The sequence below is a fragment of the Natrix helvetica genome, assembly GCF_964273705.1.
Source record: "Natrix helvetica genome assembly, chromosome: 2".
Taxonomy (NCBI): Eukaryota; Metazoa; Chordata; class Lepidosauria; order Squamata; family Natricidae; genus Natrix; species Natrix helvetica.
Genome location: NC_138552.1, coordinates 100706145 through 100778233, shown reverse-complemented (window position 1 = coordinate 100778233; position 72089 = coordinate 100706145). Strand labels below are relative to the sequence as shown.

Below are 72089 nucleotides of genomic sequence, written 5' to 3'. Positions count from 1 at the left end.
CATGGTGACAGAAAGTAAAAAAAATGGGTTGGAAACAGACGGGAGTGAGATTCAGCCGGTTCGAACTGATTCAAGCGAACCGGATGTTAATTTTATTCTGGTTCGCTGAACCAGTCGTTACAAGGACTGGCTGATCCCGCCCACCCCACCCCACCCATCCCAGGAGTCTCCACGTGGCTCGTTCATCATGCCAGGTAAGTGTAAGGCCCACAGGGAGGCTCTGGGAGGGTGAAAAATGGGCCTGCCGGAATCACTGCAAGTCCGGAAACTGGTCTGTTTTCAGCCTCCATTGGGCCTCTGGAACCCAGGAGGTCATTTTCACCCTCCTTAAGGCTCAAGGGAAGCCTCTGGACCCTGGGAGGGTGAAAATGCCCCCTTGCTGCCGTGGTACAGGAAGCGGACTAGGTTATGCCCACATGGCCACACCCACCCAGAGAACTGGTTGCTAAAAAATTTCAATCCCACCCCTGGAAAGAGACCACTGAGAAGTTTTTTTTAATTTCATATATGTGCATGCTTATATTTAACTTTGTTTATACAAATACAAAGAGCAGCTTAAACAGTAACCATAGATACCCTCAATTTAGGCTTTCTCTCCCTTGTTTTCCTTTCTGTAGGCAACCAAAGCTAACTTCCAGAGTAGCACTGGGTTCTACTCAGGAGAGAATGGGATGGATCCCATCCATAATTTCTCTTTTCACCTCTTCAACTTTGGACTAAACTCAGAAGGGCTGTAGGGTAAAACACTTGAGCATTGCCACTGCACGGGGTTGTTGTTTTTTTGCAAGAAATTTTTATTTTTATTAAACAAACAACACAAAAAAGATCATCATCTTACATTACATCTTGTAGAAAGTGTGTCAATTGGTTACAATTAGCTCTTCCACAGTCATTACTTATATTCATATCAGATGTCAAAGATTCTTAATGAGACTTACTATCAACATAGCATAGTTCTCATTGGACTGAAGTTGTTTTAGTGTCCTTTTGCCTAAAATAATCCATAGTTAAAAACACAACCACCTGATGGCATTTCATTAGTTATTACAAAAATCATCCAATAACCTTAAGCCTTTATAACATATTCTAAATAGAGATTAGTTGACAAAGTTTCTAAGCCTTTTTTCCCCCCAAGTCACTGTTTACAATTTGTGTCCAGGTTCCTTTTGTTATGGTAGTACATATATATATCATTAACTGTATCCCCCTATCATTATCATTCCATTATTAGTTATTATAATTAATATTGGTTAACAGAAGATCCTTTACTGTTCGTATCCATTTTCTTCTCATCAAACCAACACATATGTGTACCTTATTGCTATTATCGATTATTTATTTAACATAACAATCTAAAAGTTACAAAATTACTACTTATTAATTATAAACTTAATTAATTTTTTGTTATCAACTTTCATATATCCAATAACATTACACCTTTATAACATATTCAAACTAAAAATTAATTAACAAAATTTCTAAGCCTTTTTTTCCCAAGTCACTGTTTGCAATTTATATCCAAATTCCTTATATTAAACATATATATATATATATATATATATATATATATATATATATATATATATATATATATATATATATATATATACACACACTATATCTCTTATCATTTCATTATTATTGTTATCATTAATATTTGTTAACAAAATCATTTACTACTTATATCCAAATTCCTCACCTGCAGCCAACATAAATATGTACTTTGTTACCATTATCAACTATTTATTTAACATAGTAATCTAAAAATTACTAAATTCCTACTTACTAATTACCAAATTAGCTACTTTTTTATTATCAACTTTCATATATCAACCTGTATCCTTCCAGAAGGCATATAGTCTTATTTCTTTTGCCATTTGTGGAGTTAACCGTCTGTTTTTCCTTGGTAAAGTTTTTATGGACCTCTCTCCGCACCTTGTTACTTGTTGCATCTCTCAGGTAATCTCGGCATCCTCTATTTCCTACTTTAATTAATTTATCTTTGTTGATCGTGCTTCTGGTAATGTCTCTCTCCTTAAAACCATCATTTTTTCTTTTTTTTCTTCTTCTGTGCTTTGAAATTTGGGGTAGAGCTCCAGTCCATCAAATTCCCTTTTCTATACTCCCATTTTTTCGCTTTCAACCACTTTCACTCGACAAATCAAATCATTAGTTTTCTTATCTTTGTATTCATTTTTCTCTTCAATTTTTGGGGGTCCATCTCCATCATTTTTTTCTAGTATAAACTCTATCTTCTTCTCAATTCTCCCAGTTACCTCCAATAAATTTTGAATTCCATCCCAACCCTTTGCAAAGTTAAAGTTTCCTCTTCTGAAAATTGATCCATATTTCCAAATTGTAAATTACTGCCACTCCACCTTTCCATATATATATATGTATATGTATATGTGTGTGTGTGTGTGTGTGTATGTGTATATATATATGTGTGTGTGTGTGTGTGTGTGTGTGTATGTGTATGTATATATGTGTGTATATAGTATGTATATATATATAGCTTAAACACAAAATCATTTGTAATCTTCACAAGAAAGAGGTTCCATTTTTTTCCCCTCTCCAAGTGCTGATAAGGCTCTCAAAGGACACCTGTGTAAACACTTCGTGCGCTTGGCTCTTATCACTTTTAATTATGGAACTTTGAAGTACAAAAACAGTGAAATCAAAGGAGAAGCAGGAACGAATGCATAGTTTCAGAAACTCTAGCCTCTAGCCTCCGAGCGGTAATATTACTTCCTTTCACTCTCTGATGTTGTCTCAGTCTTAAGGGAAACAAAGTTCTTAAATGGAGTTTAATAGCAAATAATAGAAACTTTTGTTAAAGTAGAGAAGGAGATTTTAATCCTTAAATTAAAAAGTAAAGTAAGAAAAAGTCAAAGAAGAAAAACCGGTCCATTCACTTTAAGAAGAGGAGAGAAAAAAAAAGTTGCGATCACTTCAATCCACAAAGTGTAATTGCAAAAAGAAAAAAAAGCATACTATCCAAAACAATCCAATGCAGGTCAATTTCACCACTTACTTCTTCTGCTTAAGGATTTAATTTAGCATAAAAAAAGAAGTTTTTTGGGGTAGTCTTTTTCAAAACAAAAAGGATTCCTCACCAGATGGACACACTTTCTCTTTCCATTTCCTTCCATTCCAGAGCCATCCCAATTTCATCAGCCTAGGCTGCCTTTTGTCGCCAGCTTGAAAACCTTCTCTTGGATCAATCAGGGATTTTGCAGGTTCCCTGAGATCAGCAAGACGTAGTCTTCCTGTTCACCGTCTCTTCGGGACGGTTTAGGTCCGATTGGACCAACCAGCGGCAAAAGTATCGGCAGCAGTCTTGGAGCATCGAGTACCATTGCACGTCCATACCATCACGATGTTGGCGCCTCCTCCACCGCTGCACAGTTTTAATGGCACAGCAATTGCTGTGTTCAATTGTGTGAGAGGTGGAGAGTCTCTAGGGACACACAGGAGTAGGCGGTGGGATGCCTGAATTCATCTAAAATAGCCAACAAGCCCTGATTTAACAATTCCACCCACAACTAGTCATCTGTCTTTGCAAGTCTTGCCCATTTTGCAACTGTAACATTGGGCAGATGGCCAGCAAAGGAGGAAAGCTGGAGGTAAATGGGCAGAGGTGAAGCCTGGAGAAGAAGGAGGTGCGGCCAAGGATGAGAGCCTGAAGGTGCCATTCTGGAAAGCATGACATCAATAGTGACCCAGCTGAGGACAACTTAAGCCAATCTTATTCGTGGATGAGATGAGAACACCATCATTGAGATAATGGATAATAGGATATTGCTTGTACCATGATTGCACTTGGCATGCACTTACAGTGCAAGTAAATAAAAAAAAAATCATCTTTGCTTATTTGTGAACAATTGTTTTTTTGCTGAAGGGAAGGCCTGCAGTATGTCTTCCTTCAAAATGATGTTTGATAGCATCCTAAAATCCATCCTCCCAAAGACCCATTTGCATTTATCTCCACACTGCTTGGCAGCTCAGCAATATACATACAGGTAGTCCTCAACTTACAACAGTTCATTTAGTGTCTGTTCAAAGTTACAATGGGACTGAAAAAAGTGATATGATCGTTTTCACAGTTGCAACCTTTGAAGCATCCCCGTAATCATATGAACAAAATTCAGATGCTTGGCAACCAGTTCATATTTATGACCATTGCTGTGTCCTAAGGTCATGTGACCTTCAGACAAGCAAAGTCAATGGGTAAGCCAGATTCACTTAACAACCGTGTTACTAATTTAACAACTGCAGTGATTCATTTAAGAATACAAGAAAAGTCATACAATGGGGCAAAACTCTCTTAACAAATTTCTCAGTTAGTAGCATAGGTTTTGGGCTTAATTGTGGTCATACATTGAGGATTACTTGTATTAAGAAGAAGGGGGGCTATATTGAGATTAGAACAGAGTTTTCCAAAGACTTCAACTTTCCTCAGCAGTCACTAATGGCAAAGGATTTTGGGAGTATAGATGGGTGCAACATGCCAAATGGATTGCACACTAACTCTCTGAATAGACAGTCACTTATGCATAGATGCAAATCATATGGATGTGTTTTTCATCTAACCAATATGTAAGTCTTTGTCAAGGTATTTTTTTCCCAATCTGCAATCTATATTTGTGATATGAATCCATGATCAATTTTATTCCCATTTATTTAGCATGGGAATTGCTTGGTGTATACTGTCCTACTATTATTATGGTTCATCCTGTAGTCAGCCAGATGTTTAGACTGGTCTTGGCATTTTTATCCCCCTATGGAGTCCTTTCCAAGGATCTGGGATAGGCAGATGTTCTTGTTTGGTGGTCTCAGGATGTAAGCTGTTCCAAGTAAAGCTGCCTTTTGCAATTGACTGATGGGGACTTTATCAATGCCAGTTATTTATTATTTACTTCAAATTAAGTTGTTGACTCAATGGACATTAATTTAGAAAACCACAGGCAGTAGTGTCATACACTTACAAACAGCTGAATAATTGGAATTTATGTAATCTAAATCAATTTATCCCAATTCTATGTCCTCCAGGTATTTTGAACCAACTTCCATTAACCCAGCCAGCATATCACCAGCTAGTGTCCTTACCTCCCTTTGAAGGACTTATTATTCTTATTTCCTTTTCCTACCCAGGTTGCTTGGCAAGTAAATCAGAAGAAAGACTTTTTCGCAAACTGTTCTCCCGTTACAACCAGTATATCAGACCTGTAGAAAATGTGTCCAATCCCGTGAAGGTGCATTTCGAAGTGGCAATTACCCAGCTTGCAAATGTGGTATGTTTGCACAATCTCACATTTCAGTCATTGACAAAGAGATCCTTCATCTAATGACTCTGGTGTAGGTATGGGCCCTTCATGGAATAATGATAGCATTTGTAGATTTCCCCCCTGAGGCTGGAGGTGCTGTTCAATGTGTGTAATGGAGAAATTCCTAGGAAAACAGAGAAAATAGGGACCCTATGTGTATATGCAACTCTGTAGTAGAGCAGGGGTCTATAACAACATTTGGACATTTAAAGCACCTTTGCTGAGAAAGTTTATGTCAGGCTTGTCCCGACTTGAGCATTTAGGAAAGAAAGACCCTCGACTCCATGATTGAAGTGAAAGGTTCACTTTTACTCAGTTCAAGTGATTATGTCATAAGCAAATATTGCTTATGGGATCTTGCATGGGATCTGAATATTCCCATGGAAAGCCTGCATTTTTCCTCTCCCCTTGCCACCCCCACTTGACCAGTCTGTCAGCGTCCAATGACATTTGAACTAGATGTTTTGGGAATGGCTTTGAGGTTTGGTGCCTCTTTGGTGGAGAGGTATTCCATTCTCACAGTTCCATCCTTGATTGGCCAATTATTCCAGATTGATACCTCTGCTTCCCATCACCCTGTCATGCCCCCTCCTACCTCCCCAATCTCTGCCCCCTTCCCACATTTTATGGCAGGATGCCAGCAAAGTGGAGTATACTGAATATGGCAGACCTGACAGGCTTCCTTCCCTCCCTAAAATAGAGGGGAAAGGGGGCTTTGTCATTTTATATAAAGCCCACGATAGGCTATTGCTATAAATAATGTGTATCAAGAAAAGTAAGAAATATTCCTTGCAAATGATTAAAGATCACTCATCACCACGGACTAAAGCAGGGGTGAAATGCCAGTTTGCCCGAACCAGTAGTAAAAAAAATGAAACCGGTTCGGGCAAACTGATTTTTCTAACGATCAGCTGTGACACATGATTTATATTAGCTAGAAAGCAGGAAATCGTGCTTTAAATCACCTCCTCCTCTAAATTGTGTGGCACAGCGGATTCCACCCCCCCCCCCCCACTGTTTGCTTACCTTTGCAGGCGTGCTTGGTAGTAGACTCCGCCCAACCGTCCAGACATCATCATATCCATTTTTGATGCACTGTGTATGCATGGGAAGTCCTGTGCATGTGGGGAGGTGGTGCATGCAAGCAAAGCACACTCTCTCACATTGCTACCGAACCAGTAGCAAAGGTAAGTGGATTTCACCCCTGGCCTAAAGGAGAGAAAGCATCTCTAGTGTGTCTCCAAGGTGCTTTTCCAAAAAGCAACTGGACTTTGGTGTGTATGTGTGGGTTTCAGTCCATTTGTGTTTTGTAAAAGAACCTTGAGATTTCTCGTTGGAGAGCTTACTAAGGATTCATTTTTGCAGGTTTTTCTCCCTCTCAGCAGATCATTCAGGATGTCCTCTGCAGTAAGACTTCCCCCTAGCAGCTCTCAGGTTATTGATTGCCTTTCCCCCACAATTTGTTATAGGTAAAGATCTTTCAGCAAAAAAAAAAGACACTCTGCAAATAATATGTTTTCTTTGGATTTCTCTGACTAGCAAGCCAGCCGCTAACCAAGGGCTTAAATTACAGGGTATCAAGACTGTATAATGGAACAAAATTCAGCTTCTTTCTCTGCTTATTGCTAAATCACTGTATTCAGAGGCACAATATACTAATCAGGTTCTTCACTTTATCTTTTATCTTTATCTGGAGGCTTTTCATTAATCAGAAGCTGCTGTCATTAACAAAATAATTAGAAAAGCCGCTATATTCTGAGCTCCTGTGGAGCTTGAGATTATGATGAGCTTGGAATTCTGCTTGAATGAGCAGAATTGATATGAGAGTTTCATTGTATGTGGGTATTAGAGTACATTTAAAGCTCTCGCTTTGTACCTGCTAATGTTGGTTCTTCCCATCATTCTTCTTTGAAAACCAATCTCCTGGCCAAAATCCTGGACTTGTTTGTTCAGACAGTCCATCATTTGCATGACATCTATTCTCAAAGCTCCTGATCCCTTACAATTGTGAAAAGAGAAGTGCATAATTAGTTGAAGTCACACTTCAAATACCATTGCTAGTCTCTGCTGCTTTGGGATGCTCCTGAAGAAGACTACTATATGTACAGTGTTTCTAAATGTTAATAAGACAGTATTCAATCTTCTACAAATCCCCCATGGACAACGTCAAATGAACTAGTTTGGGATGCAAAAAGTAGCAAAGTGCATGATTGGGGTACAAACAGAATTGTATTGAATACATGCTGTGACAGATTGCCAGGAAAACAGTGGAACAGCAGGAAAAAGATGGGATGAGGACATGTTACTCAGGGACTGCACCACATTCAACCAGAGCTCTACCCATTATTTACGTGTGTTGTACTGACTATCAACTTGACTTTTTTTCAACATATCCTCATAGACAGGGGTGGTATTTATTCACCTTCCCTACCAGCTCGCAAATATGAGCACGCTCAGCCTTCCACGCATGCGCTTTTGGCGAAAAAAGGGCCTAATTGGGATGCCATAGAGCCAGGGCAGGTGGGCAGGGCCAAGCGCTATTTCTGCTACCAGTTCAGGCAAACCAAATCTCACACACAGAGCATGCAACCGATCTTTACATGGCTGTAGTTTTTGAATAAACCTTAATAAGGCTGTAGTGTTTGAATATACATTGCGACAACTATCTGGATCTACCTTAATATGCACGAATACTTTTTTCAGCATCTTGTTTTCAATCGTTACAAGTAAATGTCCACAGACATTATCTGAAGGCAACACATTTTTCCACCAAGACTTCTATTCGCTGTTCTATAAATGTCCCCAGGATCGTTTCAAAGTTATTTAGGCTAACTGGAATGAGGTTTTATCCTTTGTTAACCAGATAGCCTGTCTGTAGTAATAAAGTGTTTGCCTCCTTCTTTCTGCAGGATGAAGTCAATCAGATCATGGAGACAAATCTCTGGCTGCGACATGTAAGCACATTTTTGTGTGTCAGTATATGTGTGTGTTTATTGCCATGCTGGTTTTAGAGGTGAGATCACAGTAGGTACTGGGACTCAGAAGAGATTTGGATAGAAAAAAATTCAGGTAACTATTTAGAGATGTACCAGGGCTCAGTATATTCATAGCAAAAGCTCATATATAGTACTTCAAAAACTCATCCATTTCTAGTGAAATGTTCCATTTCACTATGTTGCATTCCAGTTCCAGTCTAGTGAAGAGAAGGACCAGGGGAGATATGATAGCAGTATTCCAATATTTGAGGGGCTGTCACAGAGAGGAAGGGGTCAAGCTATTTTCCAAAGCACCTGAAGCCCAGAGAAGGAATAATGGATGGAAACTGATCAAGGAGAGACTCAACTTAGAAATAAGGAAGAACTTTCTGACCATGAGAACAAACAACCAATGGAACTTGCTTTCAGAAGTTGTGGGAACTCCATCACTTGAGGCTTTCAAGAAGAGATTGGACTGCCATTTGTCAGAAATGATTGAGCAGGGGATTGGACTAGGCGACCTATAAGGTCCCTTCCAACTCTGTTAATCTGTTAATCAATATTAAGCCCTTGATTTAATGGACGGACAAGGGAAATGGGTTTTCCTTAAAGCAAAAGGTCCATTTGGTGATGAATGAGATGAGAACAACAGAAAAGGGACGGCAGGAATTAAAGACACAGCCAGGGAAAAGGGGCAAAACAACCAATGGGTGTTTGAGGGCTACTACTATGATTAAAAGTATTCCAGTAACCATAAATACACCTAAAAATGTACTATAGGCAAGGAAATCCTTAGAGAAGGAATATCATATCTTGGGAGCATTTGGGTCAGAACCGTCACCATAGTTCACAAACCAGATTCAGCAAACAGCTAGAAGAGCTTTCAGAGGCAACAATAACATTAGTGGAGGAAACATTCCTTCTTATCCAGGAGATTTGATCCATTAACTCCTAAGTCTGCTAACCAAAGTAAACCAAATTGAGTCTTCACTATATTTTTAGTGGACTATTAGATAAGAAGAAAAAAACTAAGAAAGGGAGTTATTAACTTGAAACTGATTCCCAATCTCATGAGCCCATAAGAAAGGCAACTTCAGTAATAGTAGTAATAATAATAATAATAATAATAATAATAATAATAATAATAATAATAATAATAATAATAATAATAATAATAATAATAATATTTATTTCTTAGCCGCACCCTCTCCCGAAGGACTCGGGGCGGCGTACAATAAAACACATAAAAATACAAATATGGACAAAACATACATATAATATAGACATATACAAGGAGGAGGTGGGCAGATGGATAAAAACAATTAAAATCGCAATATTAAAAAGTCCCCTAAATAAATTACAAAAATAAAAAACCCGTCAGGAGCGATATGGTCAGATTATGGTTGAGCCAGGCCAGCTACTTGAAATAGGTGGGTCTTGAGCTTTACACGGAAGGAGCGGAGGTCAGAGGTAGTCCTAATATCCGGGGGGAGGTCATTCCACAGGGCTGGGCCCACCACAGAGAAGGCTCTGCTCCTAGGCGCCGCCCCTCGGCACTGTCTGGTGGATGGCACCTGGAGGAGACCCTCTCTGTGTGAGCGAATTGGTCGCAGGGATGTATGGGGCAGAATACGATCCCGCAAGTAACTAGGTCCTGAGCCATGGAGCGCTTTAAAGATCGTTATCAAAACCTTGAAATGCACCCGATAGACCACAGGAAGCCAGTGCAGCTCGCGCAGGAAAGGTGTCACATGGGAGTACCTAGTACTCCCCATAATTACCCGCGCGGCCGCATTCTGGACCAACTGTAGCCTCCGAGTGCATTTCAAGGGAAGCCCCATGTAGAGAGCGGTACAGTAGTCCAGGCGAGACGTCACCAGCGCATGAGTGACTGTGCATAAGGCGTCCCTGTCCAGTAGGGGGCGCAATTGGCGCACCAGGCGAACCTGGTGGAACGCCCCCCTTGCCACGGCTGTCACATGGTCATCCATGGACAGCCGGGCATCCAGGAGGATGCCCAAATTGCGCGCCCGCTCCACAGGGGCAAGTTGTACGTCCCCGATGGCCAGAGATGGAATTAATTGGCTGAACCGGGGAGCCGGTACCCACAGCCACTCCGTCTTGGAGGGGTTGAGCTTGAGTCGGTTGTCATCCATCCAGACCGTACGGCTTCCACACACCGGGACATCACTTCGACGGCCTCGTTGGGGTGGTTCGGGGTGGAAATGTACAGCTGAGTATCATCAGCGTACAGATGATATCCCACCCCGAAGCCACGGATGATCTCACCCAGCGGCTTCATATATGTGTTGAACAGGAGTGGCGAGAGGACCGACCCCTGTGGCACCCCACAGGTAAGGGGGCTTAGAGTCGACCTCTGCTCCCCTGTCAACACACGTTGCGTCCGGCCGGAAAGGTAGTAATATTCTTAGTATGAGAATACCTTTACAGGTACAGTACATCCTAGGGTTGAACACTTATTGTTTCTCTCTTTAGATTTGGAATGATTATAAATTGAAATGGAATCCAGTGGAGTTTGGTGGAATTGAATTTATCCATGTGCCATCAGACAAAATTTGGAAACCTGACATTGTGCTATACAATAAGTATGAACACTCATCATCATATTTTAGTCATATTAACACATTTATTCTGAGTTAGAAGTGTACAATTTAAGATTCCCTTGTGCTTGCATCTGCAGTGCTGTTGGAGATTTCCAGGTTGAAGGACGGACCAAGGCTCTTCTCAGATATGATGGCACCATCACCTGGATACCACCTGCCATTTTTAAAAGTTCCTGCCCTATGGATATTACCTTCTTCCCCTTTGATCACCAGAACTGCTCCTTAAAATTTGGATCGTGGACATATGACAAAGCCAAGATAGATCTTTTGATTATTGGTTCCAAAGTAGACATGAAAGACCTTTGGGAGAACAATGAATGGGAAATAGTTGATGCTTCTGGCTATAAACACGACATAAAGTACAACTGCTGTGAGGAAATCTATACAGATATAACCTACTCTTTTTATATCCGAAGGCTCCCCATGTTTTACACTATTAATCTGATTATACCTTGTCTGTTCATTTCATTCCTGACTGTATTAGTATTTTATCTTCCATCAGACTGTGGAGAGAAAGTAACACTTTGCATCTCTGTCCTCCTTTCATTGACTGTTTTCTTGCTGGTAATTACAGAGATAATTCCCTCAACTTCTTTGGTCATCCCACTTGTGGGAGAATACTTGCTGTTCACCATGATATTTGTGACACTCTCTATTGTGGTGACAGTCTTTGTACTGAATATCCATTACCGGACTCCAACTATGCATACAATGCCCAACTGGGTCAAAACTGTCTTCCTTGGTCTTCTGCCCAAGTTTCTGATGATGAAGAGACCCATACAGAAACATGTTGACTCACAACCCCCCAAACCTGTGAAAGAAAGTGTCACTAAACCCAGCAAGCCCAAGGCTGATGAGCTTGCAGAAGTGAAAGTCCTCGGTGAAAACCGCTGCTTCCACTGTGACAACTCCAAGGACACAGTGGCAAGGAAGCAAAGGAGACAGAGTTGCCAATCTGCCAAATGGGAGGCTGAATCAGTTGAGTATCCCCCAGAGGTTAAAGAAGTCATTAACAGTGTTCAGTTCATCGCAGAAAACATGAGGAGTCAGAATGAAACTAAAGAGGTAAGAGCTCTGAAGAACAAGATTTATTGATTTCTAGCTCCAAAGGCTTCAGTCATTTGAGACCTTTCTCTAATTGCTGTAGAAAACTAAAACCTAGCTGGTTGAAATTAACTGCACCTGAGAGCTGGAGAGGTACAATAATGCAGCACTTGTAGCATGAATGGGTAAGAGGCTGTCCAATGGAGCTGTTTAAGCAGCATCAGAAGTGTTAAGTCCTGCTAGAACATGGGTGTCAAACTCGATCGTGTCACCTGATGTATCACGACATACCATGACTTTTGTGCCTGTACGGAGCCGGGGTGGGAGCGGCCTACGTGTGACGCATCTAGCCCACGGGCTGCCAGTTTGACACCCCTGTACTAGAAGAAGTGGAATTGGTAGGACATTCTGCTCTGGTTTTCAGTTTCCTCTAGTAGCAGGCAGGACAAAAGGGACCTCATGCTAGCTGTGTCTCAATTACCAGAGGCACAATTTCAGGGATTGCCCTGAATGAGGCTCATTTGATCAACAGAAGTTCTCCAGAGCTTTAGAAGAAAGAACCTTTTCATTGGAGATTATTGTGGCTTGAACATGGACCCTTCTGTGGGCGAAACATGTCCTCTACCATTAAGCCATGATAATGGACACAACTATCTCTTGCATTGTTTAGCACTGATTATCTAGGAGTTGATAGCAGAGTAAACGCAATTGTAGAAAAGGGAGACCAACTGAGTCTACATTCCAGTTGTAAGGGAGAGGGAAAACCATAGCTGTGATCTAACTATGTGCAGTTTGACATAGCATAACGCTAGGCTAATACAACTAACACAAAGAAAAAGAAAACTGACTGCATATAGAGCACCCAAGGAAGTGTTTGAGAACCGCTTTGCAAAATATTGAGTGTTTGTATCTCCTTGCCAGGCTTTTCACTCCTTACTTACTCCATGCTTCCTTTTTGGGATGCCAAAGCATAATAAAGGCTCTGTGAAGATTCTTGCTCCTTCTTCCTTTCATTGCTCATTCTCTTCAAAGAGATAGATAAATAGGCAACAATGCAAGAAGGAGAAAGAAGAAGTAGTGTTTCCAGGGTTGGCATTGGTCTCCTACTGAGTTATGGGACTTGATAGATGCCCAGATGTCCCAAACCAGATGCCCTCCAAATTTGATGAAGCTCAGGACAACAGGCTGAGCAACACTAAACAAGAGCAAAGATGGATAGATAGTTGAAAGAGGCAAATTAGCCTAGTATCTTCATGTATTGTGGTACCTCCGTGTTTGACTGCTTCAAAACTCTTTGAATTTGGTACTTGATGCATTTTGATGTGAAAATGTTGTTCTGGTAAAGTTAAAGGTAAAGGTCCCCCTCTCACATATGTGCTAGTCGTTCCCAACTCAGTGCTCATCTCCGTTACAAAGCCTGTCCAATGTGCTGTCCCAGCGCTGTCCGAAGACGTCTCCGTGGTCATGTGGCTGGCATGACTAAACACCGAAGGCGCATGGAACGCTGTTACCTTCCCACCAAGGTGGTCCCCTTTTTTTTCTACTTGCATTTTTACATGCTTTCGAACTGTTAGATTGGCAGAAGCTGGGACAAGTAACGGGAGCTCACTCCGTTACATGGCGCTAGGAATTCGAACTGCTGAACTGCTGACCTTTCTGATCGACAAGCTCAGCATCTTAGCCACTGAGCCACCGTGTCCCTTTGTTTGGTATTCACCACCCTGCAATAAGAAAAATAGGACGGCCACAGAGAATAGACAAGAATTCGGCCATGGTGGGAAGGTCACTGATATAGGAAAAGAGACAGACAGGAAGTTCTTCCTTCCCCAAAACCAACTGTCACCTGGTAAAACAGTGTTTTGTTTGGCACTCATCATGTTTAGTACTCATCACACCTCCTGGAACCAATAGGAGGTACCACTGTATATCCTTTGCTGGGCCTTTTGCTAGTCAAAATACTTTTTACACCATGTTCACATTAGCTGGAAAAGGGTACAATGGCTTTTAAAATGAACTTCAGCAGTTGTGCTAATGGCCTTGGTTACTTCAATGTATAAATATTTCATGTTAGGAGGCTCTCTGACTTTGGCAATAAGGCTCTAAATAGACATATAGAAGCTCTAAGACAGAGGCCCTGATCCCAAGTTGGCATTTGATCAATGAAGGTCTATTGAATTCTACAGGCTGTGCTGATGTGCAGAAACATAGAAGATATTTTGAAAATTAGCCAAGCACGTATACAGGATCCAAACTGCAGTGTTATATAGCTAAGCCTAGGTAACTGTGGCAATAAGCGGTTCAGAGAATAGAGCCTCCAGCAAATATAAATCTTGGTGGAAAACTTCCTAGTGAAGAAATGAAAGCATCTGGCTTTTGGTCCTAAAAGAAGAGATGTTGACTGTATTATATTTTTATTGAATAGAAGGCCAGAGGCATGAGAGGAACTAAGAAGGATTGTCTCAGTTTTAGTTTTGGAAAGGAATATGATTTTGACTTGCTAGTTAAATTTAGACATCAAAATATTTCTCACATCGCTTACCTTCCCTACCAGCTTGCAAATGTGAGTGTGCATGTGTGGGCACTCACACAAATCTGCGCATGCACACACACACACAGTGATTTAGATAGATAGATGATAGATGATAGATAGATAGATGATAGATAGATAGATAGATAGATGATAGATAGATAGATAGATAGATAGATAGATAGATAGATAGATAGATAGATAGATAGATGCATGCGGTGGCTCAGGGGCTAAGACGCTGAGCTTGTCGATCAGAAAGGTTGGCAGTTCGGTGCTTCGAATCCCTCGTGCCGTGTAACGGAGTGAGCTCCCATTACTTGTCCCAGTTTCTGCCAACCTAGCAGTTCGAATGCACGTAAAAATGCAAGTAGAAAAATAGGGACCACCTTTGGTGGGAAGGTAACAGCGTTCTGTGTGCCTTCGGCAGCAGGACCCAAAATGAGAGATAGTGGGACTGGTAGCTAGCAATTATGGAAGGCTTTGTACTTCTTATCAACATTTGTGGGTAGAAATAACGTAATACTTATGTAAAAGAAATTAAATGTTCTGTAATATATTGAGAAATTGGAAAAAGGTGGATTGCATCCAATATGACAGCAGAAAGCGTGAAATTCTTCTTTACAAATAATACCAAAATATAATTATATATATATACACACCAGGGACGGGTGGGCGGGGGAGGCAAGGGAGGCAGAGCCTCACCTCTTTTCATGAAATAATAGTATATAATATTATATACTATATATATATAATATTATAATATTATATACATCCGTCCGGCCGTGCCCGGGAGCTGCGGAAGCAGAAATGTTGTCGGCGCTCCCGGATGACGAAGGCATGAAAGCGTCACTTTCGTTCCTTCATCATCCGGGAGCGCCGACAACATTTCTGCCTCCGCCCTTCGCAGCTCCCAGGCGAGCCCGGATGGAGGTAGCCAGAATGGCGCTGAGGCAGTCCGGCGGGCGAGTGACCGAGGATCAGGCTGCCTCGCTCGCTCTTTTGTCCGCCCGGACCGCCTCGGCGTCGCTGTGGCTACATCCGTCCGGACGCGCCCGGGAGCTGCGGAGGGTGGAGGCAGAAATGTTGTCGGCGCTCCCGGATGACGAAGGCACGAGAGCGACTGGGGAACGACGAGAACCTTCCTGCCTTTGCTGGATTTCGCGCGCTCCTCGCGACTGCAATATGCAGTCGCGAGGAGCGTGCAAAGTCCAGCAGAGGCAGGAAGGTTCTCGTCGTTCCCCAGTCACTTTCAAGGACTGCGGAGCCTGAGCCTCCAGCACACGTGATCCCATTCCCCGCCTTCCTGATGACGTCACCAGCCTCACCAGCCATAAACTTCACCACACGTCACTGATACACACTGTATACACACACACACACACACACACACATTGATTCTAACTTGTGACCTGTGGTTACACCAGCAAATGTTCTATATATGAATCTATATGAAAATTCTAAATGTATCTTTTTTGGGGGAAAAATAATTGAGAAATCTCAGGAAGCACAGAGTCATTGTAATAGTATCAATTAAATATTATGAATTCAATTGAATATATATGTATCTTCTTATGCATTGCAGGTAGAAGATGACTGGAAATATGTCGCCATGGTAATCGATAGAGTATTTCTGTGGGTGTTCATAATTCTCTGTGTATTTGGAACAGGGGGGTTATTCCTACAACCATTGATAGCAGATGTATAGTATATGGGTGGTGATTCACATTTTGCATGATCCTTTTTAGTAGGATAGTCAAAACACACATTGGCAACAGTTTATAAAATATCAATTTTCATCTCAAGCCATAAGAAAAATATTCTCATCACTTTACAATGTATTATGCAAGTATTTCAGTTCAGTAGACTAACTCCCATTATTCACAGCCAGCAAAACCTACGGAGTTCCGCCTCAACTTTTTAGAGGATAGTAGATTGGAGAAATCTGTCTTAATATAGTGGCTTTCAAATGTTCCTCAGATAATCCTTTCCATGCTCATTTTTATGCTAAGAAATTCTTGGTTACAGTGTCTGCTATTGTACATATCTCTAAGATCAACAGCAGCTTAATAGTCATACTGGCTCAGATTCCTGATCCTTTGTATAGAATAGGTTTTTTGCTTCATTTATGGAAGGCATAAAATAGGGCAAGATGAATCAGAAGAGAATCATCAGCTCAAACCCTCACAACCATTTGTAAACATTCCTAAACTTTTTGTAAAGAAAGATCCTTTATACATAAGCCATTCATTTGCAAGTAATAAATGAATAGATTGCTGAGTGGTGCAGTAGCTGAGAGGTTAACATGCTCGGCTCCCACTCAGAAAGTTGAGAGTTAATCCTAAACAACAACAAATGTTTCTTTATCAGGGCGCAAAGAAAAAAATAGCTGCTGTGAACTCTGCGTAGGTATCAGGAAGGGCATCTGGCCTGTAAATGCTCAACTCTACTCAATCTCCCTGACCCCACCCTAAGGGATTACAGAATAATAAAAAGGAAAAAAATGAATAGATTGCTGATCAGTCTACTGAAGTTAACAATATTGTTTATTTCTGAAAGGTTATCAAACTAAAATCACGCTATCTTCCTCAATGAGATAAACTCCAAATATGCTTGGTTGAAATCCATCATCCCTAATTTTAATGCTGATGGTGGGAGATGAAATTTAAACACTGCTGAAAGGCATCAAGTTGATGGACATTGCACTCTGAAGGACAATAGAGAAAGAGAATAACCAGATGTTTCTCTGATAGTATCTGAGAGTCACTCCTAGAATAACTCCTAACCAGAAACAAAAAGTTTATTAAACATTATTTGCTATATTTCACATGAATTAAATGTTTCTGTTGGAAGCATAGCTGTGCTTCTATTTTGTTTTTGGTAAACCACATGCAAAAGACATTTAAGAGTAATTCTTTGGATACATATTTGATGACTGTCCAAACTATTGTAACAGAAAATGGGAGTGCTTATCCCTTTTCTGAAAGAAACAGAAAATAACAGTACTGTACTTTTTCCTAATCACCTTCCTTTCTTTGAATCCTGCCATACCATAAATCTGTTTGATTTACAAATGATTCCAAATACATTGTAAACTCAGCTGATTTTTCTCTTGTTCCTCCTCACCATTTAGAGGAGGACACCACCACTGAATGAGTACCCAGATAGTCTTCTACACTACCACCACAAGTGAGACAGTTCTGAAGTGAGCTTTGCCCATTTTAAGACCTTTTTTGCTACAGTTGTTAAGTGAATTACTGCAGGTGTCATTAGCAACACGTTTGTTAAGCAAATCTAGCTTCCCTATTTGATTTTGCTTGTCGGAAGGTCACAAAAGGTGATCACATGATCTTGGGACACTGCAATCATCATAAAAATGAAGCAGTTGCCAAGTTTCCGAATTTTGATCATGTGAGCATAGAGATGCTGCAATGGTCGTAAGTGTGAAAAATGGCCATAAATCATTCTTTTCAATGCTGTTGTAACTTTGAATGGTCACCAAACAAATAGTTGTAAGTTGAGGACTACCTCTATTTATTTTTCCTGAACAACAGTGTTTTCCCAATCTAGTGTCCTCAAGACATGCTAAGCCTAGAATTCTCTCAACCAGTGTGTCTTTTGATAGTTGCAAAGTGTTGAATGTTGTAGCCCAAAATATCTGGAATGATATTTCTCGACCTGGGCAATTTTAAGATGTGTTGACTTCAACTCCCGGAAAAGTTTCCCAGATTGATATGGAGACACTGTGTTAGGAAAAATGGATTTCAAAATCTGGTGCCCTTCAGATACTAAATGATTCCATCATTTCACAGGCTACTTGGTTAAGTAAAGCTTACCTACAGTGTAGTGGGATGAAATACATTTCAAAAATACATATCATTGTTACCATTCTTGCATTCCAAAACCAATGATCATGTTCCTTCAATTTCATCCAGTTTATTCACCACCTTGAGCCATTCTATTGCACTCCATTCTGGCTGCAAGGTGTTGAGAGACTAGTAAAGTAGTCTCGATGATAGATTTGCTTTTTAAAAAGCTGGTTCTATGACTCTTAGGTGATTAACGTGAAGAATAGGTAACAGGTATTATAAAAACAAATATTTTGGATGGCATTCTCTCTTCTGCCTATTTTAGCATTTTAGATGTATTTTGGAAATGCACCTATTTAATATGCAAAGAATGTCCCGCGTGTTTAATTATACTTATACACAAAATTCTCAGTGCTACACTGAGATGAACAAAAAACCCTAAAATCCTAGGGCCAGAAGAGTATCTAGTAGCAGACCAGATTATTTTGCTCCATTTTTTTTAAGTGTTTATATAATTTATATGATCTCCCATTGCACAATGACTGACTCTGAGCAGGTGGCCTAGATTAAAAACCAAATAGTTAAAAATAACAGCCCACAAAGCTCAAGGTAAATGATACATTTCAATCATCCAATCACATCAGCAGAACTTGACTGACTTCCTGGCCTGAAAACTTGGAAACAGCCAGGGTTACAGGACCTTATGAAGGGATAAAAGGACCAGGACTGTCTGCATTTCCACAAGGATGCTGTTACACAAAGCAAACACTGCCAGAGAAGACACGATTATTGCGTCCAACAAGATGACACTGTTTAATGGAAGGGACCCAGACAGAGGTGGGTTCCTCCCGGTTCGGCCAAATCAATAGTTGTGATTTGGCCTGGGTCACAGAACCACCAGTGAACCAGTACCAACCAGTACAGGAACCCACCCCTGGACACAAAGTATGTCCTCCTTGCTAAATCTGGTGAGGAAAGCCAAAACAGGGGATTTCATCATCACTTTACAGTCTTTATTGGATTGTTTGGAACATGTTTGTATATTTTACAATGTAATACACTTTTAGAAATGTGCAGTTCATAAAAAATAAATTTTAAAGCGTGACCAGTATTCTTTGTTTATTTATTACCGGTACGTTTATTTGCTGACTCTGGGTGGCTATTTAAAATAGCTGTGTCTCCTTTACACAATGGAGTGGATGTGCAATGAACAGAAGCATTGATGTACAAAAATGCTATTGTCTATTGCGGGGGAAGCACAATCCTTGAGTTTGTCTGCTGCTAGATTCCATTTTTGGAGGAGGAGATTGAAGACTTCGGAGAAAAGCTTGAATGTCATTTAAGTCCACGTTTTTCAGTCTCAGCTATTTTAAAATGCATGGATTTGAACTTCAGAATTCCCTAACTAGTACAACAAGATTCCACTATCTTGGTCTGACCATATATTGGATAACAAGCCAATATTTTACAGATCCAACAAGTACAGCCATGTGATATTGGAGTATGTAGTTAGAATGGGTTTTCTCATCACTTTTCATTTTTTTAAAAAAGTCCTCCAATAGTTAAGAACTTGGTGTATCGTTTGACATTTTCTGTGAAAACTCTAGATAACTTATTACTAAATTTTTAAAATGATATCAGGCTGTTAAGAATCAATTTATAGTGACGTTATTTCTTCCTGAAACTCCTAGGAATAATGCAGTGGTTTGATGCATGGACAAGAATTGTCGTACTTGCAGAAATGTGATTCTTTTGCCCAGAAACATTCTATTTTTGGAAAACACTGAAGAACAAATTTGATGGTGAAAACGTACTGATGATTTCCACTTCCCTAAAGTAAGACGTGGGGACGTGGTGGCTCAGTGGCTAAAACACTGAGCTTGTTGATCAGAAAGGTTGGCAGTTCAGTGGTTCGAATCCCTAGCGCCACATAAAGAGGTGAGCTCCCGTTACTTGTCCCAACTTCTGCCAACCTAGCAATTCGAAAGCATGTAAAAATGCAAGTAGAAAAATAGGAACCACCTTTGGTGGAAAGGTAACAGCGTTCCGTGTGCCTTCGGTGTTTAGTCATGCTGGTCACATGACCATGGAGACGTCTTCAGACAGCGCCCTACGGCTTTGAAACGGAGATGAGCACCACCCCCTAGAGTCAGGAATGACTAGCACATATGTGTGAGGGGAACCTTTACCTTTATCTTAAAGCAAGACTATACTAGGAACAGTAGTTACTTTGACTGCTTCACTTATAAGAATGTGATAACAGTATTTGCTTCCATCAAGGAAGTAGAAAATTTGGTCCTCCAAATCTTATTGAGCTGCACTTTTTCATCTACTGATGTTAAGGGACACAGGCATAATTCAGAAACATCTGGAGGGCTACAGGTCCCACACCGTCACCTACAAAGTGCCGTCCTATCACTAGTAGTAATGCAGATTCACTGTAGTACTTTGAAAGAAGCATCAGGTAACAACAATAGATAAGATATATGAATGAATAAAAATATAATATGAAACAATAGGAAGAGGAAAAACATCAAAAGATTCAAAATTAAGAATGAAAACATTCATATTAACTAAGAAATTGATGAGAATAGCTACTATGCAATGGGGTGGAGGCAGAATCTTCAATGAAAGAATTTAAAATGGGAGCTGACTTACAATATGCCAATATACATTATGCATATATTTTTTAATTTCATCAACTATATAACCCCTTATTTCACTGTCATGGGATGCTGGGTAACTTACAACTGCCCAAAAACACAAAATAAAACAACCAAGACAGTGAAAACATCAAAAGAGTCAACATTAAGAATTATAATATTAAAATTAACCAAGAACGGTAAAAATATGCAAAGGGGGAGTTACAAGACTGCTGATCTGAGGCTCTTCCTTCCTGCATTGGTTCCTCAGTGTGTAAACAATGGCAAAAGGCAGAAGGGGAGCATCCCTTCCCTCTCTTACTCTCAAGATACCATCAGCTCCTATAATATTTTAAAGTTGGTAGAATATTATGGACCAGATTTGAAAATATGACAATGAATGACATATTATTTCCCACAGCAAGGGAAGTTGAGACGGTTAAAATGTTTATTTTATCCAAATAAGAGATTAAATTTAATGTTGTCTCTAGTTTGAAATTTCTTCAGGATTTTGTCTTTGCAATGAGGGGGGTAAATGAAACATAGATTCTGTTTTTATAAATTAGACAGGCTTATTGTTATAGAAATGGCTTGTACATATTACTGTGTAAAAGCAAAACATTGTAGTTGTAATATTGTTACCTTGGATTGTGCCAAAGAGTCGGAAGTTGGTGCCTTTTTTCTTTTTTTCCCCTCCTATTACACTACACCCCCTCTTTTTCCCTTCCTCTCTTCTTACTTTTCCATGTTTTTGTTTGTTTGTATTTTATACATTGATAAACTAATAAAAAGTTTTAATTGGTTAAAAAAAAGATGGCATCCTCTACAGTGGTGAAATTTAATTTTTTTTTTTACTACCGGTTCTGTGGCTTGGTGGGTGTGGCAGGGGACGCATACTGCAAAATTCCCACCCCACTCTGGGGCCATCCAGAAGTGGTTTTTGCCGGTTCTTTGAACTACTCAAAACGTCCGCTACTGGTTCTCCAGAACCTGCTGAATTTCACCCCTGATCCTCTACCTCAGAGGTAAGGAAAGTTTTGCAACATGGCCGCTTGGGAGGTGATGCCTCAAGTCTGAGCGGGGATGGGGAGGAAATCTGACCATCCTGGCAACCTCAAGAAGAAGACCCCATTAGATACATGGAAAGACCTTTATGGCTTGCAGGGGAAGATGACAACATTTGCAGAGCCTTTCCAAGTAATTCTCACTTCCATTTGTGTAAGTAGATCATACCACACCTGCAGTATTATCTAAGCACAGTACACAAAATTGTCTGCTACAACATCTTACCTGTCAATGACTTCTTCAGCTTCAACCTCTATAATACACGGGCAAACAATCGATACAAACTCAAAGTAAACCATTCTAAACTCAATTGCAGAAAATACAACTTCAGCAACAGAGTGGTCAATGCCTGGAATGCATTACCTGACTCCGTTGTTACGTCATCTAACTCTCACAGCTTCAACCTTAAACTGTCTACAGTGGACCTCACCCCATAAGGTCCATAAAGGGGGCGTGCATAAGTGCACCAACGTGCCTACCGTCCCTGTCCTACTGTCCCCATTTATTTGTATTCATTTCTTTCGTTCATGTCCATGTTTATATTTATACCTGCTATCTTGTACATTTGACACACTAATAAATACAATATATAAATACAAATACACGTATCCCTGGCACAATTAAGGAGGTGCACTTCTCAACCACCTCCTCGTGCTTCAGCCCTCTCTTGGGTTGAGTGGCATTCTGTGTAAAGAGTTTGGGACCCCTTAAATGAAAATCCTTAGGTAATTCTATATGTCCTCTTAACTTGAAGGCTTCAAATGCACCCTTCCTGTTGGTAGTAAGGCTGAATGCACCCTAGGCTTTAGCCATCCTGTTGGGAAGTAGAGATCTTTAGATATTTGCCTTGGAAAGAGTGACTTTTATTGGCAGGACTTGATGGAAGTCAAGGAGGGGGGGGCTCAGTAACCTGTGGCCTGATTGATGTGGGCTCCATTGCTGACTAGGCAGATGTGAACTCCATTCAACAGATGTGGAATCCATTATTGATCTGGCAGATGTGGTGTCTGTAAGGGGACTTTAGTAAAAGAAATTCTTTTAAGGGAGGAATTCTGAAGCCCCCATTTACACATTTTATTTACACATTTATTTTATTTACACTTTTTAACACATGAATAAATTACACATTTATTCAGAAGGCTTAAAAATTGATGGCATTAAAATGTAGTGTGAGGCTGTTAGCATAAAATTAAATTAAATTATTGGCTAATTGATCCTAACCTTTGAATTAAATTACTGCTGACAGCTGAGCTGAGGATTTTTTTTTAATCTTATAAAACATTTGACATGCTAGGCAAGAATTTCCCTGTTGCTTTCTGTTTTGTTGTTGTTCTAAATGAACCCTTCCTTGCTGGAGTATCTATTTGTGACTAGTTTCTTTTTCACTGGGATTTTCTGAATCTGTCTATACTAGGGAAAGCTTTACTACAGGAATCCAGACTTCTCCTTGATTATACCTGCAGACCTCTTCCTTCCAACTTTTGTAAATGGTAAGTAGTAGTAGTAAGTACTAGTAAGTAGTAATGAAGTAAAGAAATCAACAGCAAACTTCTACCAACCAAGGAATGATGGATAGAAATTGATCAAGGTGAGATTTAACCTAGAAATAAGGAGAAAATATTTGACAGGGACAACAATCAACAAATGGAACAGCTTGCGTTCAGAAGTTGTAGGTGTTTCATCACTGGAAGCTTTCAAGAAGAGACTGGACTGCCATCTGTCAGAAATGGTATATGGTCTCCTGCTTGAGGAGGGGGTTGGACTAGATGACTTGCAAGGTTCCTTCCAGCTCTGTTATTCTATTCTATTCTACATGTTTAACTGTTGTCTCAAGAAGCATGCTGCAAAATCTTGAAAGCTTCATGACACAAAGTAAACTTCAGCTGGCTATATTTCAATAATGTCAGATACACCCACATCAGGTAGTACTTAAACACATCTCTGTATTGCATTTCATAAACGTGGTGTTAAACTTTTAGAAAAGTATATTAAAATATATAATCTTACTCCAAGCAGAAACAGTGGACAAAGGACCACTCAAACCAAATCATCATAGGAATCTTGCTTTGCCCTCAACCACTATCTGGAACCACTGGATGGAATAAAAATTGCTCTAGGACTGGAGACTTGAACAGCAGTATCATTCTAATGGCATCAATTGGTCTTGACACTTCTGGCTTCTTCTTTTAGCCAGGAAGAAATAAGAGCCACAGACTGGCTATTCAAGTAAGAGTTTCAAGAAGGGAAGATCAGACCAACCAAGACATCAGATATGTACGTACCATTGTCCAGTGTTTCTAATTGAAAAATTGGTCTCTTCTTTCCCTGCTCTTCTCTTGTGTGCCTTATTAAAGTGCAAGCTTGAAAACATGACTTAAGCTTGAAAAACGATTTAAGCCACTGAATAATTCTTGGAAAAGCAGGAGGAAAATGAAAGCAGTCGATCAAGATTAGGTAAAAAATCATCCCAATTCATCAAGCCTTCACAAGATTTGCTGGTCTAAGCACATTCTGCATTGCAGACATATTTTTTGTATCGCCCTGAAATTAGATTAGATAGATAGATAGATGATAGATAGATAGATAGATAGATAGATAGATAGATAGATAGATAGATAGATAGATGATAGATAGATAGATGATAGATGATAGATGATAGATAGATCATCACCTGTTTCGATTAGCTGGCCTGGCACATTCTTAGTTTTTACCTCCCGATGGATATATTTTAATGGGTAATTTTGGGTAATATTTTAACTCTTGGGTTATTAGAGTTTTTAATGTACTATATTTATTATTCTATATACAGTCTTGTAACCTCCTCCACCTACGTATTTAATTATTTAACTGTTTTATGTATGTATTTTATAACGCATTTTAGTGACTGTACACCGCCCCGAGTCCCTTTCGGGAGAGGGGGCGGTCTATAAATATGAATAATAAATAAATAAATAAATAAATAAATAAGATGTAGATGTAGATGTAGAGATAGAGATACGGTAGATAGATAGATAGATAGATAGATAGATAGATAGATAGATAGATAGATAGATAGATAGATAGAGAGAGAGAGAGATTAGAGATAGAGATAGAGATATATAGATATCGTTTCACCCTGAAAATATATATTAATTTATTAATAAATGAATATTACATTATTCATTTATTAAACAATATTGTTAGCTATGTATATAATTATTCCAATGAGTAATAAATATGAAAGCTACCTTGTACTGAGTCAAACCAATCTATTCCATGATGTCTGCTAACTCATTTTTTTTGTTTAATTGTGATTTGTCAAGTAAATTGGCAGGGTTCCTAAGCCACAATGTTGTAAAAATCATACTTGCTGAGTCCCCACAATGTATTAAGCTAAGCTAAACATAAAACAAACTCATAGTTAAAGCACACAAATGTGTAAGCCTTCTCATTGAATTGCAACAACCTTTTCAGATAAGCCTTTTTCCGGATGTACATGGGTATCTGTCTTTTCTAGTCCTACCAAAAATTAACATTGATTGAAAATGCTGCACTTTTATTTTCAGTGTAATGTGCAAAAATTATGCAATTTTGTTTAATTGGCCTTACCCTAAAATGGTCTCCTATATTATAGGATCATTGGAATTGAATACTAAACAATCCACAAACATCTCAAAAATCTTGGTATTGGTCAGCTAAGCTCTTTCCGAAACTCATCCATTTATATTACAAGACTGTTGGAATTTTTAGCTGACATGTCACATGCTGTTAGAGACCCTAGTTTAATGATTATTTCTTTCTTGGCAAGTCAGCGTCTTCCTACTAGTTCTGAATTTCAAATTTACAGCTGACTGTCTCTCTACATATAATTCCTTTATGACCTTCCTCTGACCCATTTTTCTGCCTCCTGCAGATTTTCCACTTATTTTTCCATCTTTTGTGTTCCAAGGCAAAGAAGTACAAGAAGGCTGCTGGACGTTAATCTTTATTTAAAAGCAACAGTAACTGGCTAAAACCGAGATACACAATCCCCGGCTGACAGCAATTTATACAAACGCCGTCAGTCGGGGAACCAATAGGGTAACCAGGATTCTCCCGCCGGATGTATGGGCCAATGAAAGAAGGTCTACACCGCGCCACCTACTGGTGGACCGGCTCAGTACACAACACCCCTTTCCCCTGGTTCGCGCAAACGTAGTTCCGTAAATACCCGGGACGCTGGCGCACGCGCAGAGATTTTCGCAGGGAAGGAGTAGCTGTGGTCGACGTAGAAGGATGGCTCGGTCGGGAGGGCAGGCGGAGCTGTTCCAGAGGCCCCACCCTGGGAGGTACACCAACGTTACCAGATAAGTCTGCGGATCTAAACGTGGTGGGGAAAACGGGTTAGGAGCTAGCTGCGTTGTTGTCGTTGGGCCGGCAGGCGGCGTCGCTAGGGCCTGGTCTACTCGGAGTTGGTGGTCTATCCGGAGACCCATCGTCAGTTCGCCGCCGCAGCTGATCTATATGGCGCCGCCACATCCGTCCGTCGCCGAGTAGGACCCTGTAAGAGCAGGGCCCTGTTACGTCCGCGATACTTCCAGGTACCCACTTCGGATCACCCGCGAAGTTCCGTGCAAATACCCTCTCACCCACCAGAAAAGCCCTAGGAAGAGGAGAGGTAGGAAGGTGGGAAGAGGAATACAGAGGGTGTAGACGGTCCAGGGTGGTCCGGATTTTTCTGCCCAAGAGGAGTTCAGCAGGACTTTTGCCTGTGAGGGGGCACGGGGTGGAATGTTGGGATCGCAGGAAGGTAGTAATCCGGGAGGATAAAGGAAGATTAGCCATGCGGGCAAGCGATTCCTTGGCGGAACGCACAGCGCGTTCAGCCAGGCCATTCCCCGCAGGGTGAAAGGGAGCGACTGGGGCATGGCGAATGCCCAAACCAGCAAGGAATTGCTGGAATTCCTGGGAAGAGAACTGGGGGCCATTGTCAGAGACAATGATGTCTGGCAATCCATGGGTGTTGAACAGCGAATCAAGGATGCGAATAGTGGCCGCGGATGTAGTAGAGGGCATAGGAAAAAGTTCCACCCACTTAGACCAAGCATCAATAACAAGGAGGAAAGAGGTGCCCGCGAGGGGGCCCATGAAATCTATATGGAGGTGACTCCACGGAGCCCTAGGATGTTCCCACTCGCAAGCAGGGGCGGAGGGAGGGGCGGGATGGACCAGTTGGCATGGGGTGCAACGCTGCACCCAAGCCGTAATGTCCGCGTCCATGGAAGGCCACCAGACATACCCCCTACCCAGGGACTTCATCCGGACTATGCCTGGGTGCCCTTCATGGAGGCGGGCAAGCACAGACCGGCGCAACCGGTCAGGAATGACCACACGCTGGCCCCACAGGAGGCAACCCTGGAGCACAGAGAGCTCAGTGCAACGTCGATAAAAGGGAAGAAAACGAGTTTCGACAGAGGAGGGAGGCCATCCTCTGCGAACGTAGTTAAGGACAGCAGAAATGGTAGAATCGGAAAGAGAAGACAGGGCAATGTCAGACGCGGTAATAGGCAGGTGGAGGTCATCCAGGAGGCAGATGGACTCAATGGGAGCAGGGTCAGAAAGAGGCAGAGGAAGCGGGCAGCGGCTAAGAGCGTCTGCGTGGCCCATGTGACGGCCGGGCTTATGGATGAGGGAGTAATTGTAAGCGGAAAGAAATTCCACCCAGCGCGACATGCGAGGGGAGAGGATGGGTGGCGTAGGGCGATCCCCAGCGAGGATGCCTAACAACGGCTTGTGGTCCGTAAGGAGGGAAAAGGGACGGCCATAGAGGTAATGGTGAAAACGTTTTACCCCCGCAACGGCAGCCAGTGCCTCTTTGTCCAGCTGGCTATAATTACGCTCAGGCTTGGACAAAGTGCGGGAATAAAAGGCAATAGGGGCTTCCGAGCCATCAGAGTAAACGTGGCTCAGGACAGCCCCGACGCCGAAAGGGGAGGCGTTTCAAGCAAGAAGCAGAGGAAGAGACTGATTGTATTGTGCCAGGACAGGTGGACGCATAGGGGACTCCTTAACAGCCGTGAGCACCTGCGCTTCGTGGCTAGTCCATGTCCAGGCAGCAGAGCTGTCTAAAAGCCTATGGAGAGGGTCTGCTAGGGACGCTTTATGAGGGATAAAAGAGGAATAAAAGTTGAGGAGGCCAAGGAAGGCCTGTAACTCAACCTTGTTTGATGGAGTGGGGGCGGAAAGGATGGCTTCTATTTTAGAGGGGGAGGGACGTACGCCGTGCCGATCAATGAGGAACCCTAAAAATTCTACAGAGGGAACGGCCAGCTGGCACTTGGAGGGCTTAAGGCGGAATCCAGCCTCACGGAAACGCTGCAGTACGGAGCGAAGGACTTTGGCGAGTCCCGATCGATCCTGGGCAGCGATCAGGACATCGTCAAAGTAGGGAGTGACGCCTGGGATACCATGGAGCAATCGCTCCATGAGACTTTGAAATATACCAGGGGCGACACTAATACCAAACTGGAGCCTTTTGCATTTAAAAGCGCCGCGGTGGGTCACAATTGTTTGCGCAAGCGCCGTGGCGTCATCAACAGGGAGCTGCTGATACGCTTGCGCAAGGTCCAATTTAGCAAAAATCTTGCCTTGGCCGAGTGTGTGCAGGACATGTTGCACAACTGGAACAGGATAGGGATGAGCTTGAAGGGCCTTGTTGACAGTTGACTTAAAGTCCGCACAGATCCTTACGGATCCGTCGGACTTCAAGGGAACTACTATAGGAGTCTCCCAAGAGGAGAAGTCCACAGGTTGAAGCACCCCCTGGGCGAGAAGCTTATCAATTTCAGCGTCTACCTTTGCCCTTAAGGCAAAGGGTACACGTCGGGCTTTGAGACGGATAGGAGCAACAGTTGGATCAAGGTTGAGGGAGATAGGAGAGCCCGTATAGCAGCCCAGAGAAGGAGAGAAAACATCAGAAAATTCAGAAAGAAGGAAAGAAAGGTCATCCCCAGGGGAAGAAGAACACCAGGTGGAGTGGATCCCCGAAACAAATAGACCCAGAGCACGGAACCAGTCCATCCCTAGTAGAGAAGCCAGGGGTTTTTTTACAATTAGTAGTGGCAGACGCCCATTGAAAGAACCGTAGGTAACAGTAGGCGTTGCACAACCCAGCAGCGGAATTGGGTTGCCCTGGTAGTCTCGAAGACGGCAGCAGGCAGGAGTTAGGTCACGTATTCGGAAGTTGGGCAGAAGAGAAGAGAAGGTGCTCCAGGACATGATAGAACGGGCAGATCCGGTGTCCAGCTCCATGGAACACGGACTGCCTTCGATCTGAAGCGAGAGATGGATCTTACCACGTTCTCCCTGGGAGGAGGAGGAAGCGTCGACGACTCATTCCGGACAGGAGTCGTCGATGTCACCCAGGGAGAGAAAATTTTGGCGCCTGGCAGGGAGAGGCGGCGGGGCTGGCCGGTAGGTAGAAGGCACTGTAGCCGGACGGGAATCAGGAACCCTAGAGTGGCAAACATTTGCTAAGTGGCCCCATTTACCGCACTTTCGGCACACAGCAGTGCGGAAACGGCAGGCTGAGCGCAAATGGTGGCCACCGCAGCTGAGACAATTCCGTGCATCTTTATGGCTCAAAGATTGCAGGCGGTCAATCGCCAAATCTAAGTCAGTCTGAAAAGTGTTAGAGTCGACAAGCTGGTTGGTGGCTGAGGGAGTAGCTGGGGGAAAACGCCTCTGGTCCGGGGTAGATTGACCTGCCATTTCGTAAGCGCGAGTCTCATCGACAGCATTCTTCAACGTGAGGTCCGAGCGGGAGAGAATGCGCCGGTGGAGATTAACATCCTTTAAATCATAGATGAATTGCTCGAGGAGCGCTTCGTTTAGGTCGGCGAATTCACAAGTGATAGCGGCAGCTCTAAGCGCGGCTACGTACTGACTAATAGATTGTCCATCTCGTTGAACGCAATGGCGGAAATCTTGGCACCTGGCTAAACGTGAGGGCGCTGGCTCATAGTGCGTTTTAAGTTTTGCCATGAGGAGCTCCCATGGCATGGTATGAACAGGGGTGGGGGCAGATAGTGCCCTTGCCGTGGCAAACATTTCTGGGCCACAGTAATTCAAGAAAATACCCCTCTTACGTTCAAGCGAGAGATTCAGCAAGTCATGGGCTTGAAGAAAACATTCAAACCGTTCTATAAACGCCTCCCAGGATTCGGCCTCAATACGGAATGAAGCGAAGAAAGCTGTATTAGCCATGGCTCTTGTGGTTTGAGGTTCAGGTTCGCTCACCTTCGTCGCCAGTTTTGTGTTCCAAGGCAAAGAAGTACAAGAAGGCTGCTGGACGTTAATCTTTATTTAAAAGCATCAGTAACTGGCTAAAACCGAGATACACAATCCCTGGCTGACAGCAATTTATACAAACGCCGTCAGTCGGGGAACCAATAGGGTAACCAGGATTCTCCCGCCGGATGTATGGGCCAATGAAAGAAGGTCTACACCGCGCCACCTACTGGTGGACCGGCTCAGTACACAACACCATCCATGCACCAAAATGCTTACATTGCAATGTTCCAATCAATGGATGTAGATATTTCGATAATAACGATAAATGATGACTTAGAATTATAGAAAGTAAACCAAACCGCCCAACAGAATTAATGTTGGAGGGATGATTCCCCCCATACTTTACTCCTGAATTATGTGTACTTATGATTTAATTTGTGATCCAGACTAATTGCAGGTTTTATTCTACTGTTATTATTTTCTAAGTTTTCATGCATATCATAATTAGTTAAAGCTGATTATTTTTTAAAGGGGGAGGGTTATATGTTGTATATTTCTAGCTTCAAAACAGAGGGGCTAGAAAATATTTCTTTAATTTCCTAATAGGTTGCTTGGCTGTTTTCCTAGTCTGTAAAATTTGAAGTGTTGTGTGAAACTGGTTGTTATCAAAAACAGAAGACAAACATGACATGGAAGCTAATAGAGGGGGGAGCGCAAGAGATGAGAGAGAGAGAGATGTTTATACCAGTCCTACTTACACTACTTTACAATAGAGCGCAAACATATTGATATCATTGGTAGCATATATCTATTTAAACCACCTCTGCCTTTATTTAGGCTCTACAGTATTTCCTTCTACAGTGGAAGGCTATTCCATTTTTCCCATTTGTTTTTGTTTTGTTTTTATTTAATACACAAACAACATTCTCAGTCTTCAGATTATTTATTTGTTATTGCTTTCATTAATAACATATACAATCATGAGCAGCTCTTGTGAGTGATGACATGCCACTACTGGCTGACAACATTCAAAGCGGTGTTATGCTCATATACAAGACATAGAGGCTTTGTAGTCATTGCACTAAATATTTTTACTTCCCATGCTAGGAGAGGTGTGGAGTGAATGTAGAACACAATTATTTTCCATAGTACCACTTAGTGATTGCACACAAGTGGACTTTATGAGCTGAACTGAAGGAGAGAGAGCTTTAGGCTTGCAAACACATCACTTATGAACCAATCAATGGGAACAGCTTACCATTTTTTGCTCAGGTGCAAAAAAGTCTTGAAACCTAAGTGGTATAAGCAAAAATATGAACATTGTCTTGAAACCCAGCAAGCAAAGAACTGCAATTGAGGTTAACATATGTTAGAAGCCTAGAACTGACGTTTGCAGATGTAACATCAACACTCCAGGGAGAATATAATACAATAAGGCAAAGCTGAGTTAAACTAATGTTGGTTGTGTCTGAAGCCTGCTAGCATTTGAATTATGACAGTACATGATTTTGGCCCTTGCTTTTGAACAAAATCAGTTCTTACTTACAGAAGAACAGTGGTATAAACTTCTTATATGCCTCTTCACATATTAACTGCTACTCCTAAGACTGATATAGAGCTTTGGAGAAGACATTATTAGGATCCAAAGGGGATCTTTTGGGTGTACATGAGGAAATGAAAACATACAACCTCCTGACAGTCAGGAAAGCTGATCTGCAAAAAATATGCTACAAGAGGTTGAAAATCTACAGGCAGATAGAAGCTGTTTTGACAGAAGGATAAATGCTCCCATTTTGAAGACATCAAGATAACGTTCCTAATTTTCTTTCCACTGCCTTTCAATATAGATTATCTGGACAATAATTATTTTAAAATTAAAAAGCATCCTTCTTAGTTCTTCTCATGAACCATTGTGAGGATTCTAGTCATAGAATATGTGAATAAAATATATTTTTAGACTGAACAAAGTCTAAATCCCTCTGAGACATTTCAGATCTTTGTCAAATATTCAGCTTTTCTTAAAAGTAAAAATCTCCAACCTTAACTCTAGCAAAATATAAGTATCTTTAAGAATATGCTGGTAGATGTAACCCTTTTCTAGTTATATATCATGATATATAGTTATATATCAATATCATATAGCTTCCACTACACCAAGTCAATTTTTCAGCACTTTATCATCATTTATTTTAAAGCTGCTTGGTGAACATATCTCTTATTTTCCTTTCAAAATAGATAAGGTTGCTCTGGATGCTAATTAATACTTTAAATTAAGCATATTCTTGAATTCTAGCCTTTGCTAACTCATGTAGCCCATGGAGTTCAACCACTATAAAGTACAATAATTGTGTATCATCCAGGCTAGTTCTAAGGCCCATTTGGGTTGACACATACATCCTTATTTACTGTACTCTGGCATCTACAGCATACTAACCACCACATTGAACAAAGCAAAACCATTGTGCATCTGTCTTTTAAAGCACCTTTCCAGCAGCAAAAACAAAGAAATACCATCATGTTTAGACTAGAATGATCTGACAGTCCTAATTGCTGATCCCACCCAGCAAAGCAGATTTTCTCATTATTAATCATGCAGGGCAAGAATTAAATGACATATAAACAGTCCTGTGCATCTGGTCTACATGGCTTCTAGTTAGGTGATATAAAGTCAATCACATATGACAGTGATGGTGAACCTATGGCACGCGTGCCACAGGTGGCACATGGAGCCATTTGTCAGGGCATGTGAAGCGCTGCTCTGTCAGCTGGCCAGCGCGCATGCGCACGCTGGCCAGCTGAGTTCATTGTTTTTAAAAGCCATTTTCCCCCCCCCAGGTTCCAGAAGCTTTATAGGAGCCTGGGGAGGGCGAAAAGAGCCTCCCTCGCCCCCTGGAGGCCCTCCGGAGGCTTCAGGGACCGTCCGGAGCGTCCGCTTAAAATGACCCTCTGAGCAAACCGGAAATGACAGTCCCTGAAGCCTTCGGAGCGCTCAAAACGACCCTCCGAGCAAACCAGAAGTCACTTCCGGTTTGCTCGGAGGGTTGTTTTGAGCACTCCGAAGGTGTCAGGGAAGCCTCCAGATGGTCCTTGAAGCCTTCGGAGCGCTTAAAACGACCCTCCAAGCAAACCGGAAGTCACTTCCGGTTTGCTCGGAGGGTCGCTTTAAACGCTCCAAAGGCATCAGGGAAACCTCCAGACTGTCCCTGAAGCCTTCGGAATGCTTAAAACGACCCTCCAAGCAAACCGGAAGTGACTTCCGGTTTGCTCGGAGGGTCGTTTTAAACGTTCCGAAGGCGTCAGGGAAGCGTCCGGACCATCCCTGAAGCCTTCGGAACCTTAAAATGACCCTCCGAGCAAACCGGAAGTCAGGTTTGCCCGGAGGGTCATTTTAAGCATTCCGAAGGCTTCAGGGAAGCCTCCGGACGGTCCCTGAAGCCTCCAGAGGGCCTCCGGGGGGGGCTCTTTTCGCCCTCCCCAGGCTCCTAGAAAGCCTCTGGAGCCTGGGGAGGGTGAAAAAAGGATGTAAAAATGGGGGGCCCGCACCTGTTGTGCACGCATGCACACTGGGGGGGTCGTGCATTGCATTATGGGTGCGGCACGCCCGCACAAGACCCCCCTGTGCTCCCCCCACTTGTGGCACGCGAGCCAAAAATGGTTCACCATCGCTGACATATGAGGAGCAATTGATGTTAATGTTTCTTTCATGTGCCCCAGTCAGTACTGATAATGAATGAGGCAAATATGTATATATGTCCCAGGATAATGTTGCAAAATCCAATCTGGGTCGGTCACTGGGACAGAGGTATTCAGCTGGTTTGGACCGGTTTGCCTGAACCAGTAGTAGGAAATTGTGGGTGGGCCTGCCCTGCCCATCCCAGCTCTATGCTGTCCTATTTAGGCATGTTTTTGAGGCAGGGTGCATGTGTGGAACACATGCGCACAAGCAAAGCACATGCATGGAAGTCCGGGCACATGCACAGAAGTGGTGCATGTGCCTGCAAAGCAGGCATGTAGGGGGCTAACCGGTGGTAACAAATTGTGAAACCCACCACTGCACTGGGACCAGAGCTTTCGTCTTCTGACTCATGCTGGAGCCCATCTTCAGGGAACTTCTCCCTCATCAAAAAGAGTGAGAGAGGTTATAGTGAGAGAGACATTCACTGAGGAAGGGCTCCAGCGGGAGTCCAAAAGCTTGGAAAACTAAACCTCTTGTCTTGGTGACCAATTCAGATTGGATCCTGCAGTACCAATAATCTGTAACAGTGCTTCTCAATTTCAACACATTTAAGTCGTGTAGACTTCAACTTCCAGAATTCCCTGGCCAAACATACTGGCTGGAAAATTCTTGGAGTTGAATTCACATACCTTAAAGTGGCTGAGATAGAGAAACACTGACCTGTAAGCTTCACGAAATGTATTAGCAGGGTGATCAAAAGCCAAGCCTGTTAATTTAAATAGTACTTGTTTTTCCTCCCTGCTTCCCACAGCAAGGAGGTTCACAAATGATGCTTTTGAGAAGGCGGGAATTGAAGTAATGGAAAAAGATTATGTCCTCAAGTTCATTTCAAAAACAAATGTATTGGGACACTGCTGCTCATCACATTTATACACATACATTCAGTTTTTATTAATGCTTTATATATCTCTAATGTGCGAAAATATAAAATCTGTGCTTATAACATTTACTTTTTATAAAGCTTATGCACAAATATCTTTTTTTTAAAAAAATAGTGCAATAGTGTCATCCTTCCAACAACTATTAAATATGGCTGATCTGATGGAAAGTCATAAATCTTTCCTCATGGTTTTTGTGGGCTTCTTTAACATTTTCTTTTTTTTAAAAAAATGGGAGACTTTTAAAAATTAAATGTTAAGTTACATCCATCTACTGCGAAATTGGCGACCAATTTCCCTCCTTTGCACAAGTATCAAAATTTTGGAAGCATGGGGGAGGGATTAGGTCAGAGAATAGTTTGAAAAATTCCCAATAAATGAGCAGGAAACAACTCATGGAATATTCTTTGAGGTTCGAAGATTATTTGGGGAAAAGCTATTACAGTTTAAACTGAACTATAACTCTGGCCTCGTTGGTTTGAGCTGTTAAGAACTAATGTTCAACAACATGCACATCTGTCATGTAAACTAAAACAAGAAATAATCTAAGTTTCTAATGCTAAAATACCAATTTTATTTATTAGATTTTATTTTATCTTGCCTTTGTTACTTTATAAGTAACTCAAGGTAATGAACATACAGTACATAATACTTTTATATTCTTATATTTATATTCTTATCTGTTTTTCTATAGCATTTTGGTAAACAGATAAATGCCTATAAATACAATAAATATAGGTGAAAGTAGTCATTTGTGCAATCCATGCCCATCTCATGAGCTTAGTAGCTAAAAGACTTGATCTAAAACTTGATCTGAACCCCAGCATAGTTTGGTGTCAGTGACATTCCTATTGTTTCTGTGCACACTGAATGTTACCTAAACAGGCATCTTGATCTACTGTTTTCTTCCTCCAGTTGATTCTTACACGATTGATGGTTTTATTCCTACAAACCACTATGTAACCACATCTCCAAAGCAGGAGTAAATATAAGAACAGACCCAATCACAGACACCACCAAAAATAGCCACAGGAAGATCCGGTCAAGAACCTGAGCTACAAACTTCCAGTCGTGCACTACCTAGGAGAGGGGAGGAAAATAAGAATTGTAAGTTCAATGCTCATTTTATACAAGTGAAGTCCCGCTTTAAAATATACTTGGGACTTAAGTCACCAATGCTCAGCCTTTGAGGTATGCAAGGAAAACAAAGATTGTAGGAATGATCTTTATTTTTTTTAGGATTTTCTTTTTGAAAACCTATTAAAATACTATAGTATTTTATAGTATTTTTACCATACTTTATACAGTACAAAAAAATAACCCAATTAGATGGAGTTACTCTGGATTTTTATCTTGTGCTTTCTTCTTTTCTAGGATTGAGTGATCTTTTTTGAACCTCTCCCATCCTTAATGAGCTATTCAACTCTTCTCTATTCCCAGAGCCAAGTTTATGTTCCATCATATCAATTTATGCTTGATAACCCTGTGAAGCAGACAGAAGACCCTAAGGATACAGGGCATTCAGTAGAGAGTCACCTTTAGCGGTGGGTAAGATGTGATGTAAGTCTGTTGTTCAATAAGCATTGATACATTCTTTAGAGAATAATGAATATTGGCCATGACTCTCATAAATTGTGTAAAATGTTTTTTTTTCAATGCAGCTGACCAAGCAGAGCCTTAGAAGTAGATTCGAATTTGCATTCATTATATCCTTTTCATGTTCTGTGAAGGAGAACTTTTTTTTAGAGAGTGATACATAACCGAAATTATTCATCAGTTAGGTAAATTAATTCCTTAATTCTATTTCCCAGATTAACAGTAGTAAGCAGTACTGTCCTTTGGAGCAGAAAAACATATTTAGAAACATTGACTGCGTTTATGCTGGAAGCTAGCAGTCTATAACTGCTATAATGCATCAGATTAAAGTTAAGTCTAATATTAACCATTTTCTGACTTTAACTTCATTCTATTTCAAAATGCCAAGCACAATCATTTCATTTTACACAAGTGGGGGGATGGTCGGGGACGGACAGAGGGTAAAACATGTTCCTCTGATAGACATTAGTCAATTTTTACTGGATTATCTAGGATAAGGAAGTTGATGTTTTCTCCAAATGTTGAGGTCTGCAACTTCACAAGTCCCAACCATTACTGCCGATGGTGAGATATTATTTTTCTTTGCTTTAAAACTTGGCCAATGCTGGATTAGAAGAATCATGGCCCGATTTTGCAACATGTACTAAATTTACAAATGTAAGAAAAGCTTTTTCAGGATTACTTTGTCCAGGTTTGCTATGACCTGATGATTTGTTTAAAAATGCAGGTTTAAATTCTTCTCTAACTTTGGAACAAGAATAGAATAGAATTCTTTATTGGCCAAGTGTGATTGGACACACAAGGAATTTGTCTCTGGTGCATAAGCTCTCAGTGTACAAACAACAAAGTGATAGGTCATAGTTCAAAAATTGTAGTTACCATCATTAATCATAAGATACAAACAAGTGATAAGGAGAAAGTAGTAGGAAAGATGAAAAGTTGAGAAAAGACGAAAAATTATAAGATGTGAAAGATGAGAAGATGAGAATGATAATAGCAATACAGCTTCAGAGGTGATATTCAGCCAGTTCTGACAGATTCTGGAGAACCGGTAGCAGAAATTTTGAGTAGTTCGGAGAACCGGCAAATAGGCTGGCCCCGCCCCCACTGCCTCCCAGCTGATCTTTTTTTGTTGTCCTGAACAGGAGAACAGAGCAGGCAAGCAGCTTAGTGGCGTGGGAAAGGAATAGGGATTTTGCAGTATCCTTCCCGTACCATGCCCACAAAGCCACGCCCACAGAACCAGCAATTAAAAATTATCAATCCCTCCACTGTACAGTTTACTGCATGAATGACCATCTTTAGGCCTAAGACATTGCTGTGGGAATTGGGAGACATGAGGTCAATGGAAAACTGACATCAGCCCACTCTTGATTCCTAACTTACCTGTCTAATGAAGTGCTCCTTTTTGACATGCCTGGAGATGTATTTAATGGAATTGGCAGCTTTTTCCAAGAATGCAACCACCACCTTTTCTCCATCTTTCAATTGTTTGTTTTTATACTTCCTTGGCTTTGGTTTTAGAGTTTCTTCCGGATCCACTAAAGCACAGCGATCTACATGTCCTTTCATGAAGAGCAGCCTGGGCAGTTTCTGAAGGAAAAGTCTTCTCACCCAAGGAGCCATGGGATGATAGGTGGCCGAGGACCGGTGGTGCACATTAATTACAAAAACTGTCACTATGATTGAAAGGGTGACAAAAATCATGATGAACAACAAGTACTCACCAATCAAGGGTATGACTTTGGAGGAAGAGGGGATGATTTCTTCAATGACCAGGAGAAAAACCGTGAGGGAAACTAAAACGGAGGTCGAGAGTGATAGTTTCTCTCCCTCATCCGAGGGCAAGTAAAAAACGAGCACTGTTAAAAATGATAGTCCTAGGCATGGGATTATTAAGAAAAGTGTGTAGAACAGTGGGAGGCGTCTTAAAACAAAAGAATAGGTGATGAATGGGTAGGAATATAATCCGTCTTTTCGGTTTCCTTTCATTCCTTTGGCATTTAGGATTTCCCATTCCCCATTATCAAAAAAGTCTGTCCTATCCACATTTTCGTCTACTAGGATCAGGTCAACCATGTTGCCATCGTAGGTCCATGATCCAAATTTCATGGAGCAATTCTGCCTGTCAAATGGGAAGAAGGTCACATCCATTGTGCAGGAACTTTTGTAACTAGCTGGAGGTCTCCACACTACTATCCCATTGTACTTAATTATTGCTTTTGTCATCAATGAACCTTCAAATCGCCCATCAGCACTAGAAAGGATAGAGGAGAAAACTGTTCTTAAATTACATATTATGCCCCTTGTTCCAATAATTTTCCCTTGTGTCAGGTTTGTTTCCTATTGCAGTTATAATGGTAGCCCACTTCCCAATCCTTTCCACTAGTTTTAATAGAATACTATTTCTTGTGAGTTCACATTTGTGGAAGTTACTGCTTGCCTGCAAATCAGACCTCAGACATAAAACTTAAAAAGATTTAGGAGAGTTGTTCCTTTTGGCAAAACCTGTGCTCAAATATGAGTTTTCTATGAACACTTTTTTTGGACTTACTAGCCTGGTAGAAGTCCCACAATCAGATTTCCTTAGACTAAATTTTCAGTCAGAAGTGAACACTTCACGTTATGCCTGTAATATTTAATCAATTAATTCTCGTAGATAGCAATCCTAAGGGGGATGAGGAAGGAAAGGAGATATAGATGAAAAACAATCTTTATCTTAGCCGTGCCCTACCCTCAAATCTTAAGCATGGTTTTCAACTTGTTTTGATTGCTTCAATAGTTAAGAAAAATACATCCACTATCCCCCCTCCCCCCCATACCTGAAGATTCAAGCTGTTCCTGATATGTCCATGGAATATATTTTTGCCTTTTATTTTTGCTCTGGGCTCAGAGATGAAAGGACACCTGACTCTAAGAAACCTGAGAAGAATGTTGTGGGATCAGATCTTTCCCTCTGAGTTTGGACCACTTTCTTCATCTTTGGACTGTAAGGTCTACAGCATGGGTGTCAAACTTACAATGACACGTTGTTGTCACATGACGTATTGCAACTTATTCCCCCTTTGCTAAAGTGGTGGTGGGCATGGCCCACATGTGACACATCCAGGCTGCAGGCCGTGAGTTTGACACCCCTGGTCTACAGCATCCAATGTTAGCTGAAAATACCTCCGCAGTGAACAAAATATGTGGTACAATCCATTGCTTTTGATCAATTTAATTTATTCTTTATATTAATGAGGAAGTATTTTGAAATATTTCAAGACTGTACTGATACAGCAAAGAATTGAATGATTTTTTTTGAAGTGAGGCCAAAGCACATGGACTCTGTCTATAGGGTTTGAGAAAACTTGCTTAGGTAAATTTCAATTAGGCAAAGAAATTCAAGAACAAATAGAGATCCATTATAAACAACAATAACAAAAAAAATTCACAGATTTGCACTTGAGTTGCTATGCAAGTCCTTCTAGTTGATCAGTATTGTCAATTTGAGCCAAGATATTAACTGGATAGTCCTTCAGGTCTCTCTAAAACAGAGGATTATCTTTGAGAAAGTGGGACCGCTAGCCACCCCTTCATCACATTAGGATCCCTATACTCACTTTTCAAATAAAACAATATCAGGGAGCCAGAGAGATTCAGATGGAACCCGAATTGCAGTGATCCCACCATAATCTTCAGGATTCCAGCACAATTTATGGTCGATCCATTCCTGCAGTAAACAACAAAAATGACTAGATTTCCATTTCAGTTTCTCAATTAAGTAATCATTCCTAGCTGAGAATAACATTAGACAATCTTATAAATCTTTAAGTGATTTTCCAGATATTGCTAAACTATAATTTCCACAATTTTTTACTCTTTGAAATGCTGGATGATGATATACTGTAATGCTAGACATCCTTATATTATCATAGTCATTTTATCATAGTCATTTACATAGTCAATATGTAATTGCTAGCCTGCTGAATCAATGCTTAATGTAAAATTTTCTTCTTGATATGGACATAATGTCAGGAGTCATACCTAACAAATCAACTATGATGTATTGTGTTTAGTTTTGGCTTAGTGTGTTGAATAAAAAAAAGGCTTGTTCAACAAATTGGACTTTAAACGAGTGGAAATACCCCTTTCCAATAATACTGATAAAGATTTTCAGTCATCCAGGTAGAGGTGTCTGGAAATTGAGGCATAGCAACTGACTTTTGAAAGTTTCTGAAGACTGAAGCTACTTGGACAAAGAGCAAAACCAAAAAGAAAAGTTCAATTGACATGACTCAACTTCCAGACCTAAGTATGTACAATTGACTTGGAATATCCTCCTCCAAGTCAAATGTCCTTACCGTGCAACTTGATTTCCCCAGGTTTTTAAAACTTTAGGATCTCTTAGGGATTGCCATGATTATTTAGCCAAGTTTATAATTTAAAAGTCTTTTCCAGTATGTTTAGTTATTTGCAGTTAATTGCATGCCACTAGCTCAGTCAATAAGAATTACATCATTCATGCAATGTTTTAAACTAATTTGCTTCCATTTCCTAGTTGTTTAACTTGCTATTGCTTCAGTTGCATTAAGGACATTACAATATTTAATCTGTGTTTGTATTCTGTACATTGTCCAGATAAGACTTCTTGTTGAGCAACTGATGAATGGAATGATTAATAAGGACATATTTTTCATATTCAGGTTTCTCCTTCATACAATCTGGTCTGGCGTTTGCATGGAATATATTTTAGTCCTGAACAGCAGACTTTCCTCACCAGAGCCAACATCGCACGGCTGCCTTCAACACGGTTGTGACTTAGGATTCTACCCTTTATAAACATATGATGATGTCAAAATAATGTATAAAAATATGATTTTTCAGCCGAACTGGTAGTAACTTGGCGGCCTGAGTCACTGGAACCTGCAGCAACCCAGGGCTGCCACACCCCGGAACGGTTCTCCTACAGCGCCGCCATCTTGATTTTTGGTTCTGCACATGCACAGAACAAATTTCATTGCCGAAATGTAATTTGTTTTCTTTTTCTAATATTTTGCACATGTGCAGACCTTTTTAGGTGCAAATGTGCACGCCCATGTAGCGCGCATTTGGTGTACCCGCGAGCAAAGCACAAATTTTGGGGGGAACTGAACCAGTAGTAATGCCGGCAGCAACCCACCTCTGCTAACAAACCATCATTTCCCCGTGAATATTGTAACAGTTCTCTCTTTCCCACCTCCGCCTCAACATTTCTGGCTGGGATACAGCCACATTGGCCAGCCATCAAATTGTTTCAGTCTGAGGTAATGTAGTCACAAGACTATAAAAAAAATGCCAGAGTTGCTGTGGGTCAAGACATCATACAGCTGTATACCTGATGGCTGTTTTTTTTAAAAAAATAGGAATGCAAGGAGTAGCCTAGGGGAATATTGAGGCAACACAATTGTGACCTTTGAAAATAACAGCATCATTCTTGGCAGTCTTCACAAAGTATACAATAGAACCCTTCACCAAGGGAAAGAAAGTTCTGAATAATCTTTGGGGCAGGGGATGGGCGGGTAGAAAATTCATAAGTCAACATAACATATCAGAATTGCCACGTTAACAAAAGCGAAATGAAACCCTGGTCTTTTCTGTTTAGCCTTTTAAAATTACTTGCTCTGGAGATATTGGTAGGCTAGGCATCATTTTTTTTAATGACATGTAAAATCTCCCATGCTGATTTTTACAGACTTAAGATATTGAGTCTGTAATATTTCCCACTCACCCCTTTCCTTGTCCTACTTCTCTTGACTTCACACTGCACTGCGTAACTGCTGCATCTCAGAACGGAGTCATTCTTACAGTAATAATAATAATAAAAAAATCTCTCCACTTTTATTTATTATTTATAAAGAGGGTTTTTTTTATTGCCTCGTTGGTAATGCAAAAGCCAGAAGAATGAGAGTGCTGACTAAAATCAATACTAGCAATGAAAGCTTCTTCTTGCAGAGAATTTAGACGGAGAGTTCTTACCAGATGGAATTCCTCCAAACTCTCCCATTCCGTATGTTATGTTTTATTTTAAAAAATAACAATTTGCCCCTTTGCATCCTTTATACTTCATCCATTTGTATGCCTTACATCAGAGGAAAAATTGTGGTCTGTGTGGCTTTTGTTCATGGCCTCTCATCTTCTCCATAGTTGCCTTTTGCTCCTGGGTCATAACACCCCAGGTTGCTCTTCCCCTTTGTACTATCTGGACTGCATTTCCTTCACTTTTTCCTCTGAATATCTTCCCCAATACCCCATCAGCTATGATACTTCTCAACCTGACTTCCTCACTACATTTTCCTCTATGGCGGAGGTCCCCAACCTGTGGGCCATGGACCACTACTGGGAGGTGGCCTATTTGAAACGGGACCATGTGGGAGGCCAGTGTACCAACAGTGAGATCCACTTACCTTCCCTACCAGTTCGCAAATGTGTGCGCGCATGTCCCCACCTCCAGCACATGCGCAGAAGGTCACACATTATGTTGGGGTGGGTGGGCGGAGCCTCCCGCAGCCACTGCTACCTGTTCGCCCAAGAACTGGTTGAATACCACCTCTGCAGTGTACCCATGTGTGTGCAGTTCCAGTCACGTGAGCGGAGGGCCCACCCCCACAGAAATGAGGTTGTGCAAGAACGCCTTTCCCTCTCACAAAAACATCCCCTCTCCCTCCCCTCCCCATTCCCTACTCTGGGCCTCCAACCTGATAAGGTTGGGGAACGCTGCTCAATGACTTCTCTGTCTTCTCTTTCTACTTTTCTCCTGTAACCTTCCTCCAACCTTCAAAATGCATCTCTCCATATATTACTCTACTGCTCACACTCTCTCCCTGTGCAATCTGTTTTTCTCCCATCAGTGCTAAAAGGTGTTTTTTTTTTAATGGTGCTATTACAACCCAAATAGCATAATCAACTAAACAGCAGCAAAAAAAAATAGAAAATAGATTATACAATAACATACAAAAGGGGTTACTTTGAAGGAGGGGGGACTCTTGACTTACCATGCAAAACACCATCTGGTCCTCAAGCTAATAGAAGTTATGCACTTCTGACCTACATAATGTATTTTGGTGTTAGGTGCTAAGTTTTCACAGTTCTCTTGGATGCATTCCATAGAAAATAATGGGCATGTTCCAGGCTTCCCAAGGAGCAAAGAGAGATAATTCAAACTAAATATGCATAGAATTGGACTAAGTCCCAAGGTATCTAACATATACTGCTATTTCTCCCTCTGCTTAATTTTTGGCCAAGTCATCTATTGAGATGGGCCACCATGGGAAAATTTGGAATGATGTAAAGTAGTAAATGAAGTAAGCATCACTCCTTCACTGTGCAAAAGGCTGCTTCCAGGTGGCATTATTTTAAGCGATCACCAGGTCTCTGCAATGCATTAACTCAATCTCTTTATTTCATCCTATTTTCTCTAATTAAGTGGTGTAATGTGCTGAGAAATTATTCATTCTCTTTGAGGCTTATGTGCACCTGATATTAATAATCAATTATATACTGAAGTAAATGATGCAGATTTAATTTTTCTCATTACTTGCTAGCTTCTCCAAAACCGTTTATTTTTTCCTATGTGACTTAAGCAAGGTCATTCATATTTTTATCAAAGACTGGGTCTTTACAGTCATATGCACCAGTGGTGAAATTCAATTATTTTTACTACTGGTTCTGTGGGCGTGGCTTGGTGGGGAAGGATATTGGAAAAATCTCCATTCCCACCCTACCCTGGGGCCAGCCAGAGGTGGTATTTGCTGATTCTCCGAACTACTCAAAATTTCCGCTACCAGTTCTCCAGAACCTGTCAGAACCTGCTGAATTTTACCCCTGATATGCACTCATTGGTTTATTTCATGCTTGTTTCTAATGCTTTTTGCAATTAATCAGTGCAAAACTGTAGGAAAGGCTACTTGTCACCTACTAGGAAGGGAGGGAGGGAGGAATTGGGTTACCCCATCCACTTTTTGCTCTGGCCCACCATTGATGAGATGTGATCACCAAATATTTATTTTTTGTGGGACAATGACCCTTATCAGAAAAATGTTTAGCACTGTGACTGTCAAGAACAACTACCCAGAGAAAAGAATCAGGTATTGCAAGGGCAAGTTTATCTACCATTGGGCGGTTTCTCACCATGGATGAGTAAGGATTAGACATCATCACTTCCATTGCATGTGTAATCGGATCCTTTAAAGAGGTAACCCACTTTGTGGCATGCCAAATCCCATGAAAGGAGCCATCCATATTTTTAGATGCTGCTGGAATCAGATAGCAACTATGTCCAAGGGAGTCACAGAACAGCAGGTAGCAATCATCGTAGTATAATTATTGGAGCTATAGTCTCACATTTGGCGGGGGGGGGGGGGGGGCGGGAATCAGCTTCAGGAAAGCTGAATTGTAGAAGTATATCTCAGTATATGAACTGGAATCTGCAGCCAAAGTTGTCTTTTTACAATGACTGAAAGAAAGTTCAGCTTTAATCCCAAGTTACTGTTAGTCATCCAAGTGTTTTGGCAAGGAAGACATCATGATCTCCAAGGGCTGCTTGGGATTTCTTGCCAAAATAATGAACAATGGGTATTTTTATGTGTCCTTTCTTGCAATACAAATGAAGCTTTTCAGAACTGCACACAGGTGTATCAGGAAATAAAGAAGCAATTCAGAAAAATCATGTTTTCATATCCTCAGCTCCATAAACCTATAGTCAGAAAGTTGGACAGGGATCATACTACAGTAAAACAATGACATCCATACAATCTCAGATTCTTTATGGTTTAAACCAAGGTTTCCAAAACTGTGAGGTCTTGGGGAGGTGCAGACAGAGTGCAGGATAAGTGTGAATATTTTTTTATTTTTTATGACTTTATTAAAATAGCATTTTATTGTCTTTTTCAGAGATTGGTTATTCCCAGTTTGGCCCAGATCAGACGAACCGGTAGTAGTGGTGGTGGGAGGCTCCACCCACTCACCTGGTCACTTTTGCGCATGCGCAGAAGCTTCGCGGGCACAAGTGTGCCCAAACCAGTAGTAAAAAAAATTGACAACCCACCACTGCCCCATTTGTATTCATTTTGGTGTGTGGATTTTTAGGAGAGGTATATACATTATGGTTATGATAAAGGGAGGTGTGATGGCAAAAATCTGAGTAACCCCCTAAACTAATTTGTAAAATGTGATTCTATTGAAAGTATGTCATATGTATTAAATTGCAAATCATTTCAAATTTAACTTTAGCAATAGTCCATTGAAAGGTCCAAGAGTTTATTCTTAATCTTAACCACCTGGAGGACAAGAATAGACAGGTTTCTAGTAAGCTATAGGAGAGAAGAACATTGCTAAAATACAGGTAGTCTTCGACTTATAACCAAAATCAAGTCCAAAATTTCTGTTGCTAAGCAAAACAGTTGTTAAGTGAGTTTTGCCCCATTTTACAACCTTTCTTGGCACAACTGTTAAGTGAATCGCTGCAGTTACTAAGTTAGTAAAATGGTTGTTAACTGAATTTGGCTTTACCGTTGACTTTGCTTGTCAGAAGGTCGCAAAAGGTGATCACATGACCCCGGGACACTGCAACTGTCACAAGTAGGAGTCAGTTGCCAAGTATATGAATTTGATCATGTGACCCTGGGGATGTTACAACAGTCTGGTGAAAAATGATCATAAGTCACTTTTTTCAGTGCTGTTGTTAACTTTGAACGGTCGGTAAACGAACTGTTGTAAGTGAAGGACTACCTGTGCTGATTTTTCCTTCCAATTGCTTCTTCTAAAGAACAACTGCTACAGTTTTAGAAATAGGGCAGATCTATGGAGAAAAAGGATGCAATCCTATTGGTCTTCACCTTCCCAGTTCCCAATGCTCCGATCTTTTCTCTTATGCTACTAGGGGGGGCACCTGGGCACCAGCCGTTCAGAAGACAGAATCAGTTGGTTGATTGTTGGAGGTTCTGACCCATTTTGGTTGCAACGTCAGCAGAAGCCAACATTACAATTATAGCTAATTCCCCACTGAGATTTTTTTTTAAAAAAACACACCAACATTTCACTGATATATTAACTATGAAATGCCCCCGTTATGTGATGTTGCTCAAAGCCTGCTCCAGTTTGCAACCACAAAGACAAAAGCAATACAGCTGATGTGGAGTTATATTTAATGAAACTCTCTAATCCCCTTTCCTGAATATCACATGTGCGAGCCACGTGCGAGTCCTCCACTGTAACTGTTGAGTAACTTAAATAAAATGCGCAAATGCAATTCATAAGGGAAAGTCCAAAGAGGGCAGTTTATATGTAAGACTCCACTGTTGATCACATTGGGCTAGGAGGAGAAATGAAGGACTTGTTTCTTCTTATAGCCCTAGAGAGCTCATATATCTCATGCAATTATCTTGAAGCTGTATACAAACAACACAATTAAAATGACTAAATGCCATAATAATCTGATAGTGAATTTATATTAAAAAAAACAGATGTATTAAAAAGAGACAGAAAGAACAGGAGAAGCAAAACTAGAACAGTGAAGAATAAAATAATGCAACAGCATTGTGGTGCAATGACTTATCTAGAGATTGTATTCTACACTTCAGTCAGGTTTATCATAGCAAAGGTGGTCTACCAGGTTGCTTAGGCCTCATGTATCAAAACTAGAAGCCTGAATTTGGTACAGGGCCTATTATCAGGACACTGTGTGTATAGCAAGAGGCCCCACTCAATCACTTCACTGCCACTTTCTGGACCAGCTGAAGCTTCTGGATCAATTGCCAGGGCAGCCCCATCATAAAATGCATCATAGTAGTTTAAATGAAAAGCACCCACATAAATCACTGCTATGCTATCCCTATTCAGGAAAGGTATATCCAGGGGTGAGCTTCAAAAATTTCAGCAATGGGTTCTCTGCCCGGTTGCTGGGTGGGCGTGGCCTAGTCGGCCTCCTGCACCGTGGTAGGGGCAATGTTTTCACCTTCCCCTGGCTCCAGAGGCTTTCCTTGAGCCTCTGAGAGGGCAAAACCTGCCTCCACCGGGCTCCAGAGGCCCTCTAGAAGCTGGAAATGGGCCCATTTCTTCTGGAACTCCAGGAGTCCCGTTTCCCTTCCTCCCCGAGCCTCCACACAGACCCTGCACTTACCTCACATCCAAAATAAGCCTCTTGGAGACTCCTGGTAGGGGGTGAGATGGGGTGGGCGGAGCGGGGCCAGCCAGGGGTGGGATTTGTAGGTTCTCTGAACCGGCCATAACATTAGCTATGGGTTCTCCCAAACCTGGGCAAATCCATAGCAGCCCACCCCTGGGTATATCTATGCAGGAAAGATCATAGCAGATATGGCCCGCTGATTAAAACTTAATTACACATCACCCACCCCAGTGTGTCTGGCTCCCTCCTTTGCCATCTTGTGCTAATGGTTTTATCCGCTGTGTTATTTTATAATTGATGGTTTTCATGTTTTTGTGTTGTAAGCCGCCCAAAGTCATTGGATAGGCAATGGGAGGCAAATAAATTTCATAATAAATAAAAATAAAATAAAGATATACCAACTGAAGTTGGTAATTAATGCTCTTGGCAATATGATGCTTTAATTGTTTCTAAGCAGCTTAGAGTCACTTTGGAGGGATGGGAGGCAAATAGGTTTGGTAAATAAAAAAAATAACATTTAGGGTTCTGCTGCAAGTGTTTAAAATACAATGTGAAAATAACAAATAACATTTAGGGTTCTGCTGCAAGTGTTTAAAATACAATGTGAAAATTGCTATTCAAATACATTAGTTAAAACAAAAGCCATTCATGCTAGCACTGATGATATTACCTAGTTGGGTAATAAAACACATGCAAGAAAACCATCTAACTCAGAGAGCACCAAGAACCCCCCAGTTCAACCCTGAGCTACAAATATTCTCTTCTATTGATAAAGCCATTTATGTATTGTATTGGATGGCATTAGATTTGACCTTTTTATAAAGCATTAATTGGAATTATCCTTAAATATTAACTTACTTAGACCAAAGTATCTGTGACAGGAGCCAATTTTTACCCATTAAGGTGATGCTAGATTTATAAATTCATAGAACCACATTAGAACATCTGTCTCGCAAGCTGAAAAATATTTACAGGATATTAAAACTCACTGACTGCTAACAATCCTAGCAATTAAACATTTTAAAATAACATAGGTCTATTTTTACCTGTTTCAGCCATACATTAGTTGTCATTAACTGTTTTTTTTCATCCTGTTGGAGAAGAGGGGGGGAAAACAGCAAGTCATTTATTTTTATTTTCTTTTAAATATCCCCTACACAACCCAGGGGGTCGGCTACATTTTCTGATGATATTTTGTTTCCCAGGAGGAGCCCTATGTAAAATAATTAAACTTGAATGCTTTAAGATTGCTATTTGTAGGTAAGGATAGAAGAGGAGGATAGAATGACTTTACAACTGTTTACCTAATTATTTGATTCAGAAGTAGGATTACTAGAGGCCTTCTGCAAGAGGAGAATATTTTGTCCTTGTGTCCTCTATCCAGCAGGCATAGTCAAATATCGTTGGGCTTTTTGAGTATCTATCAAGCTTTCTTCTCCTGAGCAGTTTTTCTCCATCACACAATCAATTCCTTAATCAGTTAACTGCAAGTTAAGAAGCTCAGCTCTAATTAGCTGATTAATTAGTTGATTACCACCCTCCCCTTCCTGCCTGAAAGTGGCAAGACCTTAATCAACTGTACCCTGAAGCCTTTGTCTTCTGAACAGCTCCAGCACATTTCTAAGACTGAAAAAACAGTATTTCTCGTACTGGAAAAGTACTCTAATTGAATATACATATAAATTTACCTACTTTCTTTTTCAGTTTTCAACTGTGATTTTTGTTGCAGGTGACAAGAAAGTTAAACTGTTGAAAACTGTTGAAAATTAAACTGTTAGCATGCTTTCCTTTTCTTCCTTTCCAATTCTCTGTGTCCTCTTTTGTCTCTTGAGATATCTGGTAACCCTATTCAGACACCACCAAGATCTCCGTGCTACCCTACATCCAGGGGTGGGTTCCAGCATGCGCAGAACCAAAAAACAAGATGGCGGCACCACTGGTGCTGCCCAAGGAACCAGTTTGGGGTCAGGGCCAGTTCCAGCGACCCAGGCTGCCAAACCAGTACCGGTTCGGCCGAACTGATCCAAACCGGTAGGAACCTACCACTGCCTACACCATGACACCTAAATCATATGTTCCCTGAAGTAAAACACCTGATCTTGAAAGTTGCTCTGGAGCCTTTTATAGCCATGTGGCTGGAATAAATTCAGCTGTTTTGGCTTTGCCCTTCCCTGTGACAGGCAGGGGCTCCAGACTAATAACTGGAAATCTTGAAGCCCAAGGCTGTGACATAACCAAGGCAGATTCCAAGTCTTCAATCATAGAAGAAAACATAGGATGCTACAGCATTTGGCAAGCAATTCCCTCTGGATTGAGCAAGCCTAGAGTCTTTATCTTAACTGGGCTGACCAATAGTCTTTAGGCTCCAGTTCTGGCAAATTGTAGGTTCTGATTAGCTACAACCCTGGCAAGAACCTGCCCCATGACTGGCCATCACATAAGCAGGAGCTCAAGACCATTTTCACTTCCCAAGCAATAATACCAAAAGGTAATCAGTAGCTTCAGGGACTAGTAATCTTTGTATCTGTGGTGTCTTTCCAAGTCAGTCTTTACTCTTGCTGAATATACAGACAAAGTTTAGTGATGAAATCTAATTTTTTTGCCATCAGTTCTGTGGACGTGGCTTGGGGGGGTCATGTAACTGGGTGGGCATGGCCATTTTCCCCACTTTTTTAAGCATTTTTTTTTCCTATTCGAACCGGCAGGAAAAAAAAAACTTTAAAAAGTTATGGGGGAGAAGCTTCCAACGATCAGGCAGATCAGCTGTAAGCTGTGTGATCCTCGGAAGCTTTTTTTTTACTACCGGTTCGCAGAACCAACAACAATCGTCTGAACCAGACCAAACTGGGAGGATTTCACCCCTGATGAAGTTTCTTGGCAACATTTCCAGAAGTGAGTTGCTACTGCCTTCCTCCTAGGACTGAGAAAGAATGATGCCACCAAATGGCTCTCATTAATAAACTTTTCCTCCATTAAATTGTCTAATCTCCTTTTAAGCCTGCCTAAAGTGATATATAATCAAATTCCATAGTTTAATTACATGCTCTCTTTTTTCTGTTGTCCACTTTTTGACCACTCAGCAAATTAGAATACTCCAATTCTTCTAATAAAGCATGGAAAGGAAATTTCTCTTACCAGAAAGCATTAGATTCTCCCATTAGATCCTTGCTGCATTTCAGGCAGCAATTTCTACATAAATGCATAATTTTATGTTTGAGTTGGGATTTTTTTTCTTCAAGCTTAAAGTCCTCAACATTATAAGATTTTCTAATAAACGAATTGTTTTACTGACTTCATCATTCTAATAGGATGCTTACTTGGTATTTTTTCCAAATTCGTAAATGCATTTAAGATTCAGTGGCTAAGACAATATATAGTATTTCCCTAAATACAGCATTTGCTCCAAAACATTATTATTACAATTTTATTTTAAATTTGTTCCCCAATGTGAAATTTGCATTATCAGAGCAAACTGCCCATTAGATCTGTTTTCATCAAAATATCTAACACAGCCCAAGATTATTTTTTAATTCAATTATTTTTAACTTAAACATTATGAACCTATATAAGAATGTTATATGAGAGTTAAATGGGAATTTCTGGCTTCTTTTTATAGATATTTACATTGTTTTAACTATTCTACATAACAGCAACTGTGAGGAAAGCTGAACATCTATTTTATGAACACAACATACAATGAGCACATAAGACACCAGTCTGCTCAAACAGAAGTTGCTCTCCTTTTTCACCTCTGTATTCTCTCTCTTGATTAATAACTTAAAGTAAACACTTAAAATGTGGAAAAGAATTTATCTATTGTCAAATATCACTGAACAACTATTAGCAGACCAATTCATGAGATTCAGTACCAGAAATAAAATATTCAGGGATGCAGAACTGGAAGAGATTCAGAAAAAATGCAAAAATGGAGGACCTAACAAAAGTAGGAAAAAACCTCAGATAATAATTGCAAATATAAAGGGAAAACATAATATGAACTACAGAAATGATAACTTAGAATAATAGCAGAACCAATACAGGCCTACACAAAAACATATATGAACTTATTTCCCAACTCCACCAACAAGAAGAATTAAAAGAGAAGATTATGACAGATGCAGAATTACTAAAGACAAAGACTAACAGCATTGAAAGTAGTGCCTTCAAAAGACCTGGCGCCTATACTGAAGGATGTGAATAAGATAATGGTGAGGATGAAAATAACAGTCGTCAAACTAACCAATCAGCTTGGTACAGCAGTGGTCATTACAGAAAAACTGGGTATTGAAATTAGAAAACCAAAAGCAAAATCATACTCAATCCCAAAGTGAATCAGACTGGAGTCCAAAATAAAGAAATTAAGATCAGATGGGATTAGTAATTTAAAGCACGTAAAAGAGTGAAATTTGAAGAATGTAAGAAGCAAGATAAGCTTAATTTAAAAATTGGCTTAATACTAGAAAAATCAAAGCAGCTTTGGAAATCATAAAGTAACAAACACCACGAATAAAAGGAATAATTAAATGCTATGAGGCCCAAATCATAGAATTTAAGCAAAATCAGCTATTTCAATTAGGCCAGAGACAATTCTACCAAAGTATAAATGGGAATAGAAATTCTGAAAATGGAAAACCAAACTAAAAGGAAACAATTCATTTTTCGAAAGATCCCAAATGACTACAAAAAAAATAATAATACTGGATGAATAAAAGAATTTGAAGGTGAATTTAAAAATAAAATAAAATGAGTGAACTAATAATAGCAGAAATGGTTAAAAATCAAGCAAAAAACCCGAACAATTGGACATCTGGAAATGATAAATTGCATGGATTAGTTTAAATAGCTACCTTACATCCATTTGCTAAATAGCTTAATGAAATATTGTATAAATTGTATAAATATCAGTGACTGGTTAATAATTGGCAAAAGCTAGAGAAGATTTTCTCCCCACATTACTTACATCTTGGATTTTAATTTTAAATTTTTAAATCTATTTTTTACACTTTTTAACTTTGATTATATTGTAAGCTTCCCAGAGTACCTGTATTACTGAGATGGGTGGCATGGAAATTCAAAAATAGATAAATAAATCTTATTTGAGTCAAAAAGATCCAGAGAAAGAGACAACACTAGGAAACGACAGTATAGGCTGATAACATGTTTGTCTACAATATTTAAATTACTTGTGGACATAAGAGCAGACAATAGCCAAAATTGTTTAGAAGAAAATAATATCCTTCCAACAGAACTGAACAAAAATAGAGGTACCAAAGATCAATTTCTAATTGATAAAATGGTAATTGAAAAATCTCACAAGGTGAGTAAACCAATTTGCAAATGGTCTGGATTAATTGTAAAAAGGTGTTTGATTCATTACCACAAAAGTTTGGAAACAACCTGTGTCAATAAAAACATTACAATGTTTATAGTAAATAGAGGCGGTGGAAGACAGAATTGGTGTTTGGAAATGAAAAATATGGGCTGGTCAACATTAAAAAGGTAAAGGTTCCTCTCGCACATATGTGCTAGTCATTCCTGACTCTAGCGAGCTGTGCTCCTCTCCGTCTCAAAACCAAAGAGCCAGTCTTGTCCGAAGACATCTCTGTGGTCATGTGGCTGGCATGACTAAATGCCAAAGGTGCACGGAACACTGTTACGTTCTCACCAAAGGTGGTTCCTATTTTTTCTACTTGCATTTTTACATGCTTTAGAACTGCTAGGTTGGTAGAAGCTGGGAAGCTTTATCATTGTTATGATCATAACAATGAAGAAATTTTTGATTTGGGGAAAAAAAGTATCAAAAGATTAAACTGTAGATTGTGCAAAGAGGTGGAAGAAACAGAATAGATCATATACTCCATTCATGCAAGAAGCTCACACAAAATTATTATAAACAATGGCATAACACAGTCATCAAAATGATCAGCACAAGTCATGTAAAAATGATGATACTGTATGTCAGTTAGGGAAAATTGGTAGAAATATAGACTTGGAAAAGAGCTGGTTAAAACATGGTAATTTCAATAAAAAACTGGTTGTCTTGCCTCACAACCCACCAAATTTAATTGTGGTTGTAAAATGTGGGTAATTGATGTGACAATACCAGGGGATATTAGAATAGAAGACAAAAAATTACAGAAGGTGACGAAGTACCAAGATCTGAAAATCGAAATTGAAAGACTATGACACAACCCAGTGGTCCCAGTGGTTATCAGCACATGGGTGCCAAGCCCAAAAATTCTTAGACAGCATTTTAAAAATATGTGTATTGATAATTACAAAAGGCCACACTGCTTGGATTTACACATGTAGCATACCTTGCCAATACACCATTACCTTGGGAAGGACTTGGTAGATGGATAAAAATGCCAAATCCAATCTGAACACCTGGCTGACTGTGCAACGATCCATAGAAATACACACCTTCATAAAATCTTTGCAAAAGTAAACTGTGTAATTTTTTTATAGGGCTACAAGTATAATCACATTTTTTTAAAAAAACTGCATTTGTATGTATAATAATAAAAGATCTGTATTGTCTATGAGATCTGGAGGATGTGTCTCTATACCAGCAGTGGGATTCACTTACCTTCCCTACCGGTTCGCAAATGTGAGCGCACACACCGCCTTCTGCACAAGTGCACGGCCTGCTGTGCATGCGCAGAAGGTCCAGCATTATGTTGGGAAGGTGGGTAGAGCCTCCCGTGGCTACCGCTAATGGTTCGCCCAAACCAGTGAGAACTGGCTGAATACCACCTCTGCTCTATACCCTTTGCAAGCGGATGTATACACACAAGCACATGCCTGAACAAAGAGTGAACTTGGAAGGTTCCAGGTTATCCTGGTAAAGAACAATTGGAAGAAATGATCAAAGGATAGAATAGCATGGCTGAAGGTCCCAAGATATTTTATTATCCTACACCACCTGTGTTTATAGTTTATATATTCTGGCCCAAAACGTTATGCAAGCACCAGGGATGGGTTCCGGCCAGTTCTAACTTCTTTTATAGAAGAGGTTCCACAAATCTACAGTGCCATTTAGAACCAGTTCCAGCTCCCTCCCCCTGCCTGCCTTCACATCATCAAGATGAAGAGCAATTTAATTTAATTTAATTTAATTTAATGCTTCTAGACCGCCCCCTCTCCCGAAAGGGACTCGGGGCGGTGTACAGTTCATACAAAATATATCAGATACAATAAAATTAAGTATGTACAGTTGACAGTTGACATGGAGGAGGTAAGAATGACATTAAAAGAACTGTACAAAGCAGATTAAAATAAGTTCAAACCCCTAAAAACAAATACAGTGAATTAAAAAACCCCTAAAATAACCAGATATAGTGCGTTTGCCAGGAGGGACAGTTGAATTATGCCAGGCCTGCTAATCGGAACAGGTGGGTCTTCAGTTTTTGCCGGAAGGAGCGGAGGTCAGAAGTGGTTCTAATGTCGGGGGGGAGGTCATTCCAGAGGGTTGGGCCCATCACAGAGAAGGCCCTACTCCTCGGTGTCGCCCGCCGGCATTGTCCAGTGGATGGCACCAGGAGAAGTCCCTCCCTGTGTGAGCGTATTGGCCGCAGGGATGTATGTGGGAGGATGCGATCCCGCAAGTAACTAGGTCCCGTGCCATGGAGCGCTTTAAAGATGGTAATCAGCACCTTGAAACGCACCCGGAAAACCACAGGTAGCCAATGCAGCTCGCGCAGGAGAGGTGTTACGTGGGAGTACCTCGTACTCCCCATCACAGCCCGCGCGGCTGCATTCTGAACTAACTGCAGTCTCCGGGCGCGTCCCAAGGGCAGCCCCATGTAGAGAGCGTTGCAGTAATCCAGGCGGGACGTCACCAGCGCATGAGTGACCGTGCGTAGGGCATCCCGGTCCAGTAGCAAGAGGAGGAATTCTGGGAGTTGAAGTCCACAAGTCTGAAAGCTGTCACGTTTGAACACCCCTGGGGGGTTTTTTCTAAAGGGTTAGGGTTGCAAGGGTCTTGTAACTTGACAGCTTTAAGACTTGCGTGCTTCAAATGCCAGAGTTTCTGAGCCAACATTTTGATTGCTAAGCAAGAGCGTTGTTAAGTGAGTTTCACCACATTTTACAAGTTGGCCACGCCCACCCAGTCACATGACTGCCAAGCCACTCCCACTCAGTCACATGGCTGGCAAGCCACTTCTACCCGATCGCATGGCCAGCAAGCCACTCCCACAAAGCAGACCACACCTACAGAAGAGGTTCTAAAAAAATTTGAAACCCACCACTGGCAAGCACATACCAACAAACAGAAAAAAATGAAGAACTTTCATGCTTTAAGCCCCAGCTATGCTTCTTAAGAGTCACATATCTTTCAGATACTGTATCTTTATTCCTCAACTGCCACTCTTAAGACCATCTCCCTGCATGCTGGTTGGGGAATTCTGGGAGTTGAAGCCCACAAGTCTTAAAGTTGCCCAATTTGGAGACCCTGCCCTAAAGCAATAAGGGTACATTTTGCTCTCCTTCTGTAGCTTTATTCAGCTTGGATTTGAACTCCCATAACCCCTAATCAGTATGGCTGATGGCTATTTGAAAAAAATAGCCAGTCCTATCACATCCTGCTAATTAAATATAGGGGGGAAAACAATTTCGCTGTTGTTAAATGTTTTTAAAAAGCCATTAACAAGATTGGTAGAGACAAACAGGAACCGGAATATTCCTTATCAAGGGAGAGAATGTGACCACTCCTATCAATGAATGTCAGAGGAAAAAAAATAGTTTAAAGAATACCTACCACATCTACAAGCTGAGAGATCTTCAGTCCAAAATATACCTTTATAGTATCGTTAGCATGTTTTACTGGCCTGATCCATTTCTGATATCCACGAAACAAGTGTCGCAAAAGAGCATCTTCATTCTCAGCAAATGAACTGAACACAGTAAAGGCTAAAAAACAGAGCAAAGGGGGGAAAGGATAACTAATGGGAGCTATCATATAAAAAATTGCAATAGCCAAATTAAAATCATAGAAACGTCATATACATGTTGTTCTAGACACAGAGAGAACATCTAAAAAAAATACAGTTAGCCAATGGCATAAACATTTCTTTCAAGTCTAACTCCAATGGGAACTTTTGAACCATAAATAATTTAACTAGCTGTGGAAGGGACAATTTAAATGTATGCCATATAATTATTACTAACGTAAGAATGACAGTCAGAACAGTGTAGAATGCAAAATGACAGCTTGAACAGAATTAAAAGTCTATGGCAATATATAAATGTTAGTATATGGACTATATATAAAAAGGAACAGTCTGGACCTATTTTCAAATGAAAGCAGTTTTAGGAAGAAAAACAACAGAACCAGTGCCTCCCACCTCTAGTTTTAAACACTGTTCAGATGACAGGACTCTTGTAGTTTTAACAGTTGCCTAAGAGTCTATTTTTAGTTTTTAGCAAACTGTCATATTGTACAAAGAAAGCCATAAACAACATTATTCCTCCCTAAGCACCTAGAGTACCTTATTCATAGAAGAGAATGCAAAAATTTTATGCTACATTTCAAGGAATACTTTTATAAAGAATCCTTTACTAAGCAGCTTTACATGGTTTGCCTAAACGTTGTCTTTTAACCCATCTCAGTTGTTGGGGTCCTAGGTCAGAAACTGTGGTTTGCAAATCCCAGTAGCTAAGTGGCTACAGTACAAAATAACTGATCTTGTTGTGTGCAAATCCAGTCATTAAGTTTAGGGTTCAGGGATGATTTCCGGTGACTGAAAAGTTGAGTGGATTGCATCGTGTAATGAACTGTGAGAATAACCATGGGAGACAGGAGGAAGAGCTGCAGCCAGGGCAACTGTCAGACAAGAGATAGCTCAACGCACATAAGGAATTGGAGGTGGAGGAAGCATCCCGTAAGGGACACTCCCTAGTTCTCAGTAAATTAAAAATAAGGGAAATACAAGTCTTAAAAATAAGTCTTTCAGACTAACAAGATTCTATTACTGTAACCCTACAAATAAATATTAACACTCATGGAATTGGTTTTATGACTGGACTACCTCAAAGGATTGACCCATAATTTATTGGGTGAGTTGATCTTTCCACCATACAAACAAATGTTTAAATAACAGCAGAGTGGCAAGTATAGTCCTTGAGGGTGAGGGATGGTCTAGAAACATGAGAGAGAGAGAGAGAGAGGGGGAGGGGGGGAGAGAGAGATATGAGCACAACTTATTTTATAAGTTTACATAATGAGGTAATTTGGTTGAATATTAGTTAGCTAGCTAGCTAGTTATCAACTATCTAACAAAACTCTACCACAGTAGCCTTCCATATTGGAAAGGCAAATATGCTGTATATACAATACAATACAATAGCAGAGTTGGAAGGGACCTTGGAGGTCTTCTAGTCCAACCCCCTGCCTAGGCAGGAAACCCTATACTGTTTCAGACAAATGGCTATCCAACATCTTCTTAAAGACTTCCAGTGTTGGGGCATTCACAACTTCTGGAGGCAAGCTGTTCCACTGATTAATTGTTCTCACTGTCAGGAAATTTCTCCTCAGTTCTAAGTTGCTTCTCTCCTTGATTAGTTTCCACCCATTGCTTCTTGTTCTACCCTCAGGTGCCTTGGAGAATAGTTTGATTCTCTCTTCTTTTTGGCAACCCCTGAGATATTGGAACACTGCTATCATGTCTCCCCTAGTTCTTCTTTTCATTAAACTAGACATACTCAGTTCCTGCAACTGTTCTTCATATGTTTTAGTCTCCAGTCCCCTAATCATCTTTGTTGCTCTTCTCTGCACTCTTTCTAGAGTCTCCACATCTTTTTTACATCGTGGCGACCAGAACTGAATGCAATATTCCAAGTGTGGCCTTACCAAGGCATTATAAAGTGGTATTAACACTTCATGTGATCTTGATTCTATCCCTCTCTTTATGCAGCCTAAAACTGTGTTGCCTTTTTTGGCAGCTGCTGCACACTGCTGGCTCATATTTAAATGGTTGTCCACTAGGACTCCAAGATCCCTTTCACAGTTACTACTGTTGAGCAAGGTATCATCTATACTGTACCTGTGCATTTCGTTTTGTTCCCTAAATGTAGAACCTTACTCTTTTCACCATTGAATTTCATTTTATTCGATCGTGCCCAATGTTCAAGTTTGTCAAGATCCTTCTATATCTTTAGCCTATCTTCTGGAGTGTTGGCTATTCCTGCCAGCTTGGTGTCATCTGCAAATTTGATGAGTTCTCCATTTATTCCCTCATCCAAATCATTGATGAAGATGTTGAAGATACTGGGCCCAAAACAGAGCCTTGAGGTACTCCACTGCATACTTCCCTCCATGAAGATGCAGTTCCATTGAGGATTACATGTTGAGTGCAGTTGGTTAGGCAGTTACGAATCCATTTGGTGGTGATGCTGTCTAATACACATTCTTCTACTTTATCAAGTAGTAGGTTATGGTCTACCTTATCAAAAGCCTTACTGAAGTCCAAGTAAACTATATCAATGGCATTCTTCTGGTCCACTAATTTTGTCACATTATCAAAGAATGCAATAAGATTAGTCTGGCATGATCTGTTTTTGACAAACCCATGTTGGCTTTTGGCTATTACTTTGTTTGCTTCTAGGTGTTCGTTAATTCGTTGCTTGATTATCTTTTCCAGAATCTTTCCTGGTATTGAGGTCAAGCTAATAGGTCTGTAGTTTCCTGGATCTGTTTTTTTCCCCTTTTTTGAAGATGGGAACCACATCAGTTCTTTTCCAGTCCTCTGGTAGTTTCCCAGTGCTCCAGGATCTCTGAAAGATATAGTTCAGTGGTTCTGAGATCTCGTCTGCCAGTTCCTTCAGAACCCTGGGGTGTAATCCATCCAATCCTGATGATTTGAACTCATCTAGGATAGACAGGTGCTCACTTACCTATTTCAACTTGTGTTCCTAATCTGGTTTTTGTGGTGCTGTTTTTGATAGGTTGGAGTGTTTTATCCCTTTGTGTAAAGACAGGTGCAAAACATGAGTTAAATAGTTCCACTCTCTCCCTGTTGCTTGTCACCTTCTTGCCACTTTCTCCCAGCAATGGACCAATTGTTTCCTTAACTTTTTTCTTTTTTTTAACATGTTGGAAGAAGCTTTTTTTGTTATTTTTTACTTTTATGGCAAGTCTTTCTTCATTGTGAGCTTTAGCTTTCCTCATTTCATCTTTACATGCTCGGGCTATTTGCTGATATTCTGCCTTAGTTATGTCCCCCCCTTTCCACTTTTTATACTTATCTTTTTTGTCTTTCAATTTGTCAGAGAGTTCTTTATGCAGCCATGCTGGTTTATTTTGGGAGTTGTTATTTTTCTTTTTCATTGATATTGTGCTAGACTGGGCTTTTGTAATCTCATTTTTCAAAATTTCCCAAGCTTCTTGAGTTGTTTTCCCCTTGAGGATTCTCATCCATTGATTTTTTCCCAAGCTCTCTCTCTAAGTTTATTGAAATTAGCTCTCTTAAAGTCCAAGACTCTAGTTTTACTTTGTTCTACTACTTGTGTTTGCATAATGTTGAATTCCAATATTGCATGGTCACTTGCCCCCAGGGTTCCTGTGGCTTCAACACCTTCTATCATTTCCTTTCTGTTAGTGAGAATTAAGTCCAATATGGCCGATCCCCTTGTTCCCTTCTCTACTTTTTGGGAAACAAAGTTGTCTGCTAGGTTTGTTAGGAACCTGTTGGATCTTCCACTTGGTGCAGAGTTTGTTTCCCAGTTGATGTCAGGGTAGTTAAAACCCCCACTACTATTGTGGTGTGCTTCCTACATACCTTAGTTAGCTGACTAACAAAAAGTTCATCTGCTTCCTGTGCTTGGTTGGGTGGCCTGTAGTATAGACCTATGGCAATGTCATTTCCCCCCCAACCTTTAATATTGACCCATATGCATTCAAGATAGTTCTCATCATTGTTGTGCTCTATTTCTGTAGAGATGTAGTTATTTCTTATATATAGTGCAACTCCTCCTCCTCTTTTACTTGGTCTATTTCTTTTAAATAATTTAAATCCTTCTAGCTGTATATATAATTAGGCTGTATTTTCACTTTACTGAACATGAGATCTGGCCAAAGGCTATCTAGGCCATCATTTAGTATCTACAATGTTTGTCCAAGGTACGGAAGACTAACACATATTCATGATTTTAAGATAGTGATACTCTGCCATAGTGATATTTAAAGGAACCATTATTTCTCCATCATCGTCCTGCTATCACTATCTGGGATAGATAGATAATGTATATTAATACTCAAGAAAGTAAGCTATATGCCAGTGATGGCGAATCTTTTAGACACCGAGAGCCCAAACTGCATGTGCGCGCACATGCACAAATGGAAAAGTGTGTGTGTGTGTGAACGCGGGGATGCATGCATGGGCATGCACATGTGCGGGCATGCACATACATGGACATGCACACATGCACAGCAGAGACCCGAAGACCAGCTGGACGGTGGGAGGCAGGGCATCCCACACCAGCAGTGCGGCAAGAGGTACGATTTTTTTCTTTTATGAGCTTCTGTTTCGTTGTTTGCAGGGAAGAAACACCACAAAGATCTGATCTGCGGCGCTGGCACACGTGCCAGCAGAGAGGGCTCTGCATGCCATCTCTGGCACGTGTGCCATAGATTTGCCATCATGGCTATGTGCTAACTTTTAACACTATAAGTTGGCTAGATCAGGTTAAGATCAAGAGCCCAATACTATAGATAAGTACTCAAAATGAAGTTTTACTAAGCTCAATGGGACTTTTCCTAAGGTTAGTTTGTCCTTAGCATCACAGTTGCACAAAATAGAGCATTCTCACTCTCTGCTTTATTCCACTGCCTCCACAATAGCTTGCTTGCTTTTCAGCTTCCCCCATGCACACTTTCCTACAATTTTATTTAAAAAATGTACCACACAGCAAAGCAGATACACTTAGAGTATGGTTTTTAAAATATATGTTTATAAATACTCTAAACAAGTTATAATGCAGAAGTCAGAAATCAAATACTTACCTAAACTATTTTTTGGAATTTATTTTTCCTTTCTCCCCCCCCCCCCCTTTTTCTCCCTTTATAGTATTTATAAATAATAATACAGTCAAGATTTCGATCTTAAGCTAAAAGATTTGTAGTCTTCTTCAAATAATACAATTCTTTCTGTTATGATCAATATTTCATTAGTGTTATACTGAGAATTACCGGTATAACTTTAGTGATTTTTTATTGTCCACTTATTGATATATTCCAAATGTATTTGTTTTAAAGAAATAAAAGAAAAAAGAATAATTATTTGTATAATGTAAATGAATTCTTTTAGATCTATTTGAAAGGATGCATATGTTAAACATTAATGATAAGAGTTAAATCAGAATCCATAAGGAAGATGAGATTGTTTATGAAAACAGTCTGAGCCAACAAATTCTGCATATACTGAAGAAAAAAAAAATAAACCTCCAAGTAAAGCTGCAGTGGACTATACCTCAGGATTTTCTCCTCACAGAAAAAGAGAACCTCTCAATTGTGATGGAGACTTACTGGTTATTTTTCTTTTGCCTTTATTTCCTTTTTTAGTAGGTCACCCATTCTTGAAGCAGGATAGGAAGAGGGTCCTCTTTAAATTTTTAAACCTTTCAACTTTGGTACTGGAGAAGACTCTTGAGAATATGGTGGGCAGTCTGATGGATCATCTTACAGATCAATCCAGAAAGCTCACCAGAGGCGCAAATGACCAGACTCATGTTATCCTATTTCAGACACATTATGTGATGATTTAACTCTCTGGAGAAAGCTCTGATGCTGGCAAAAGTGGAAGGACAGAGAAGACAAGGGTGACCAGCAGCAAGGTAGATGGCCACAGTTATAGTCATGATGAGTACACTGTTGAAAGACCTAAAAGACCAGGTGATGGATGCATTGTCATGGAGACAAGGGAACTGAAAACAATTTGATGGCACATAATCAACCAATCAATCAATCCTGAAGGCTCTGAGCTGCTAACAGTCAAAAACATCTTCAAAAGAAGCTCTCCAAAGATGAATTATCTGCCCAAAGCAATGATTTTTAAAAAACCAACAGTCTTGAAAAGGACAAAGCTGGAGGAGAAAGGTAGCCACTGCCATCTCTTTTAAGACTTTTGGTAAAGAACTACCATCTGTTTAATTCACTCTTTGCCATCAGCTAGTGTTCTCTGCAAGCCGGATATGTTGGCCTTAGTAAAGAACAAAATAAGCTCTTTGATGAGGGAAGCAAGAGAAGAAAAAATAGCAAATGGGTAGGTTGGAACAAGGTGATGGAGCTGAAGTTCTATTGTATAAACATTCCAGGAAGGTACATTTAAGCAAAATCCATAAATAGGACTCACTCGTTTGCTATTCCCACTAGAAATGAACTACTTTGAATAAATGTCCTTGCCCTCCCATCATCCACACATTTTTCTTCCTTTCTCAATAATTAATCGTTGTGCATGAAAATGTCACAAGAGCTTCCTGCACGTATCTCTTACTGCCTTCTTGTTTCCCTCCACAGCCTTGTTTGCCCTCTCACCATCAAAGTTCAAGGGGACTCAACGAAATGAAAGACTTGCTTCAAAACAGACAGGAGCAGAACTGCAGTGTCAGAGAAGAGGTTCTATCAAAGCAAAGATACCCTGTTTGGGATAGGTGTACTTTTCTTGCATACATGATGATAGAGCTATATACATGGGTATCTTTGGAGAGTGGGTGAGGGAATGATCTGATCAAAAGCTTTGACAGAACGTCACTAAAGTATTAAAACTCCAAAGAACAAGCTTGTTCATCAGAAAAAAGAACCGAAATACGATACCCGCTGCCTTCTGTAGCTTACTGTTTTTTCCCTACTTCCCTTCTTTTAAAGACAAAGAAAAGTTAATTCCAACATGTTTGAAGAAGACCACAGTAATATTAGCGCATAAAAATACATCTCTGTGTTGCTGCAAATGATCCGAGAGGCAACCAATTGCTGAACTTTGTTAAATTGCACTTACCTGAACCATGAGCACAAAAAAGGAGGGGCAGTTTAATGACATCTAAGAACCTCATCACCACAGCCGGTCCTCCTGCTGGATGTTTTGGATGTTTAGAGATAACCCACTTCCATCGAAAACACAAAAATAATTCTAAACCATAACAGCTGGCAGGCTAGTTGCAGGGAGAAGAGATTTAAGCCTTATCTTGCACCACTGTGAAGCTTTTTAGAGTATACTTCATTGATTTTCAGTCAGCTGTCAGAAGCTGCACGCAAGAATCCTACGAAAGGAAAATAACCCCTGGGTCCTAAATTCTGCCTTGTTGTTTGGGTAATAACTGGGATTCTTCTGAAAGCCAAAGTTAAGCGAATTCAAAGAATAATCTTAGGCAACAGCAATCAAACGGGTGCTTGGTTTGAACTATCCTCTGTATGCTAAAAAATAAAGGGTGAAAAATCTAGATAGCCTGTAGATAGTGGGAGGGAGGCAGGGAGAGAGGGAGGGGGCGTTGTGCACCTGCTGACACCTAATGGTCATCCAGATTTTTGCAGTCCATTTATGAAAGCCACAGAGCAAGGGTTCCCAACCTGTTCAGCTTATTGATCTCTTCAAAAAGTTTCAGATTGTTCATCAACTCCCAAACATTTATTATATGAATATAATTTAATAAAAACTACTTTAACTAATAGTACTATGAATGATGATGATAATAAATAATAATAATAATAACACCCCAGAGTTAACAATTGTCAATAAGAAAGGCAAAGAAGTCTAGATAGTGGATATGGCACTACCTTGAGCAGAATAGAAGAGAAAGAACTGGAGAAGATAACAAAATACAAAGACCTGCAAATAGAAATAGAATGACTGTGGCAAAAGATAGCAAAAGTGCTACCAATAGTCCTAGGCGCTTTGAATGCACCACTTGAATACCATCGGCATTGACAAATTCACCATCAGTCAATTGAAAAGGCAACTTTATTCAGGATCGCTTACATCCTACAATAATACCGCTAACGTCATCAAACATCAACATCTGCCTATCCCCAGTCTTTAGGAAGGACTTGGTAGATGGATAAAAAATGCCAAATCCAGTTGAGACATCTGGCTGACTGTGCAATGAATCAATATAGCAATAGCACTTAGACTTATATATTGCTTCGCAGGGCTTTACAGCCCTCTCTAAGCAATTTACAGAGTCAACCTATTGCCCCCAAACAATCTGGATCCTCATTTTACCCATCTTGGAAGGATGGAAGACTGGGTCAACCTTGAGTGTGGTGAGATTTGAACTGCCAAATTGCAGTCAGCTGGCAGTCAGCAGAAGTAGCCTGCAGTACTGCACTCTAACGACTGTGCCACCATGGCTCAAAATAATAATCTGACTTTTTCCAGGTCACTGTGAAGAACTCAATAGGTAGTTAAAAATGCCAAAACCAATTTAAACATCTGGTTGACTATGCATAATAATTCAACTCAAGGCCACACTCACTGCAATGACTGGCCAATCCTATCTCACAACTAGCCATCCACCTTCAGGAATAGGGACTGGTGTGGAGCTCTTCAGAGACCCAAAAAAGATTAAATGACCTTAAACAACCTTCCAATATTTATTGATCATTTATTGACACCCCCTAGCCATTTATTGACACACCGCCTTTTGACACACACACCCCAACTATTTATTGGCCCCTTAAATAGTCCCATCAACCATTGGGGATTGATATTGATCATTGGGAAATCCTTCCATAGAAGAACATAAACATTCGGAGCTATCTGCATTTTATGTCATTGAATAACCTCTAATGAGATATTGTGGGGACCGCCTAATGGGGGAGGGGACCCCAGAGTTTGGCATAATATAAATCTCCCAAAAGAGCTGTATTTCAAGACCCTCAAGAGGATGTTTACAAGGAAGTCCTCAGAAGGGTCAAGAGAATGCTCCTCTCTAGCATTGCTAACTTCTTGGCTTATTATTTATTTATTTATTAAATTTGTTTGCCATCTACAATCAAAGTGACTCTGGGCGGCTTACACAGTGGTGGGATCCTGCCAGTTTAACAACTGGTTCGGTGATCACGCGCTCCACACCCATGCACAGTTTTAAGAATACTTACCTTCCACGTTACTGCTGGGGAGTAACACAGCTGAACCACGGCAATCCACTCTGCCACGCGAATCAGCTGAGAAGATATAGGTCAGTATAGCACAGGGGCAGGCAGGCAGGCCCACCTGATCGTCAGAGCTACCAGTTCCCCCCAAACTGGTCCAAACCGGTAGAATCCCACCTCTGGGCTTACAGTATTAAAATATTAAAAATCATAGCAAATAAATATTTTTAAAATAATAAAAAATAGAAATCACAGTCAAAATAAAATGACAGTTAAAAGATGGAGAGGAAGGGAACATGAAGAAGTGGGATTGCCTCTTAATTCATCAACTCTAGCAGATGCTCCCTCAATGGGCGCCCAAACCATCTGGCAGAACCAGGTCTTCAGGCTCTTGCAGAAGTTCAGAAGAATGGGAACCAATCTCACCTCAGTTTCTAAATATGTCAGATATATATATCAGGACAAATACAACACAAATATAACAAAGGCAACATTAAAAATATGGTTTTCTGCCTGGATGGTCTCCTGGAGTGAGCCGAAAGACAGAAAAGGGAGCCAGGGGTTGTGACACAATACATACATACATACATACATACATACATACATACATACATACATACATACATATATATATAGGGAGTAGTGAGCTTCCTCCCATATTTGGGCATACCAGGGGTTGTGACACAAATACATACCTATTTCCCTGGCTCAGCTGATAAAAGGAGGAGAGCCTGTGGCTTAGTGGCTAAGACTCCTGCCTAATAGGTAATACAGCCCAGGTTCGAATCCCAGTAAGGGTATGGCTAGCTGATGAGTGCTAAATAGCTTGAAATGGATCTATACTAGTCTCCCTTTATTTATTTATCAGCACAAATACAACATCAGCATCATTACCAGAATTGACAGAGAGACTTATAAACTGGTTCCTAAAATTCTATTCGATTTCTTTTTTTCTTTTATTGTAAATGTTACAAGGTCGTCTTGACTTACAGCCATTCAAAGTTACAACACTGAAAAATTTGACTTACAACCGGTTCTCACACAACCAACACAGCATCCCCAAAAGCAAAAAAGTATTGAACTTTACAGTCAAAATTGAGTATAATATTTTTTAAAGAGATAACTGCATTTCATATTAGACTAGTAGTTATGTGACAATTGTTTTGGTCAGAAATGAATTAGTTAATATTAAGATCTCCAGTCTATTATTAATTAGGGTATATATTTAATTATACCTCAATTTTTAACATTTCTCAGATGAAAACAGGGATATAATTGTAACCTGAGTACATGTATCACTCCCAATCTAATATATGAGCCCCTGTTATATATCAGCAAAATTTGTTTATTTTGCAATGCCTAAAGAGTAGATGTGTTTATCCGATTAAAGATTTTTGAAGAAAAAAACTGTCCTGTATTTCTGAACCTAGATTTGAACCAAAATATTTGAATCCAAAGTTCAAAATCCATCTCAGCAGCTGCCTCCTGTTGAAAACAACAAGCTATGAAAAATGACGTATTTCCTATGTGCACTTACACACACGGGCACAGAAAAATAAAATCTGCATTTATTCCACTTACTCGTTGCAACTTTGTATATAAACTTCTCATATGTCAACTTCACTGAGTTCAGGCCAATAGGACGTAACACTCAAGCCCAGAGGACTGTAGCTTTAAAAGCCTCTGAGAAAACTCTTTGCAAAAAAAAAACACCACAATTTGAACAAACAACATCCTCGGGAGGCAAATAGAACATCAGGGACAGGGAAATAAGGACAGCCGTAGAACATGAAATAGCTGTCCAGAGAAACCAGGAACTGTAATATATCTGCCTATAGCAATGTGAGAAATAGGAGAGAAAAGTCTACAAACTGGTAAAAATAAAGAGGCTGATTGGGAAGCATGAAAATATGTGATAATAAATAAACAAATATACAATCATGTATAGAGACGTGGTGGCTCAGTGGGTAAGATACTGAGCTTGTCGATCAGAAAGGTTGGCAGTTCAGCCATTCGAATCCCTAGCGCCATGTAACGGAGTGAGCTCCCATTACTTGTTCCAGCTTCTGCCAACCTAGCAGTTCGAAAATGCAAGTAGAAAAATAGGGACCACTTTGCTGGGAATGCAACAGCGTTCCATGCGCCTTCGGCGTTTAGTCATGCCGGCCACATGACCATGGAGATGGCTCTTCGGCTGGCTCTTCGGCTTTGAAATGGAGATGAGCACCACCCCCTAGAGTTGGGAACGATTAGCACATATGTGCGAGGGGAATCTTTACCTTTACCTTACAATTATGTAGTCAATGGGAGTCAAAAACAAAACAAGGTACATAAGCAATGAATCAGTCATATCACCAAAGACGGTTTCCTTGTGTCTGACAGGGGTAAAATTAAAAAAAAGACCAATCAATCACAATTTAGCTCCTTTAATCAAGGAAGGTCCCCCTTCAGATAAACATCATAAATAGAATCCAATTATAATCTGTTGTTGTTGTTGCTTGTGGGTTTGCTAATTAATACTTTATTGTACATATTGTTAAGCAAGTAAGGAACTAAACACACACACTGGGGCAGTTTACAAAACTAAATGGAAAAGAGAGGAAAGGGAAAGGAAAAGAGAAAAAGAAGATAGGAAGTTATCCAGGGAACTCTGTCCAGGCCAGTAGCCCCACAAACCAATTCAATATACCATAGTTCAGACTGGCAATTTGGTCGTTAAGCAAAGTGGTTGTTAAATGAAATGGTGACCACGTTTATGAACTTATTTCAGCTTTCCTTTGCTTTACAGACCTGCAAAATCTGTAAAGGGGAGAATGGGTCATAAAGTTAAAAAAATTTTTATCACTGTCACAATTGCAAATGGTTGCTGTCCTAGAAAGTGGCTAAATAAGGATTATCCATAACTTGCAAGCTGTTGTAACTTCTGAAGGGTATCAGCTGGGCAAAAAGTGATGTCAGGATTTGAAATTACACCATCAATACACATATAGTTCTCAGAAGCAAATCAGGAAGGAACTACATAAGGATAAAGAAGCCATAGAGGAGAAGTCAATAACTATTTCTAAGCAACAGTCAAAGATAATGTATTATAACATATTTATAGTCCACCATGCCATCCTGTTAGTTTCATCACAGATAAAATGAGTGGTGCTAGAGTTTGGTAGTCATTATTTTAACCTTAGGAGATTTTTAGATTAGAGAACTGAAAAAGAAATGATGTGCCCTAGCAATTCAAGGAGAAAAGCCAGGTTTTATTCCAATTTCTAGAAATGTTTGAGAGAGTTTTAAAATGTTTGAAGTTCGATAGGCCTTGGATTACCAGCCAAAGGTATAAAATATTCTTGCACTCAAGAAAACAGCCTTTTGTTCTGAGCTTCTGTTTGGTGGCCTTGTGCAAAACAGCTGAAAACCAAGATCTATTGTCTCTCCTTACAGAGTGAAATGCCAAGAATATCAGCCCATCTTCCTGACAAATGAATCTGGTCACTGACATTAAAGTATTTCCTTCAAAGTTATGTCAGAGACACTTTTTAAAGACATCCCAGTTTTGCTGGGATAGCCCAGGTTTGGGAGATACACCTTTCCAAACCGGGAACATGTTTTTGCTTCCATGAGTTTGTCCTGGTCAGCCAGCCAGCCACAACAACAGTGTGAGGCTAATGCCTGGCTGGCTGTAGTGCAGGAAATCACTTCTATGTTTGCACCAGTGATGGGATTCACTTACCTTCCCTACTGGTTCACAAATGTGAGCATGTGCCACGTCTGTGCATGCACACCGCCTTCTACATTACGTCGAGGTGGGTGGGCGGAGCCTCCTGCAGCCGCCACTACCGGTTCGCCCGAACTGGAGAGAACCAGCTGAATACCATCTCTGGTTTGCATCTCATTGTAATTGTGCCTATGCTTGAATTCAGCTACATACCTGGGCTACAAAACAATTGGATTACAGGAAAGAGCAAAAACTCCTAACACTTCACCGCCATCTGGATTTACCTGGAATTTTTTCAACACAGATATGGCAACCCTAAATCTTGGGTTTTTGAACTAGAGCAGGCAAGTGTCAGTGTGGGTAACAATAGAAGGCTGCACGCATGCACGGAAGGTGCGCGCATGCACGCTCACTTTTGCGAACCGGTGGTAAACTTATGTGAATCCCACCGCTGAGAGAGACAGCGCATAACAAATTGTACCTAATGTAAAGATCCATAGTTGCCATATATGAGAATTCAATTCCCTGTTAATATTACTTCTTTTAATATATGTGTAGTTCTGGACTGCAGGTTCCATAATTCTGTGTCCCCACAGCAACTGCAAGAGTGATCTAACAGCTGGCACCAGTCACACCTTCTTCAATGTACCATTTGTTTTACTTGGCCAAACCTCTTCTCTCACATTTCTATATGTTTCCTCTCCCATTTAATTCTTCTCTGAATAGACCCTACATTGCAGCATAAGCTTCCAATCCAATCCAAAATCTATCTTAAATATGGAACTTAGTTGTGTGTATTTGCGTGTGCTGCAGGCAGAAAATTCTTTTTCAGAAGCTTAAAAGTTAAGCCAAGCTATTGGTAGGAAAAGAAAACAGAGACATCTAGTGGAGGTTAGATGACTTTATAGAATCACTATGTGTTGATAAAATCCCAGACACCCACTGCTGATTTCTGCAGTTTCTATCAGATGGAAGGCTTGGAATCATAAAATGTCAATTCTGGAAGGGACATTTGAAGTCATCAGTTCAGTTCTTTGTTCAGTGCAAGAATCTGCACTGGCAGGAATGAGTCGACAACAACTGATCATTTAAGCTGAGGAAGAAGCACGGTGAAGGAAGAGTTTTATAGCATGTTTGGGCCAGTGGTGAAATTCATTTTTTTTAATTACTGGTTCTGTGGGCGTGGCTTGGTGGGCGAGGTTTGGTGGGCATAGCAGGGGAAGGATACTGCAAAATCTCTATTCCCTCCCCACTCTGGGGCCAGCCAAAGGTGGTATTTGCCGGTTCTCCGAACTACTCAAAATTTCTGCTACCGATTCTCCAGAACCTGTCAGAACCTGCTGGTTTGGGCTACAAAAATCCAGATGCCCAATAGAATGGCAGCAAAGAACTACAGAAAACTCCAACTCTTCCCTGCCATCTAATGGTCATCCAAATTTTTACAGCTCTGATATGATAGGCTTGATTTTCTGTCGCTTCTTTCTTCTAACCAATCCCTTTACCATCCTTTCTTCCAAGGTCACGTTGTCTCAATTTCAGCAATAGTTAGCTGCGGAGACTGTGAGAAGCAGAAGGGCATATCCAAGTTCATACTCCGTTCTCCTGTTGATGCTAGAAAGCTCTTTTAGGCACTGTAGAATTGCAGTCTGAACTTGAATTAAAATATAAACCAAAAGTGCCTAAGTTCAAAAGAGTTTCATTAGGTTAATCATAATGTATGAATGGATAAATGCTTTAGGAGTTTATGAACCAGTTAAACACATGGCAAGAAAGACAGACCTTTTCTGTAGCACATGTATAGCCCTCAACTTACAACTATTCATTTAGAGACCATTCAAAGTTACAACAGCACTGAAAAAAGTGATTTATTACCATTTTTCACACTTACGACCTTTGCAGCACCACCCCCATGGTCATGTGATCAACATTTGAATACTTGACAACTGGTTCAGATTTGCGATGGTTACAATATTCCGAGGTCGTGTGATCACCTTTTGGGACCACCTGAGAAGCAAAGCCAACGGGAATGCCAGATTCACTTAGCAACCATGTTATCAACTTAACAACTGCAGTAATTTAACTGTGATTAATAATTGGGGCAAAAAATCTCATGAGACAAAACTCACATAAAGAAATGTCTCACTGAACAACATAAAATACAACATAAAATTTTGGCTCAATAGTTGTTGTAAGTCAAGGACTACATGTACACAATAAAATATCACATTTTTGTACTTATTTATTTATTTTGTCATGTTTTTTTATTTTATTTTTTATTTATTATTCACATTTATAGACCGCCCCCTCTCCCGGAAAGGACTCGGGGCGGTGTACAGTCACTAAAATGCATTATAAAATATATACACAAAACAGTTAAATAATTAAATACGTAGGTGAAGGAGGTTATAAGACTGTAATAGAATAATAAATATAGTACATTAAAAGCTTATTAAAACCCCAAACCCAATTAAAATGAATAAATCCCCGGGAGGTGAAACTAAGAAAGTGCCAGGCCAGCTGATTGAAATAGGTGAGTCTTTAACTTTTGCCAGAAGGAACGGAGGTCGGTGGTAGTTCGAATGTCTGGGGGGAGGTCATTCCAGAGGGTTGGGCCCATCACAGAGAAGGATCTACTCCTAGGTGTCGCCCGCTGGCATTGCCTAGCAGACGGCACCAGGAGGA

General features: G+C 40.5%; 2 protein-coding genes across 2 annotated transcripts; one reads left to right on the top strand and one right to left on the bottom strand.

The window, feature by feature from the left end:
• Nucleotides 1–8239: 8239 nt before the first annotated feature.
• On the top strand, nucleotides 8240–16202 carry CHRNA6 (cholinergic receptor nicotinic alpha 6 subunit; the record flags this gene model as incomplete). The annotated part of the gene is made up of 4 exons (XM_081943998.1): nucleotides 8240–8281; nucleotides 10799–10908; nucleotides 11004–11991; nucleotides 16080–16202. Exons 1-4 carry the CDS (start codon nucleotides 8255–8257, stop codon nucleotides 16200–16202), a joined length of 1248 nt encoding a protein of 415 aa, XP_081800124.1. The 5' UTR covers nucleotides 8240–8254.
• A 19498-nt stretch (nucleotides 16203–35700) lies between these two features.
• Nucleotides 35701–63659, bottom strand: CHRNB3 (cholinergic receptor nicotinic beta 3 subunit). Its single transcript, XM_081944414.1, has 5 exons — nucleotides 63606–63659; nucleotides 48660–48704; nucleotides 40073–40182; nucleotides 37857–38727; nucleotides 35701–35954 (listed from the first exon to the last, which is right to left on the bottom strand). The coding sequence occupies exons 1-5, from the start codon at nucleotides 63645–63647 to the stop codon at nucleotides 35820–35822; spliced, it is 1203 nt and encodes a 400-aa protein (XP_081800540.1). The 5' UTR covers nucleotides 63648–63659; the 3' UTR covers nucleotides 35701–35819.
• Between the last annotated feature and the right edge of the window lie 8430 nt (nucleotides 63660–72089).

Coding starts and splice junctions, on each gene's coding strand:
- CHRNB3 (XM_081944414.1), bottom strand. CDS start 63,647: ATGTCATTAAACTGCCCCTCCTTTTTTGTGCTCATGGTTCAG. Junction 48,705..63,605: donor TTTTTGTGCTCATGGTTCAG/GTAAGTGCAATT, acceptor CTTCTCCAACAG/GATGAAAAAAAACAGTTAAT. Junction 38,728..40,072: donor GATATTGTTTTATTTGAAAA/GTGAGTATAGGG, acceptor TATCCTTTCTAG/TGCTGATGGGCGATTTGAAG.